Below are 72,089 nucleotides of genomic sequence, written 5' to 3' on the forward strand. Positions count from 1 at the left end.
TTCATTAAGATCAATCAGCGTCCAGTATTATTGCGTCTAATTTTAGACTAGACTAATGCATGCAGAAACTTTTCATTCAATCATGAGTTTGCTCACATTCTATTGCTATTCCCATATATAGGAAGAGTCTCTTGGGAAATCACCCCACTGGTAGGTGTCAGGATCAGGACAAGAATTCAGGGCCTACATGGCTGCATGGTCCTATGGCATAGCCCACTAGCCATCCCCAATGCAAAGTGAAGTACCCTTTTGTAGGTGTGTCATTGAGACCCAAGATGGTCACCAGGAAAAGGAACAAAATATAAAATATCCATCCATGGCTTCTCTCTCTCTCTCTCTCTCTCTCTCTCTCTCTCTCTCTCTCTCTCTCTCTCTCTCTCTCTCTCTCTCTCTCTCTATCTATCTATCTATCTATCTCTCTCTCTCTCTCTCTCTCTCCCTCTCTCTGTGTTGTTTTGTTTTGTTTTTTTCCGGCAAGACTTCAGGACCTAGGATCCCAGGGTCGGCTATGGACCCATGGCAGCCCACCACCCTGAGATGATTGAAGCTGATGTAGAGTTAACTCAGTTCGTGGTAAATCTATAGCACTGTGGGAGAAAAGGAAGCTCAACATCCTTGAAGACTGCAATATCAGTCTATGTTGCAGGGCCTGAATTGAAGCCCTAGCACGGGCAAAAATAATATACCCACCTATTTTACACATAGGATCTCTATTTACATCCATGTGTGGAATGTGTCTTATGTTCAGTGTAGTTATTCTTTTTATTGTGTGTCTTAGTCATGGATGCATTTTGCGTTTTATTGAGTATGATGATAGACATAACTGTGCTGACACGGATGACAACCTATTTCCATGGCTACAGAGTTGCCTATATAGCATGCTTTATCCTCCCTGAGACCTAGGACTTTCACAGGGCAGGGAAACAGGTGGATCGATGGGCTTCTCACATCAGGATTCATCTTTTGGCAATATTGGGATTTGAACACAGAGTCTGGCAAGTCCAGTTGGGGAAAGGGTCTAGGTGAGGATACAGGCCTGTGAGCAACTAAGGAGCTAGGGCATTCCCAGGACCTCACATCGAACCCCAGGACGGACTAGGATAGGAAGAGATTCATCCTTGAAACATAGGATCTGTGTTGACATACATGTGCAGATGACTCTTGCATTAGGTTCACTTCTCCTTAATTTGTGTCTAAGTCCTGGAGATATTGTGTGTTTTACTGAGTATGGTGACAGGTATAACTGTGCTGACATGGATGACAACCTATTCCCATGGTTATAGCGTTGCTTATGCATTCATTCTCCATCCTAGCTGAGACCCAGGACTTTAACAGGAGAGGAAAACAGGTACAACGACTGGATTCTGACATCAGGATGAATCTTTTGTCAGTACTGGGATTTGAACTCAGGTCTGGGTAACTGTTGCACTGTGGAGGGTGGGGAGGCTCACCATCCTTGAAGAGTAGAATATCAGGCCTGGTCCAGGGCCTGATTTGAAGCCCCAACTGTGGACAAAATAAGAAGCCCACCTCTTTTAAACGTAAGATCTCTATTTACATACAGGTGTAGTATGCATCTTGCATTCAGTGTAGTTATTCTTTTTATTTTGTGTCTTTTTCAAGGAGGTATTGTGTATTTTGTTGATTATAGGATGACATATGTAACTGTGCTGACATGGATGACACCCTATTCCCATGGGTGTGGATTTGCCAATGCTTTCTTGATTCTTTATTCTTGCTGAGACACAGCACTTACACAGTATAGGAAAACAGGTGCAAGGATTGGCTTCTCACATCAGGATGAACCTTTTTGTAGTTCTGGGATTTAAACTCAGGGCCTAGCAGGCCCAACAGCCCAATGGGTCCACATGAGCCTACCATCTTGTGAGCCACAAAGCAGCTAGGCCATACCCAGGAACTGTGATAGAGCCCCTGGGTGGGAGTGGGGCACAATATTCATCCATTCATAAGCTGAAGCTAGTATGCTAATAAATACCTATGTGGATAGAGTAGGAGATGTGGTGAGCTGTGTTGGATTCCTATGTACCATGTGAGTACCGATTCTTGGATCTTTCCCAATGCCTCCAATTCTTGAATGTGATTCTTATTGTCACACTTCATGATCTCTTAATTGAAAATAATCATTGTGCCATACGTCTTGCCTATCATTTCCTATGAGAATCATGCATGAAATAAACTCTTCCCTAGGCCTGAATTCAAGCACCTCATAGCATTTTTAAACATGTTAAATATATGATTTATACTTACTTCTATATATCCAGTCTATATAGTGCTTTTTGGAGTGATTAATTATATTTTATTATTGATTTTCTTATTTAGCATTTATTTTATGGACTGTGAGTGCAACAATAACATTTTTTACATTTCTTCCCATCTATTCCATAGCAGGTAGCTTTGCAGACCTATTATGAACTTGCACAAAAAAGGAAAACAGGTGTCACATTTGAAATCTTACACCAGGAAGAAATTTTTGGCAATGATGGGGCCTGATCTGAAGGCCTGAGGGGCCCAATTCATGAATGGGTGTGTGTTAGCACCGCTGCCGCTAGCCCATTCAGCTGCCAAGTGGATCTCAGGACATGAGATCAAGCCCCTGATTTGGCCAAAATAGCTGTAACTTTCTATGACAATGGTGGTATCTAAATAAATATAAATTTAGATATTTAAGTACTGCCAGAGGTATCTAATATTCAATGACGTATACTACGTTCCTACCAATTCTCATGTATTTAAGGAGGACTCTATTTAATCAACAGTTCTTTTAATGCATAATAATCTGAATTAAAATCAATCCGTGCCTTGTGATTATTGGGTCTAATTTTATGCAAGACACATTGACGGACTACTCATCCAACTATAACATTGATTACATTCCTCTGGTGTTCCTATGGACAGGCAATATTTTCTTAGGCTCTCCAGCCCTTTTTATGTGGCATGACCAGGATTCGAACTCAGGGCCTAGTATCAGGTTGACCTATGGCTTCACTGACAGCCCGCCAGCCTTCAGCAATGCCAGGTGACTTACAGGTTGCAGCTAAGTCATTCAGACCCAGGATGCTTACCATGCAAGGAAGGAAAACAGAAACTGCTGACTGTCCACGGTTTGTGGCATTTTTTGGTGCTCTTTTCATTTTGGAGAAGCTCCAGAGTAGATATGATGAATGGCATCAACATATGAAATTTATATTCAATTCAATGAGTTCATAACACAGAGACTGTTTTCATGACAGTGCATGACTCAGGGCTCCCCTCAGTGCTCCCAGTGTAGCCTAAGGGTTTCTCTGCATCCCAGGTGAGAAGTCTCTCTCATTGTCTGGACAGGCAGACAAAAAGCCTCACTCCTGTACAGCTGTGTAACAAGCAACTGCATCTGGGCCAATTAGTGAGGAGGAGTGTGGGTGGGCTCTGAAGGCCAGGAGAAAAAGGCCGTTTTGTACCCCAAGCTATCTCTCTTCTCAGTGCTCTGATTTGACAGGAAGCATTCATTTGTGCCACCTCCCATGGCAGGCCAAGTTCTGTGCAATTATACTGCTTTTGTGAGACTATATTCTGGTGTTAAGATACAGTGCTCAATACAATTCAGGAGTCCTTCTGGCAGACAACTAGGGCACTGAACTTAAAGAAATTTTTCATTGAGGCTGATGATGGGCCTATGATGCCTCTCCTAGGTTTCTAGAAACTTGGGAAATAGAAGCACATGTCAGATATCACAAACCTCCCTACCATCTAATTCTGGTGAAGCTCATCAGGTTTTGAAACCTTTGACCTCTCCCAGTTGGTCCCTGGGTGGCTAGAATTGGTGGTTGAACACAGGGCCTGGGTGCTGATCATGAGCTCAGAGATGTCTTGTGCTTTAGAATTTTGTGTCACAGCTTCACTATTGCTTTCTGTGTGTGTGAGTGAGTGAGTGTGTGTGTGTGTGTGTGTGTGTGAGAGAGAGAGAGAGAGAGAGACAGCTTCACTATTGCTTTCTGTGTGTGTGAGTGAGTGAGTGTGTGTGTGTGTGTGTGTGTGTGAGAGAGAGAGAGAGAGAGAGAGAGAGAGAGAGAGAGAGAGAGAGAGAGAGAGAGAGAGAGAGAGAGAGAGAGAGAGAGTAAGTGAGAGTGAGAGTGCATTCACTAGTCATGGAGCTTGTACTCAGTACATGATCACTGTACCTAGTATCACTTGTACAAGGATTGCCCTCTACTACTTGAATTACAGAGCCACTTCAGGTTTTTTCCTAGTGATGTGGTCCTGATAAATGAAGTCCAGGGTTTCAGAGATGCAAAGCACTCTACCCCTAAGGCACATTCTCTGCCCTGTACTTCAGGTTTGTTAGTTTGTTTCTGTCTTTTTGTCAGTTGTAGGAGTTGAAATCTTGGCCTGGTGGCTGTCCCTGAGCAATTGAGCTCAAATCTTGTGCTATACCACTTGAGCCACAGAGCCACTTCCCGTTTTCTGGTGGTTAATTGGAGCTAAGTGTCACAAGGACTTTCCTGTCCAGGCTAGCTTTGAACCATGATCCTCAGATCTCATCCTCATGAATAGCTAAGATGACAGGCATGAGCCACAAGCACCCAGCTTCCACTTCAGGTTTCTTAGTGATGAATTGGAGATAATAGGCTCATGGGATCTTTTGTGTCTGGGATAGTTTGGAACCCAGATACTCAGATCTCAGCTTCCTGAGAAGGCAGGATGATAGACCCCAACTATAGAACCATAGGCCATGGCACTCTGCTGCAAGGGGGTCTTGGCTCCACATGGTGGAGTGGTAGCCATGCACCCAAGAGGTAAGGGTCAGTGCCTAGGCCCTGAGTTCAAGGTTCATGACTGAGAAAAAAAACAAAAAAAAAACAATTGTTTGCCGTAGACAACCCACTAGTCTTCACTAATACATAATTTTTTCCCTGCCATGGAGATATATCGGAGCCTCAATATTCTTGTCTGGATAATCATCTCAGTTGTGGAGCTCTTACAAGGAAAATATGAAAGAATGCACCTTTTGAGGACAAAACACACAACACTCTTTTTTTTGTCGGTCATGGGGCTTGAATTCTGGGCCTGAGTTCTGTCCCTCAGGTCTTCAGCTACAGTGTCACTTCCGGTTTTATGGTGGTTTATTAAGATAAGTGTTTCATGGCCTTTCCTGCCCTGGCTTGCTTTGAACCACGATCCTCAGATCTCAGACACTGAGTAGCTAGGATTACTGGCTTGAGCCACCAACTCCCTGCTCCACATAACACTCTTTACAGGCCTCAGCACACAGCATCCTATGAAAGGCTCAGCACCCAGCAAGCATTGCAGCACTCAGCACACTGCACCCTGTGAAGGACTCAGTACACAGCATCCTGTGCAGGAATCAGCACACAGAACTCCAGGAGGGACCCAGCACCCAAGGAAGGACTCATCAACTAGCTGTATCCCACAAGCTGTCATTAGTATTAGGGTGCTTTCATCAGTATCACCATTCTTTCACATCATAAACTGCACAAAGTTCACATTTAATGATTCAGAGGTGTTGTTTTGGGGGAGGAGAGTCAGCCACGGGATTGCACTAAAATGTTGGGGGTACTGTCCTAAGATCTTTTGCTCAAGTTTAGAGCTTCACCACTTTGAGCCACAATTCAGAGTTTCACACCCATCCTGCCAGGGCTGGGTTTTAAACACACCAGTGTCAGATCTCAGCCCCTGAGTAGCTTTGATGACAGAGGTGAGCGAGCCAGCAGCATCTGGTTCTGTGGACCTGGGTTGCAGTGGTATACCTCTGGCTAAGTAAGGTTAGATGGCAGCTGTCTGCACCAGACTCCCGCCTTGCTTTGTGATGAGGTATTTGAAGTCCTATCCTTATAGAGTTGCAATCACAATATTCAATCTTTTTTGGTGTCCATCCTGGGTCTTGAGTAAGGGTCTAGACACAGTCCCTAAGCATTTATGCTTAAAGCTAGTGCTTGAGTGCTTCAGTGACAGCACAAATTCCGGATTTTTATGTGCATGTGGAAGTAAGGAATCAAATCCAGGGCTTTGTATGTACTAACCATCACTATACCAGTGAGCGCCAGGAGAGAAAAGTGTATAAACAGATAAATGTGTAGATTGGCATATATATACATATGTATGTATGAAACAAGAGAAAGATGTCTGTATATTATGAAATTACAAATATTATATTACTACCAATTACTGACAATTAAATTATTCCCTCCATTTTTAAGTTTCATTGTTGAATACATAATAAAGTATTAATTGAAAATTAGTCAATGTAGTATAATTGTTGTGTATAATTTTATAGTATATTCATACACTAAATACTAATTTAATTGTTACATTTATTACATTCTATTTGTATATATGTATATCGGAATGTATTTCTTTGAATCTCCTGCCAACCATTAGTGGCAGTCCCAGATTCAACCTCTAGGCTTAAGTTGAGGTTTCGGCTATGGTTTCCCTAATAGTCAGCCAAACATCAGCATGCAAGGTCATGTACATTTTCTGGGCCTCGTCATTTAGACCAAGGATGGTCACAATGCAAAGAGAAAAAAATGTAAAACCACCTTCTTGAACATCTCTGTTTTATCCTACTCCTTTTTATTTTTATTTTTTGTCAACCCTGAGATTTGAACTTGGGACCTAGTATCACAGGATCAGGTGTGGTACAGATGCCAAGACCTGACTTCAAGCCCCATACTTGGCCAAAATAAAGGCCCTGGCTTGGAATTTGCACCATTTTTCTGGCAGGCCTGTGATTTGAACTCAGGGTCTGGGTAACTCTGTGGCACTGTGGGTGATGCAGAGGCTCACTGTCCTTGAAGACAAGAAATTCAGACCAGTTCCCAGGGCCTGAATTAAATCCCCAGCACTGGAAAAAATAATATTCATATATAATATCTATTTACATACATGGGTTTAGTGAGTTTGATATTTATTACCCTTATTTATTTAGTATTATTACACATATAATATTTCATTTATTACATCCTGTCACACAGGATATATTAGATATGGATTATACATCATACTGAGACCCAGGAGTTTTTTTCAGGAAAAAAATGTGTCAAAAGTGGTCTCTTCCCACATTAATAATTTTTGACCCTGCTGAGATTTCAACCCACAGCCTAGAATGCCCAATCCGTAAATAGGGTCACAGTCTTAGCACACCAGCCTCTGGCAAATTGAGCTGCCAGGAAGTTCTGAGGACCTGTGATGAAGCCACAGTAGTGCCCAATATATCTCTATATACATAGATAGATAGAAAGATAGATAGATAGATAGATAGATAGATAGATAGATACATAGATAGATAGATAGATAGATAGATAGATAGATAGATAGATAGATAGATAGATAGATAGATGTGTAGATTGCTGTATATATATGCATATATATACATGTACATATGTATATATATATATATATATATATATATACTTAGAGAGGGAATGTGAGGATATCATTGAATTATATATATAGTTAACAATTATTAGTTATTAAGTTATGTCTCCATTTAATGAAGTATCATAGCTGAATACTTATAAAAATCAGTAATTAAAAATTAGTCAATATCCTTCCATTAGGGATACCATGGTGCTAGAATGGAAGATATAAATCCTATAACTTTTGTGTGGCATTCTAAAATACAATCATGAATTAACTGAAAATTTAATGATTACTTTTATAACATTCCATCAGTATTCACATAAATAGGAATGAGTTTGTCAGGATCTCCTTCAATTTGTGGGTGACAGTCTTGGCATTTGAACTCCAGGCCTGGATAGTTTACTTCGAATGCAAACTATTGGAATGACACTGTGAAGATTTCAGATTGTCACGATTTAAAAAAGAACAAGAAGAACAAAAGAAAGCCAGGTGTCAGTGGCTCCTGTCTGTAATCCTAGCTGCTCAGGGGCTGAGATGTAGAGAATGCCAATTTGAATTCAGCCAGGGCAGGAACTTCTGCGACAATATTATGTCTAAGAAATCACAGGAAAATATCCCCATGGGTTAGGGCTATGGCTCTAGGGCAGAGAGCTACCCTTGAGCGAAAGGAGATCAGGGATAGGGCTCATATTTCAACGTCGGACCTGCCAAAGAAAAAAAAGAAGGCAGTAACTCCATGTTTCTGTGTATGGATGGATGATGTATGGATGGTGAGCATTCATCATGTGGCCCATGCCCAGCCCCCAACCTGGGCAAGCTTGGACAAGCCCTACAGAATACTACGTCTGAGCTGGCAGCTTAAACAAAACATCCTTCTCTGCCACTTAGTAAATGAAGCCCTGAAACCTTCCCTGGTTTGGTCTATGCAATGAGTGCATTATGTTCTGGCTGAGATGTCCCATTGGGACATCTAGCAGTCACCACTGCCTCAAGAGAGACCACAGTTCCTAGGATGTAGGAGTTGTGAAAGGTTCTCGCTCCATATTCCCTATCCCTCTGTAGGATGTAAGCCTAGATCTCTGGGGCCTCGTGGCTATCATTCATTCATCATTTCTAATTGCCAAGTCTCAGGCTGGTCCCAAATCCTGGCAAAGATATGAAATGGCCAGCGATTTCTTTGTTGAAAAGGGTACTCAAATAAATCCCACCCTCATAGCTCCTGTGAGAAGTAAGCCTTAGCTGCGAATGTGGCTTAGTGGTAGAGTGCTTACCTAGCAAGCATGACACCCTGGGTTCGAAAAAGCCAAAAGTGGCACTGTTTCTTAAGTGATAGAATGTAGCCTTGAGCAAAAGCAGCTCAAGAACATGCCCACACTCTGAGTTCAAGCCCCAACACTGGCAAAAAAAGTGATCTTCGTGAGACATACTCTTCTGGGACTCAGGAGGGCTGAGGTTATAGGTAAGAGGTAGAGGGCAGGTACTGGTGGCTCATCCCTGTAATCTTAGCTACTCAGGAGGCTGAGACCTGAGGATCATAATTGCAAGCCAGTGCAGGCAGGAAAGTCTATATGAGACTCTTTTCTCCAATTAAGCACCCAAAAGGCCAGGGCTGTGGTTCAAGTAGTAGAATGCTAGCGTTGTGCATAAAAATTCAGGGATACCGTCCAGGCCTTGAATTCAAACCCCAGAACTCGCACACACACACACACACACACACACACACACACACACACACACACACACACACACACACACACGCACGCACGCACGCACGCACGCACGCACGCACGCACGCACACACACACACACACACACACACACCAATATAGAGCATTTGCCAGTCAGCCTGCACAATTCCATCTCTAGCAACTCAGTATAATTAATAGAGGGAGAAGGGAAGGAAAGACCTGCTCCAGGAGGTGATATAACCAGTGCCAACATTCCACAGGAGTACCAAGATGTGGATAAACGACAGAGAGCATCTGGCATAAGTTACGGCATGAGCAAAGGTCCTGAGGTGTGGCGTAGAGCAGGTTGTATGAGTGGAATGAAGGTTGGGAGGCTTCAGAAAAGTCTGGCAGATCCTTCAAGGCTGGGTCAAGGTTTGTACTTGAGTCACAGGTAGGCCAGAGCGTGGGATCCCAGTAAGGGGCTCAGGGGGGCAAGATTAGCTTGGCTTTTTACCATGGACCCCAGCCATTTCCTGTGGCTGGAAGCCTATTTTTCACAGCTCCTGAATTTCAGGCTTCATTTGCATTGAGGAGTCAGGGAAAACACAGGGAAAACTCTTGCTTATGAAAATCTTCTAACCCAATGCCACCAGTGGCTCAACCCCTGTAAAACCTAGCTACTCAGGAGACTGAGATCAGAGATCGTGGGTCAAAGCCAGCTCAGGGGAGGAAAGTTAATGAGACTCTTCTTGCCAATGAGCTACCAAAAGCCAGAAATAGAGCTGTGGCTTAAGTGGTAGAGTGCCAGCTTGAGGGAAAAAGTTAAGAGACCGAAGCCCAGACCCTGAGTTCAAGCCCCGCTACTGGCACAGAAAAAATAAAGAAAACATTTCAGGAGCTACCAGTCCACTGTGGAGAAAGGCCATTATTAGTTGGGCACAGTTGGCTCATTCCTGTCATCCTAGCTACTCAAGGCTGAGACCTGAGAATCAATCAAGATTCAAAGCTAGCCTGGGCAGACTTTTATCTCCAATGAATCATCAAAGAACTGGGAAGCAGAACTACTGTAGTTCAAGTGGTACAGCACCAACTTTGTGCAAACAAGCTAAAAGATAGCATCTATGTCTATGCTCTGAGTTCAAGTCCCAGTAAACACACACACACACACACACACACACACACACACACACACACACACACACACACACACTAACATCTTTAGCTAGTGCCAGTGGCTCATACCAGCAATCTTAGCTACTCAAGAGGCTGAAATCTTAGGAATGGCAGCTTGAAGCCAGCCCAGGCAAGAAAGACATGAAACTCTTATCTCCACTAAACTAGTAAAAAAGATGAAAGGTGAGCTGTGGTTCAAATGGTAAAAAGTTAGCTTTCAGAAAGGAAGCTCAGGGACAGTACCTAGGCCCTGAGTTCCAGATCTAAGATTTTTTTAAGACATCCTTTGCCACTCCCACAGGCCATAAATCCAGATTTTGCTCATCCTAAATCTCACTTCCCCTCTTGCCACTTCCACAGTACTCCCACAAGTGGCCGGTGTGTGGCCAACACTGGGTTAAGAAGTGAATGTACAAAAGGGGGGACATAGCCAGGTGAAGACTAATGCCCCAGAACATTGAGGTATTGGCAATTCCAGTCTCTTATCCCCCAGTTCCCTGGCCCTGGAATCTAAAATCTGTGCCTCTGTATTCTGGGCATCCAGAATTGTCTAGAAGGGCCTGAGAGGCCCAGCTGGGGCCGGAAGATAGACCTTCCTATGATAAAGTACGTTTACATTTCCTAGACATTGATCAATATTTTCAAGCCACATTGGCCTCAATTCCCATGTAGTCCTGGAGCCTCCTTGCTTCGGTGGTCTTCAGTCAGCTGTCAAGCTCGAGTTGCCCAGAGCCACCAGCAACCCCCAATTCCCCACTCCACTGCAAGCCTGCGGAGAGGGATGTGCAGTCAGAGGTGCAGCTGAGGTAAAGGACAGGATATCACATGACTGAGGCCTTCCCTCAGAGGCAGTGGAGATCTTCTGCCAGCTGGCACTGCTGTCTCAGAATTCACTGGAGTCAGCCAAATACTTGGACAGTCAGAATTGTGCCCCAGAGAAAATGTGGAACACAGGCCTCTGGCAATTTAGGACTCATTGTAGACCCTGATAGGGGACTAAAGGCAAGGTCGGTGTGGAGGAGGGGCACCATCTGAGGTCAGAAAGATACAGACGGGCAGCCAGGAAGGGGACAGAGAAAGACGAGGAAACGTTACACACACACACACACACACACACACACACACACACACACACACACACACACACACACGGACATTCAAAGTCCTCAGCAGTTCTTGAGAACCATGAACTCTCTCCATTAGGATCATATCTGATTCGTGAAAAGATGGCACTATCATACTCAGACCAACTGTAGACACAAAATTAAGCTTCTCACATATCTGGAATATCTCATAACCCAGCATGGAATTTCTTACCGTACACACTGCTATTTGGAAAACTAAGGCCACCTCTTTGTTTATTGTTGGTCATGGGATTTGAACTCTGGGCCAGAGCACTGTCCCTCAGCTCTTCAGCTGAAGATGAGCACCCTCCCACTTGAGCCACAGAGCTACTTCCTGTTTTCTGGTGGTTCATTGGATATCAAGTATCACAGACTTTTCTGCCCAAGCTGTCTTGGAACCATGGTCTTCACATCTCAACCTTCTGAGTAGCTAGGATGACAGTTGTGAGCCACTGGCAGCAGCCGGCTTCAGCCAACTTCAAATACCCAGAGGAAAACCAATTCGTTAGGCCACAAACTTCTTGCAACCCTTGACTTCAGACTTTGATACCCAGCATCCAAATCCATCCTTCAATGGAGAGAATGCAGACACAACAACCCCACCCCAGCACCCATTCCCTCACTCCCTGCCTGACACAGGCCTCATCCTCTTGAGTTCTTGGTAAGGTACCACCCATCCTACTGTGCCTTCACACGGGGGCAAACTTGGGGAGTTCTTAGGAATGTCTGTACAGTGAGGCCAGCACCTGGTCTCTCAAACACAGCACCCACACACAGCTCCACATCTCTGCAGGCAAAAATGTTTTACTTTTCAGTTGTGGGGCTTGAACTCTGTGCCTGGGTGCTGTCCCTGAGCTCTTCAGCTCAAGGTGAGCACTCTACTACTTGAGGCACAGCACCACTTCCAGTTTTCTGGTGGTTTTTTGGAGATAAGATTCTCAGGGTCTTTCCTGCCCAGGCTGGCTTTGAAGCATGATCCTCAGATCTCAGCTCCTGAGTACCTAGGATGACAACCATGAGCTACTGAAATCTTCCATAAAGGAGCCATGAAACTGTGAAGGAGAAAACAAAAGTTGTTACTGCGCTCGTACTTAGTATTGATGAAACAACAACAACAACAAATGTACACAGAGAGAGAGAAATAAAATGCTTTTGCTGTTTTTAGACATGGTGACTTAAATATATTTTCATTGCTCTCATCTTTGTGCTCTCTCAACACACACACACACACACACACACACACACACACACACACACACACACACACACACACACACACACACACACATCCAGAATGGTGACAGAAGACACTTCCATGCAGCACCTGCAATTTGCCAACTGATCACTCACCTGAGCACAGTCAGGCTGTACAAGGAGAAAGATTCTCTCTCTCTCTCTCTCTCTCTCTCTCTCTCTCATACACACACACACACACACACACACACACACACACACACACACACACACACACAGAATCAGAGTAGTGTCTCTCGTAAGTTTGTTTGTTCCTCATCTGGGACAATGTACCAGCTGTAGAACGCAGGTTCCAATTCCCCATTCCCTTGTCAGAACCAAGATCTCCCACCCAAGGGCAGCACCACTCTAATGACACAGCACCACCCCCACCTTCCCCTTCTCCAGGGCGAGACACTTTCCCTTTGGAACATCCAGCCTTAACTCCCCATTCACCAAAACCCTAAGACAGGACGCTGGGTGAAAAAATCCCCAGACAGGTGGCTCCTCAGAGCCAGGACTGAAAACAAGCAGGGGGTCATGCGGTACCCAGGGGGTGTCTGTCCCGGGGTGGGGGTGGTGTTGAGGAAATAGATGGGGTTCTAAAGTCTACATACATGGACAGACACCCTACTTTCAGCTTAGATGCTTCTGATTGGCTGGGTGTTATCTTGGGGAGGACAAAGAGACCAGATGGACCGGGAGCACCAGCAGATGCTGGCAGAGCTGGGAAATGTGATCACCCTGTGAGTACTGTTGACAGGTGGGGTGGGGGGGAACAGGCCACGTGTATGTGTGTCAGATGGAGTGTGTTACTCCCAGATATTCACCTTCCATCTGACCCCCAGTGCCCTCACCTCCCTAGTGGGCTTTTCTGGGACCCTCCTTAGGTGAGAAGGTGACTGAGAACAGAGGACAAGGACTCACACAGCAAGGGGGCCCTATCTTCTGCATCCAATACCGCCCACCCCCAGAAAAAAGGAAAAAACCCAAGAAGTCAGGTGTGGAGTTGCTCCCCACCTCAGAATAAAGCCACCAGGTTCCCATCTTGGAGAGGAAGGGTGAACATGTGGGGCTGTGTGGTTCCCACTGCTCCAGGCCAGGGGCTCGGTGATGCGCCCTTCTAAACCAACCCTGCATCTCCCCATCTCCTGGGACACTGACACTAGGGATGGGAGTAGGATCCCTGGGTCCACACCCACTCCCCAATCTCCCACTCCTGGGGCGCATTTGTGGCAGAGCCAGGCCTGGCACCTAGTGCTGGTGAGGCAAGGTAGGGATGCCAGAAGGGAGGCAGGAGTCTTGGGTCTGAGTTGGGGGCAAGGGGTGTTGGGAGAGGTCACGAGGTGTGGGCCCACAGGATGTCCACTCATGTGTGCATCTGGGAGAAGCTCTAGGCTGCTGTTCTAGGTGCAGAGGGCAACAATGGCAGCATCATGGCAGATGCTCGGGCCCAGAGTAAAGGACTGGGGGAGGGGGGCAGGACGTGGTCAGGGCCACAATCTGGGCTGGGGCACACCATCGCTGGATGACTCCGAGAAGCACTGCGGGTCCGAGCAAGCAGCGACATGTTTGAAATGTGATGTCGCAGAGAGAGCAGGAGAGGGGCCAGGACAGGGGCAAGCGGGTGGCATGGCTAAGCGTGCCCCAGCCCCAGCTGAACTCCTGGCACAGGGACCTTGGACTCAGCGCCTACTTGGCCTCTGAGCCTCCCTGGGCCTGTGGGAGGGATGTGCCTGCTGTGCTGGATTTGTGCTCTGTGCTCCTGAGCCAGACCTGTGCTCCTACAGCAGCAGAGGCCAGCCATTGACGCAGCCTCCCCTGGTGCATGTGGCTGCTCATCTCTCTGCTCTCTCTCTCTGCCACCACTTCTCTCGAGTGCTTCCCTGCCCCTACAGGGCAAACATGTCAGCCCCTGGCTGCAGCAGCTATGTTCCTCCTCTGCCATGTCATGTCCTCCTCTTGGTCATGCCCCTCCCTCATCTGCAATGTCCCCCAACTCTTAGCCTTGTGCTGCCCTGTCTGCCATAAGGTTACCAGGCCATGGCAGAAGCAGCCTCACCTCATCTCAGGGCTTACTCCAACCCTAACAGCTGCCCAGGGTGATCGAATCTCTCCTCAGTCCAACCTCTGGGGGAGAATCTTCTCCATCCACCCAACACACCAAACAGGTGCACGATGACCTCCGTGTTTGTGTGTGTGTGTGTGAGAGAGAGAGAGATTGTCAGGGATAACTACCTCTCAAGGACTCAGAACATAGCAACCTTTGGGATGACAGCACACAGCACACTTTAAAAAAATAGCAAAAAGAACCCTGTGTAATGGACTCAGCACAATGTGGCTTTTTAAAGACACACCACATAGCAACCTTTGGAATCCTCATGTTAATCTAATGACCAATAAGATTAGACATGCCATTTTGACGTCACTACACTTAAATATCATAGTGTTATGACATCATGTCATAATGGCATTATAGACATATTGTGAATGCCTATTCTGTGATTTCATTCTATTTCAAGGGAGCAATATTGGTGGATATCAGAAATCCATTGTGAACTCAAAGCCACTGTGACATGAAAATTCCCTTTGTGACATCACAGTGCCATTGTGATATCATTAACCTGTTGTGACATAACAAACCTGTTCTGTCCATTGTGACCTCACTATCAATGTGACATCACAAAGCCATTGTGATATCACATAGCGGTTGTTACATTACAATCACCTTGAGACCTCCCAAACCCATTATGACATCTTTAGCACTTTTGAAAAAAACACATGGCCTTTGTGACATCACAGTCCCTTTGTGTATCCATATCTTCGTTGTGAAATGTCAATTGAGATCAGATATGCCATTTTAATATCACAGAGCATTTATAATATAATCATCAGTGGAAAGCACATTGTCATTATGACAACATCAGCTCATTGTGACATCACAAATTTGTAATGACATCTTACCACTATTACATGATATTGTCATTGTGACATCATATATACATTATAAATGCCTATTATGTGATTTCATTATATTTCACATGTTGCATGTGGTTGCATATCAAAAACATATTTTGACTTCATTTCCATTGTGACATCACAATCCCTTTGTGACATATCATTGCCATTGTGATATCTCTAAACAACTGTGACAACTCAAACATGTCCTGTCCTCATAATTTTTATGACATGTTGCTACTGTGTAATGTTAGGTCCATTGAGAGCTCAACCTCTTTTCTAACATTATTTCAGGTATGATTTTTATGACATGTTGCCACTGTGTAATGTTAGGTCCATTGAGAGCTAAACCTCTTTTCTAACATTATTTCAGTTATGACATGAAATATTAGAAATATACTGTGACATCGTGAATATTGTGACATCACACTGCTAGACATCACACTGTCACATTGTCACATCACAAATCTGTTCTTGTTGTCACATCACAAATCTGTTCTGACTTCATCACATTTGTGCCAACAAATACCTTTGAAATCCTCACAATACCATTCTAAACTCATATACTCATTGTGAGTTAATGACAATTGAGGTCTAGAATGATATTGTCACATCACCAATCTACTGCGACATCACAAAATTATTTTGAGCTCATCACTATTATGGCATCAACAACTAATTGTGACATAACAACACGCTTATAACATTATAATTTAACATCATATTGCAATTGTGTTATTACTGTACCATCATGCTTTCACAAACCTATTATGACCTCCTCACATCTTAGAAAATTCATGGCCTTTGGGACATCAAACTCTTTCTGTGAACTTGTATCATTGTGAACTTGTAGCAATTGAAATTTGAAATAAGATGTGATATTACAAACTAGTTTTGACATCACTAACACATTTTTATATCATTAATGAAGTACCCGATTTTCGGATACCCCCTCTTAGACCACCAGAGACCACGATCAATGCAAACAGCAAAGAGTCGTTTATTGCAAGCTCGTGCTTGGTCTTCTGTGCACTCAGTAACTGGTGATGCTAAGAGGTCCCGAGCACAAAATTAGCACAGCTTTTATACTATCAAAAAAGTTTACAAGTTCAGAGGGTTTCCACACAAGCAAGTTTAGGGGTTTTCCACACAAGCAAGTTCACTAGTTCAGGGGGTTTAAGTCCACCTTGACTGTACTTCCCTTTTTCTGATGGAACACCTTGGCAACTCTTCTGTTCCTTAAGGGTGCGCAGGGTTGGGGGCAACCTGCGGTTTTCCTGAGAGCTATTTTTTTCTTTGGCAGCACAGCTCTATTTGGGGGTTACTCTGAGGGCAGCACAGCTCAGGATGTTACTATGAGGGCAGCACAGCTCAGGGGGCTTGATCTTAAAATGAGTTACTTTAGCTCTTCAATTAACACTTTACAACCAAAACCTGTTAGGAACTTTGGCACTTTTGATAAAAAATCATGGCCTTTGTGTCATCAGAGTTCATTTGTGTATGTCTTGACATCATTCTCTTATCTGCACTATAATCTAATGGCAATTAAGATCTGACATGACATTGTGACATCACAAACCCTTTGTGGCATCATCATCAGTGTGAAATCAGACTGTCACTATGATACCATCAGGTCATTGTGACATCACCAAATTACAGTGACATCATAGCATTATGACATCGCATTGCCATTTTGCTGTCATAGGGGCTGGGAAGGTAGCTCAGTGGTAGAGCACTTGCCTTGCATGCATGAGCCCCTGGGTTCGATTCCTCAGCACCACATAAGCAAAAAGTAAAAAGTCAGAAGTGGCACTGTGGCTCAAGTGGTAGAGTGCTAGCTTTGAGCTGAAGGGCTGAGGACAGTGCCCAGGCCAAGAGTTCAGGCCCCATGACCGGACCCCTCCCCCCAAAAAAAAGAAAGCTGTCACAGACACATTGTAATTGTATATCCTGTGATTCCATTCTATTTCAAATGTGGCATATCACTTGCTATCAGAAACACATTGTGTCCTCATAATCATTGTAACATTATAAACCCTGTGTGACGTCATAACCAGTGTGACATCACATTGTTGTCATGACATTTTTAGCTTATGGTGACATCACAAAATGACAATGACATTATAGCATTTGCCATTATGTCATTGTGATAACATAGACAAATTATGAATGCCTAATCTGTGATTTCATTGTATTTGAAACGTGGCATGTGGGTTGATATCAGAGACTCATTTTGATATCATTACCATTGTCACATCAAAATCACTTTGTGACATCAATTTGGCAATGTGACATCACAATGGCAATGTGATGCTAATAAGGCATCGTGATATCACAATGGTCACAAAGTCACAATGGGTTTCAGATATCAACTAACATTCCACATTAGTAGTAGAATCAAATAACATAATAGGCGAACACAAAGTGTCTATGACATCAGAATGACAATGTGATGTTACAATGCTATGATGGCATTGTAGTTTTACATGTCAAAATGAGCTGATGGTGTAATGGCAACATGATGTCACAAAGGATTTGTCAGAAAGGATTTGTTATGTTTCAACGGTATGTCTGATGTCAGTTGTAATTAGTTTCCCATGAGGATATGAATACAAAAAAGTTCTGTGATGTTACAGAGGTCATGTGTGTTTCAAAGGTGGTAAGAGGTCATAATAGGTTTGGGATGGCACAATGTGATCCATAATGTCAAAATGGAAATGAGATGTCCCATTGGGTTTTTAATGTCACAGTGGTGATGAGGTCACAATGGTTTTATGATGTCACAGTTTGTAATTTCAGAATGATATATCTAATTTCAATTACTCATAATTCAATATGAGGATACCAGGTGATAGAAGAAGCTTCAGAGTATGAGGGCATACAATGTGAAACCCAATGGAACAGTGATTTCACAATGACAATGTGATGTCTCAACATCATGTTATAGTAATGTTTTGATGTCACTATTGGTGATGCCATACTGATGAGGAGGTTGCAATAGATTTGAGATGTCCCAAGGGGTTGGTGATGTCACAATGGCATGTGGGATCTCAATTGTCATTAACTCATCATGAGTATATGAGTTTGGGCAGGGATTCTGATGTTACCAAAGTATATGTAGTCAAAAAGGTGAAGAACAAACAGGTCTAAGATGTCACAAAGTTAACACAATGGTTATGATGTCCAGCGGTGTGATATCATGATGTTACACTGGATTTTAGATATCTCATGTCATATCTGAAATATGAGGTCGAACGCAGATTTTAAACTCACAAAAGGCCAAATATATCACAATGGCATGTCATAAAAGTTATGAGGACAGGAGAGGTATTTGATGTCACAGTGGGTTAGTGATGTAACAAAGGCAATGTGCTGTGACAAAGATATTTTGATGTGACAAAGGTTATGAGTTCACAATGGTTTCCTGATATCAACCCACATGGCACATTTGAAATAGAAATCCAAGAATAGGAATTCACAACATTACCTTGCTCATGTAACTCTAATCCGTCTGTACACTATACTTACAATAAAAAAATGCACAGAAGAAAAAAAAAGAAAAACATTGTATGGTGTCATTGAGATTTGGTGATGTAACAATGAGATGATGGTGTCATGATGACATCTTCTTCAGAGAAGTTTGTCTTTAAGTCATTATCTCACTTATTTATTGGGCAATTGTTTCTTTGAGCATTTGTTGTTGGGGGATTTAATTTTTTGAGTTCCAAGAATATTTTAGATATGAGACGCTAGTCCATTGTATGGCTAGTGAAGATCTCCTCCCAAACCGTGGGCTTTCTATTGATCTTGCTAGCTATGTCCTTTGCCATGCAGAAGCACTGCAACTTCATGCAATGACATTTGTCCAAACTTTCTTTGATTTGTTTTATTTCCGGGTCTCTATTAAGAAAATTTCAGCCTGCACCAAGGAGACCTATGGTTTCTCCGATTCCATCCTGTACTGTTTTCCAAATGTCTGCTTTGACCCCGAGGCCTTTGATTCATTTGGAGTTGATTCTGGTGCAGGGTGATATATAAGGATCTAGCTTTAGTTTTCTACAAGTAGTTAATCAATTTTGCCAGCACCATTTACTGAAGAGGCTGTCTTTCTTCCATTCTATTTTTTTTTAGCTCCCTTATCAAAGATTAGATGGCTATAGGTCTGTAGGCTCATTTCTGGGTTTTCAATTCTGGGTTTTCAATTCTATTCCATTGGTCCTGAGTTCTGTTGTTGTGTCAGTACCAAACTGTTTTGATTACTATGGCTTTATAGTAGAGTATGAAATTTGGTATTGATATTCCTCCAGCAGTGTTCATTCCGTTGAGGAGCGTTTTTGCTATTCGGGGTCTTTTATTGTTCCATATGAATTTTTGGATTGCCTCTTCTATTTCCTTGAAGAATGAGGTTGGAATTTTGATATGTATCTCGTTGAATTTGTAGATATCCTTGGGAAGTATTGCCATTTTCATGATGTTGATCTTTCCATTCCAGGAGCATGGGATGTTTTCCCATTTTCTAAGTTCTGTTTTGATTTCCTTTTTCCAGTTTTTTAAAATTTTCATCATAGAGGTCCTTCGCTCCTTTGGTTAAGTTAATTCCTAGCTATTTTATTTTTTGTGGGGCTATTACAAATGGAGTTGCTTTTCTAATTTCAGCCACAGTTTTCTCATTGTTGGCATACAGAAAAGCCATTGATTTTGGGGGGTTAATTTTATACCCTGGTACTTTGCCAAAGTTTTGAATCAGCTTGAGTAATTTGGGAGTGGAGTCCATGGGATTCTTTAAATACATGATCATGTCATCTGCAAAGAAGGAGAGTTATATTTCTTCTTTCCTTATTTGTATCCCCTTTATGTCAGCATATTGCAGCATTATTTATCATAACTAGGATCTGGAACCAACCCATATGTCCCTCAGTAGATGAATGGATCAAGAAAATATGGTACATTTTACACAATGGAATTCTATTCCTTCATCAGAAAGAATGTCATGGCCCCATTTGTTAGGAAATGGAAAAACTTGGAAAAAAATATATTAAGTGAAGTAAGCCAAGCCCAAAAAAACATAGTCCCATGATTTCCCTTATTTGCAATATCAAGTATATGTATGAGACAAGCCAAAAAGGTCAGATAAGGTGATGTTAGGAAAATGAACCCTAAGATATGTATTTTAAATATTATTTTTCTTTCATGCATTTGTTTCTAATGCAATTATAAGACTATTCTTTGTTGCTTTGTATGTCCCTCCCCCACAGTATAACCCCTGCTTTCACTGTATTTGATGTCGGTATAATTTGTGGAGGGGAAGGGGAAAAACAAGTCGTTTAAATAAGGATACAGGTGGACCTGTTGCAACAATGAGAAATACAAGTTGTCATGTCGAAAACGAACTTTACAACTTGTGGTGCGAGTGTTGGGTGGGGGGAAGGGAGGATGAAGGAATGGGAAGGGTAAACAAAGGAGGAGGCTACAATGCATGATAAGAAATGTTCTCACTATCTTTCCCATGTAATTATAACCCCTCTGTACACTATTTTCACAATAAAAAAACCCACTCCCTAAGACCAAAGAGCAACACTCTCTATTGTTAATCTAAAGATAGCCTGGGTTCCCTTCACCTAAGGGAGGAAGGTTAATTATTGTTTGAAGAGGCTGAGAAAAGCCTGATCCTTTTGTAACTCTGACAAATGTTTCAGGTTACCCCTCATTGGTGGCTGTGTCTGGAATGAATGAAGTGGTTTTGCAGTTCACTTATTTGTTGAGTCTGTAAATTCTGCCTCCTAATACTGTAGGCCTAGGTCTCTTCACATAGTCTGGCTTTTGAAACTGTTTTTTGCCTTCAAATACTGTTACACTGGAGTTCTTCCTGCTAACTGGGCTAGGGCTTAGAAGCTGAGAACTTCATGTGAACCCAGGATTGGTCAATGATGTTTCTTGCCTGCTTTTATAACTCAAGAACTCTAAGAACATTTATAGTGCAAGTCACTTCCCATTACCAAGGGAAATACAGGAAGCTCTTGAATATCTGACCTGTTAGCAATAGAAGTCAGAGTGACATAGACATTTCAGCTCTGGCTGGCTTCATCCTGTGATCTTCAGACTTCAGCCTCCTGAGCTAAGGTGATGGGCATGAATACTGGTGCTCTGCTAGGTTCAGAACTGTAATAACATTGGCATTACAAGTCAACTGCTTATCACAAAGGGCTTGGGCATCATATTAGGCCTTTCAACATTGGACCTTTCAGACACAAGGTTATACTGCTAGAGTCTGAGATGCTATGCGTATGGATGGGCTACACTTGAACCTTGAGCTCTAACTGCAATTCTGGTGTACATGAACATTCATTTTTCCAGATAATGTTCTCCTAATTAACAAATAGGAAAAGTAATTTGCTTAACCCTCACTTTTTTTTTCCAGTTTTGTGTCTCAAACTGAAACCTTGTCTCTGTTGCTGAGCCCTTCAGCTCAAGGCAAACACTCTACCACTTGACCCACAGCACCACATGTTGTCCTTTTGTGGTTCATTGGCGATAAGTGTCTAACAGGTTTTCCTTGCCTAGGCTGTCTTTGAATTGTGATCCTCAGATCTCAGCCTCCTGAGAAGCTAAGGTTCCTGTTGTGAGCCACAGGCATCTGGCCTGCTATTTTTGCCAGACCTGGGGCTTGAACTAAGGGCCTGGGTACTGTCTCTGAGCTCCTTTTTCTCAAGCCTAATGCTGTACCACTTGAGCCACTCCACAGCTTGTGGCTTTTTCTGAGTATGTGGCACAAAGGATTCAAACCTTACCATTCATGCATAATGAGCCAGCTCTCTACCACTAAGCCACATTTCTAGCCCCACCCTTACAATTTTGTCCCTCAACTTGCCTATCCCCAAGAAAAGGCATCTGAGTAAAAATCATCTAAAGAAATTCCTATAGGAAGGTTCTAAAGATAAAGAACACAAAGTTCATACTTGGGAGAGACCCTAAACATGTGAAGACTGTGACAAATGCTTCCATTTAATTATGTATCATGTTTCAACATTTAATCAAATATTAATGAAAAACGAGTCAATGTCCTAAATTATTGTGTATAAATTTGTAATAGATGTACAACATGTACTAAATATTATGTGTATAATAATACTAAATACAATAAACAATAAGTAATGAAATGTAAAAAATAAAATAAATACAAAATCAATAATAAAAATTATAATATGTAATAAACATACATATGTAAATATATATCATATATTACACATATATAGAAATATTTATTCCATTGCAGGGCCTTCATTTAGAAACTGGCAACTCTAGACTGAATTTCTTTTCCTCAAGGAAAGTGAGCTTTGCCTTCACCAATGATGCAAAAGAATTACCTGGATGGTGAGATCAAATCCCAGCAATGATGGAAATACTGGCCCCAGTTCCAAGACAGTTACTTAATTTTTTTAATGGAAGTAGTTTTGTTTAATCAGTTACATATTGAACATTTAAAAAAAGCAGTGTAGAATTTTGTACATCTATCAGACACCTTTCTCTTAACCCCAAAATGCTTGTCTGAGCATAACTTTTTTTTTCATTTTTCATTGTAAAAATGTTGTACAGAGGGGTTACAGTTTTAAATGAGCATGGCAATGAGTACATTTCCTATTGAGCATTGCTGCCTCCTCCTTTGATTTCCCCCTACCATTCCTTCCCTCCCATCTCCACTACTACTCCCCCTGCCGAGTTCAGTGACTTGATTTTTATTTTTGGATTTGCATGGGGTTTGAACTCAAGTAGTGGCAAATCTGCACTTTCCCTCACATTGGTACATATTTACCAAGACCCTGAGTTCAAATCCCAGGCTAGGAAAGAAAACTGGTAGAAATTCAAAACAACGGAGCTTTATTTATTTTTTGATTTATTTAAATAATTAACCAACATTTTTACTTATTCTGTATTTTGCCAACATGGAGCTTCAACTCAGGTCATGACAACTCTGCCACAGCTTCAGTCACCCTAGGGTGGGGCACCCTCGGACCCATAGCCAATCTAGGGATCCTAGGCCCAGAGGGCTTTCAGGAAGAAAAAAAAGTAGCCCAGCACAAAAAGTGGCAAGCTGCAGAGGGCTGAGGGTTTTCTATTTTTTTCTTTGCACAGTGGCCATCCTGTGTCTGAATAACATGGCTGCAAAGTGGACCTGACCTGCCATATCTGAAGGCTGGCGTGCTATCAGGGAATCCATAGGCCAACCTGTGAACCGGGTTCAAATCCCAGTACTGACACCTACCAATGGCAGGAGATCACAAGAGGCTCCTTCCTATGCATAGGAATACCAATTGAAAGACTAGTTCATGTTTCGGTCTAGTCTAAAATTGGATGCAATAATCCTAGGGCGCTGATTGATCTTAATTAATAGGTTATTATGCATGAAAAGAATAATATTCCTTCAATGGCGGTATAATAAATGCCTAAGAGTTGGTAGGAATGTCTTAGGTGTCATTCAATCATAGATAGATGGCTTTGGCACTCCTTACTAATATATGTGTATTTGTATACCACTCTCTGCCTATCCATGTATCACTGTTTTGGCCAAATCTGGAGCTGGATCTCAGCATCTGGGAACCACCTGACAGCTTCATTGCCTAGAGGCTGCAATGCTCACACTCTTCCATTCATGAATTGGGCTTGCTAAACGCTGAGTTCACATCTCAGCACTGCCAAAAATTTAATGTTGGAGTAAGAAGCCAAGTGTGACACATGTTTTCCTTTTCTGTGAGAGTCCTGGGTGTCAGGCATGATAGAGAACAAATTTACAAATCTGGATGCTGTGATAGGATGTAAACAATGTAATAAATGGTAGAGGGGTCATCAGAGTCAATGAAATAAATGGTAAATAAATTAATAAAACAAGAAATAATATGAATAACCACACCCAACAAAATATGGTCTGAGTAGCTGTATGGAAGTATAAATCATATCTTTAAAATGGATATAAAGAGTATGTTTTCCAGCCCTGAGGCTTGAATTCAGGCCTAGGGAACAGGTCTGACTTTTGTCTTCAAGCATGTTCAGATTTCCTTCCGTCATGGTGCTGCATATTTACCCAGACAGCGAGTTCAAATCCCAGGCCTGGCAGAAAAAAAATGTCATGAATTGCAAACCAGGGAGCTAATTTTTTTTTTAATTGAGGGCTATTGGAGAAGCCATAGTCCCACACAGCAACATAGGCCTACAGTTCGAATACAGTCATGCCACTTCCAGATAGTGGGAGATCCTATGAAATTCGTTCCCATCCACAGGAATAATGATGGAATATTATCAATGTCACAGTTGAATGACATACTCATGAATGATACTTGTACACAATTAGACTTCATGATTTCAGTCAGCTGATTGATTTTATTCAATATCTTATGAAACATTAAAAGAATATTATTTCTCACAGGGACGCAATAATTTCAGGACACTGATTTACTTAATACTTTATTAAACATAAAAATAATAACATTCATTTATTTATTTTTGTGGATCCTGGGGCCTGAACTCTGAGCCTGGGTGCTCTTCAGCTCAAGGCTAGTGCCCTATCCCATGGTTTCCCTTATTTGCAATAACTAGTATATGTCTAAGTAAAGCAGAAAAGGTCAGATAAAGTGATATTAGGGAAATGAACCCTAAGATATGTACTCAAATGTTTTTTTTTTTCTTTCATGCAATTGTTTCTAACACATTTATAAGTTTGTTTCTTTGTATGTCCCTCCCCCACAGTATAACCGCTGCTTTCACTGTACTTGATATCAGTATAATTTGTGGAGGGGAAGGAGAAAAAAATCGTTTAAATAGGAATACAGGTGGACCCATTGCAACAAAGAGATATACAAGTCGTGATGTCAAAAACGAAATTTACAACTTTGGTGTAAGGGGTGGTATGAGGGAGCAGGGAGGATTGGGTGGGGGTGCAGAGGGGAGGATGGGAAGGGATGGGAAGTGGAAACAAAGGAGGAAGCTACAATGCTTGATAAAAAATGTACTCATTATCTTGCCCATGTAATTGTAACCCTCTGTACATTATTTTCACAATTAAAAAATATATTAATTACATGAAGGCATAATAAATACCCAAGAAATGATAGGAATGTAGTATATATAAGTGAACAATGGATATACATCTCTGACACTCTGTAAAGTTATATGTATTTATTAGTGTACTACAATCTGTGTGTCAATCTGTTCTTATTTTGTCAATCCCTGGTGCTCGATCTCAGATCCTGGGATTTGTTCCAGGATGGCATGCTGACACACACGCATTCATGAATTTGGCCCTGTAGGCCTTGAGTTCAGATGCCATCATGCCCAAACAATGAATCATGCAGTAAGAAACTGATGGTGACACGTTTTCCTTTTCTATGAAAGTCCTGGGTGTCAGGTATAATTGGAATACATATGGAGATCTATATCCTATTTAATCAATGTAACCAATGTTCTATGTGCCATATTAGTCAATAAAATAAACAGTCAATACATATTGGGTCTTTGTTTGCACCCGAAAGATGGATGGGGCCCAAGGAAATGTAAGTGCGCCACTCACCCATTCCCCAGTCTCCCTTAGCTCAGGAGACATTCAGACACAGTGGGGAGTCAAGTCAAGCAAGAACTCGTTTATTACCACAACGCAAGCACCTTTTAAAGGGAAAAATTGTGAGGTATGGAAGGGGAGGGAAAGGAACTAATCAATCACTGTAAAGGTCACACCCTATCATGCACCTAAGTTTTATCCAATCAGATTATAAGGTAAACAATTGGGTTGTGCCCACTCAACTTCCTCTCAGCACCATCATTGCTGCCCATGTGCCCCACAAATACATGAATAAAACAAAAATAAAATTAATAACTACACTGAATGCAATATGGAGTCAACCTATGTGTGTAAATATAAATCATATATTTAAAATGTACACAAATAGGATGTATTCTAGTACTGGGGATAGATTTCAGACGTAAGGAACAGACATGAATTTCTTGGCTTCAAGAAGGCTAGCTTCCCCTTCCCACACAGTGCAACAGTGTTACCCAGACCATGAGTTCCAATCCCAGTCCTAGCAGAAAAAATGGCACCTTTATACTATGTGACGCCCAATTCTTAGGTATTTCATTGTGCCTCCATTTAATGAACGTGATTGTTTAAATGCTTCATGAAATATTGAATAAATCGATTAGTGTCCTATAATGTAATTGTGTATAATTTTATCGTACAATTATTTAAGAGCTAGCCAATCAATCATAACATACATCATGTTCCATTGGTATTCATATAGATAGGAATGTGTTTCTAAGGATCTCTTTCCATTTGGAGTTGGCAGGACCAGGATTCGTACTGTGGGCTCCAGCTCCCACCATTTTAACTCAAGCATAGGGAACTCACTGGTCTGTCCAAGAATTCCAAGACCAATGATTAGGCAGGCACCAGTGGCTCTCAGCTGTCCTTATTGATGTTTACAAGGCTGTGATAGGAGGATCATAGTCAAATTCACACTAGGCAGGAAAGCCCTTCAGATCCCTGACCAACTTCAGTGCCAACAAAGCCAGAAGTAGAACTGTGTAACTCCAGTGGTAGAAGGATAGCACTGATTAAAAGCAGCTCACAACACACACACACACACACACACACACGCACACACACACACACACACACACACACACACACACACACACATACACACATTCACACACACTACAGTCTAATCATCAATCTGTTTATATATTGGCCATTCCTAGGGCTTGATCTCAGGTCCTCAAATTTGCCCGCCAACTTCTCTTGCATCAGACTGGTGTTCTAACATTTACCCACTCATGAAGTGGGCCTGCTAGGCACTGAGTTCAATTCACACAACTGCCAAAAACTTAATCCTGGTGGAAAGCCAGTTGTACCACTGGGTTTCTTTATTGGTGAAATTCCTGGGACTCCGGAATGATGTAGAATGCATAGGCAAATCTATGTCTTATGTAATAGGATACAAAAAATATTATATGTGTAATCATATTCACTAAAATATATAAGAAACAAAACACAAAATAAAATGAATACACTAACTGCAATATGCAGTAAAAATATGTAGGTCAATAAAATTCATATAATTAAAATATATACGAATATTATTTTTTCAAGTGCTAGGACTTGAATTCAGGCCCTAGAAACAGGCCTGAATTTCTTGTCTTCCATAATGGTGATCTTCCCCATCCCCCACAGTGCTGCAGATTTACCCAGACCCTGAGTTCAAATTCCAGGCCTTGCAGAAAAAATTGCATGAATTCCAAGCCAAGGAGACTAATAATTTTTAAAATATTTTTAATGTATGTATGTATGTATGTATGTATGTATGTATGTATGTATGTATGTATGTAGGTAGGTAGGTAGGTAGGTAGGTAGGTAGGTAAGTAGGTAGGTAGGTAGGTAGGTAGATAGGTATTTTTCTTTCATCATGCACAGGGCTTGAACTCAGCTCATGGCAATTCTGCTTCAGCTTTGATCACTCTAGGCTGGGGTGCAGCCACTGGACCCACAGCCAAACCTGGGTTCCTGGGACCCAAAGACTGACAAGAAAAAAAATAATTAATGCAACACAGGAAAATAAAACTGGCAACTTGCCAATGGCTACCGGTTTTACATTTGTTTTCTTTACTAGGTGACCATCCTATGTCTGAATGACCCGGTTGAAGAATGTTGGTAACTTGGCATTGCTGAAGGCTGGCAGGCTCTCAGGGAAGCCATAGGCCAACATGGCAATATAGGCCCTGTGTTTGAAGCCGGGTCCTGACCCCTACCAATGGAAGGAGATCATAAGTGTCTCGTTCCTACTCATACGAATACCAATGGAAGATTATGAATGGCAAGGTTGAATTAGTTGTTTCTGAATACTACTATATAAATAGAGTGATTTTAGAAGGCCAATGGATTTTAATGAATATTTTTGACACATTCAAAGAATATTATTAATTACATGGACAAAATTGTTTCAGGACAGTGGTTGATTTAATCAATAATTAAGGATGAAAACAATACTATTAATTACATGGAGGTATACTAAATACCCAGGAATTGATAGGAATGTAGCCTATATAACTGAATAATGTATAGACATCTCTGGCACTCTATAAAAATCAATAATTATTTTTGTACTACCATCTGCATGTCAATCTGTTCTAATTTTGTCAACTCCTAGAGCTGGATCTCAAGTTCTGGAAATGCTTGTCAGCTCAATATGTCTCAGGCTGCCATGCTGACACTAATCCATTCATGAATTGGGCCTTGTAGGCTGTGACTTCAGATGCCAGCACTCACAAAAATTGAATCGTGCAGTAAGAAGCCCAAGGCGACACATGTTTTCCTTTTCTGTGAAAGTCCTGGGAATCAGGTGGGAAGTTTCATACATAGGCAAATCTATATCCTATGTAATAACTGTACTAAATATTTCATGTGTAATAACAGTCAATAAATGGTAAATAAATGAATAAAACAAAAAATAAAATGAATAAGTACACTAAGCACAATATGGGGTCAACATACGGGGTTCGATTTCAGGGCCTGGGAAGTGCTTGGCAACTGAATTGGCTAGAGGCTGCTGTGCTGACAGTCAGTCATTCATGAATCGAGCTTTCTAGGCCCTGTGTTAGATTCCACCACTGCCAAAAAATGTAATCTTGGAGTGAGAAGCCGAGCGTGACACCTGTTTTCTTTTTCTTTGAAAGTGCTCGGTGACAGGTAGGATGTATAATTCAGATGCAAATCTATATGTTATGTAATAGGATGTCATAAATGTAAAAAATGTCATAGGTGAAAGAGTTGTCTCTACAATAAATGAAAAACAGATTGAATTAGTAGTGAATCATTCTAGGATAAAATTAGAAATAAAAACTATAAGATGTGGATTAAGTTTAATATTTTATTAAGTATTACCAGAATAAAAATGTCATGGAAACATAAATACCAAATAATTGGTAGTAACACATGATGCATAATTTAATAATGTATAGACATCTGTCTCATTCTCTAAAATATGAAATTATGCGTATGGATGTATATAAATATGTGATAAACAATAATAGGCTATTGAGTAATTTAGTTAATGCTTTATTAATTGTTAACTGGGACACATCATTTAATGGAGACATAATTTAATAAGTAATAATTTGTAGTTATATCTATAAAATAATAATATACAGACATCTTTCTGTGTATATAATGCTTATATATATCAATCTCTATCTATTTATACCTCGTTCACTCCTGGGGCTCGGTGGTTAAGTGCTCACCTAGTGAGCATGAACCCAGGGTTCGATTCTTCAGTGCCACATAAACAGAAAACCAAGAAGTTCTGCTGACTTTCAATCGATTTCTACCCTTGGGCACAAATGTTTAGGGACAGTGTCAAAGCCCTTACTCAAGCCCCAGGACTGCTGCCAAAAAAGAGGTACTACGTTCTAACTGCAACTATATAAGGACAGTACTTCAAATACCACATGACAGAACAAGCTAGGAGTCTGGTGCTGACAGCTGCCACCTAACCTGACTTAGCCAGATATAAACTGCTGCAACCCAGCTCCATGGGTACCGCCATCATCCTGGCTTACCCTGGCATACTCCCGATATCCTGGCCACTCTGGGGCTTTAAAACCTGGCGTGAAGTCTGATAGACTCTTTGAAATATGGCTCAAAGTGGTAGAGTTCTAGCCTTGTGCAAATGTTATCAGAACAATAATATCCCCAAACATTAAGCTCAAGCTCCATGACTAACCCCCCCCCACAAAATAAAACATCCCACTAAACACTTAGGTGTGAACTTTTATGGTTTGTGAAATATTCCTCAAAGAATGGTGATATTGATTAGAGCACCCTAAGTCTAATGACAGCTTGTGGAACAGAGCTATGTGCTGAGTCCTCCATAAAGTACTCTGTGCTGAGTCCTGCACATGGTGCTATGTGCCTAGTCCTTCACAAGGTGCAGTGTACTGAGTCCTGCATTGGTGCTGGGTTCTGAGTCTTTCACAGGATACTGTGTGCTGAGTCATGCAAAGAGTGCCATGTGCTGTGTCCTTCACCAGGTGCATTATTTCATTGGATCCTTGTAAGATCTCCCCACTGAGATGATTATGCAGACAAGATTATTGAGGCTCATATATGTCTCCATGGGAAGGAGAAAATTATGTATTACTGAAGACTAGTGAGTTGTCCACTACAGACAATTGTTTGTTTTTTTTTTTTTTGTCGGTCATGAATCTTGAAATAGGGGCCTAAGCTCTGACCCTTACCTCTTGGGCTCATGACTAGCATTCCACCACGTGGAGCCATGGACCCTCTTGTAGCAAAGGCCACAGCTTAGGGGTCTATAGCTGAGGTCTCTCATCCTGCCTTCTCAGGAAGCTGAGATCTGAGGATCTGGGTACCAAATTATCCCAGACACAAAAGGTCCCATTAGCCTATTATCTCCAATTCACTACTAAGAAACCTGAAGTGGAAGCTAGGTGCTTGTCACTCATGCGTGTCATCCTAGCTACTAAGGAGGATGAGATCTGAGGATAATAGTTCAAAGCCAGCCTGGACAGGAAAGTCCTTGAGACACTTAGCTCCAATGGACCACCAGAAAAGCTGAAGTGGCTTTTGGCTCAAGTGGTAGAGCACAAGACCTGAGCTGAAGAGCTCAAGAACAGCACCCAGGCCCAGACATCAACTCCTACAATAATAAAAAAGAAAGAAACAAACTAACAAACTTGAAGTATAGGGCTGAACAAACCTGAAGTATGGGTCAATAATGTTTCTTTCTTGCTTCTATAGCTCAAGAACCCTAAGAGCATTTAGAGTGCAAGTACTTCTCATCACCAAGGGAAACACAGAAGGATCTTGAACATCTGACCTTTCAGAAGTGGAAGTCAGAGTGTCATAGACTTTTCTGCCCTGGCTGGCTTCACCCTGTGATCCTCAGACCTCAGCCTCCTGAGCTAGGATGACGGGCCTGAACTACTGGTGTTCTGCTAGGTTTAGAACTGTGATGACCTTGACAATACAAGCCAACTGATTATCACAAAGGGCTTGGGGAGCATATTAAGCCTTTCAACATTGGACCTTTAAGAACCCTGTAGGGCACAAGATTACAATGATAGAGACTGAGAGGCAGGGCATGTGGATGTGTTACACTTGAACCTTAGCTCTGACTCCAATTTTGGTATATATCAGTGTTCATTTTCCAAAGGATGTTCTCATAATTAGCAAATAGGAAAAGTACCTTGATTCACCCTCACTTTTTTTTCCCAATTGTGTGTCTTGAACTCAAGTTTGGGCACTGTCCTTTAGACCCGCAGGTCAAGGCGAACACTCAGCCACTTGAGCCACAGTGCCACATGGGGTCTTTTCATGGTCCACTGGAGATAAGGGTCTAACAGGCTTTCCTTGATTTGCTGTCTTTGAACTGTGGTCTTCAGGTCTCAGCCTCCTGAGAAGCTAGAGTTCCATGTGTGAGCCACTGACATTTTTTCTATTGTTTTTGGCAGTCCTTGGGATTGATCTTAAGGCCTGGGTACTGTCTCTGAGCTCCTTTTCCTCAAGGTTAGCCACTTAGGCTACTCCACAGCTTCTGGCTTTTTCTGAGTATGTGGCACTGAGGATTAAAACCTGGCATTCATGCATGCTAAGCGAGCTCTTTACCACTAAGCCACATTTCTAGCCCCACTCTTACAATTGTATCCCTCACTTGCTTATCCTCAGGAAAAGGTTTCTGACTATAAATCGTTTAAAGAAATCCCAATAGGAAGATGTCCAAAGATTGTACAAAGCTCATACTTGGGATAAACTCTAAACATGTGGAGACTGTGACAAATGCTTCCATTTAATTATATATTATGTTTCAACACTTAATAAAATATTAATAAAAATGAGTCAATATCCTAAAGTATTGTGTAGAATTTTATTATAGATGTGCAAATTGTAATAAATATTATGTGTATAGTAATACTAAATACAATAATCAATCAATAAATGAATAAAAGAAAAACAAAATACAAAATCAATAATAAAAATCATAATGTGAAATTAACTTACATATTTAAGTGTATATCATATATTAAACATGTATAGAAACATTTTTTCCATTGCAGAGCCTTCATTCAGGCCCTGGGAACTCTAGCCTGAATTTCTTTTCCTCAAGGACGGTGAGCTTCGCCTTCACCCACGGTATAAAAGACTTACCTGGACAGTGATCCCAAATCCTAACAATGGCAGAAATACTGGCCCCAGTTCCAAGAGAGTGACTTCTTTTTTTTAATGGATGCAGATATGTTTACTCAGTTCCATACTGAACATTTAAAAAAAAGCAGTGTGGAATTTGTACAACTATTCAAACATCCTTCCTTACCTCTAAAGTGCTTCTCTGAGAAAGACATTGTTTCTCTTTCTTTGTACTTTTTTATTGCAAAAATGTTTTACAGAGGGGTTACAGTTACAGGAGCAAGGTAATGAGTACATTTCCTATTGAGCATTGTTGACTCCTTCTTTGTTTTCCCCCTACCATCCCTTCCCTCCCATCTCCACTACTACTCCCCCTGCCGAGTTCAGTGACTTGATTTTTATTTTTGGATTTGCATGGGGTTTGAACTCAAGTAGTGGCAAATCTGCACTTTCCCTCACATTGGTACATATTTACCAAGACCCTGAGTTCAAATCCCAGGCTAGGAAAGAAAACTGGTAGAAATTCAAAACAACGGAGCTTTATTTATTTTTTGATTTATTTAAATAATTAACCAACATTTTTACTTATTCTGTATTTTGCCAACATGGAGCTTCAACTCAGGTCATGACAACTCTGCCACAGCTTCAGTCACCCTAGGGTGGGGCACCCTCGGACCCATAGCCAATCTAGGGATCCTAGGCCCAGAGGGCTTTCAGGAAGAAAAAAAAGTAGCCCAGCACAAAAAGTGGCAAGCTGCAGAGGGCTGAGGGTTTTCTATTTTTTTCTTTGCACAGTGGCCATCCTGTGTCTGAATAACATGGCTGCAAAGTGGACCTGACCTGCCATATCTGAAGGCTGGCGTGCTATCAGGGAATCCATAGGCCAACCTGTGAACCGGGTTCAAATCCCAGTACTGACACCTACCAATGGCAGGAGATCACAAGAGGCTCCTTCCTATGCATAGGAATACCAATTGAAAGACTAGTTCATGTTTCGGTCTAGTCTAAAATTGGATGCAATAATCCTAGGGCGCTGATTGATCTTAATTAATAGGTTATTATGCATGAAAAGAATAATATTCCTTCAATGGCGGTATAATAAATGCCTAAGAGTTGGTAGGAATGTCTTAGGTGTCATTCAATCATAGATAGATGGCTTTGGCACTCCTTACTAATATATGTGTATTTGTATACCACTCTCTGCCTATCCATGTATCACTGTTTTGGCCAAATCTGGAGCTGGATCTCAGCATCTGGGAACCACCTGACAGCTTCATTGCCTAGAGGCTGCAATGCTCACACTCTTCCATTCATGAATTGGGCTTGCTAAACGCTGAGTTCACATCTCAGCACTGCCAAAAATTTAATGTTGGAGTAAGAAGCCAAGTGTGACACATGTTTTCCTTTTCTGTGAGAGTCCTGGGTGTCAGGCATGATAGAGAACAAATTTACAAATCTGGATGCTGTGATAGGATGTAAACAATGTAATAAATGGTAGAGGGGTCATCAGAGTCAATGAAATAAATGGTAAATAAATTAATAAAACAAGAAATAATATGAATAACCACACCCAACAAAATATGGTCTGAGTAGCTGTATGGAAGTATAAATCATATCTTTAAAATGGATATAAAGAGTATGTTTTCCAGCCCTGAGGCTTGAATTCAGGCCTAGGGAACAGGTCTGACTTTTGTCTTCAAGCATGTTCAGATTTCCTTCCGTCATGGTGCTGCATATTTACCCAGACAGCGAGTTCAAATCCCAGGCCTGGCAGAAAAAAAATGTCATGAATTGCAAACCAGGGAGCTAATTTTTTTTTTAATTGAGGGCTATTGGAGAAGCCATAGTCCCACACAGCAACATAGGCCTACAGTTCGAATACAGTCATGCCACTTCCAGATAGTGGGAGATCCTATGAAATTCGTTCCCATCCACAGGAATAATGATGGAATATTATCAATGTCACAGTTGAATGACATACTCATGAATGATACTTGTACACAATTAGACTTCATGATTTCAGTCAGCTGATTGATTTTATTCAATATCTTATGAAACATTAAAAGAATATTATTTCTCACAGGGACGCAATAATTTCAGGACACTGATTTACTTAATACTTTATTAAACATAAAAATAATAACATTCATTTATTTATTTTTGTGGATCCTGGGGCCTGAACTCTGAGCCTGGGTGCTCTTCAGCTCAAGGCTAGTGCCCTATCCCATGGTTTCCCTTATTTGCAATAACTAGTATATGTCTAAGTAAAGCAGAAAAGGTCAGATAAAGTGATATTAGGGAAATGAACCCTAAGATATGTACTCAAATGTTTTTTTTTTCTTTCATGCAATTGTTTCTAACACATTTATAAGTTTGTTTCTTTGTATGTCCCTCCCCCACAGTATAACCGCTGCTTTCACTGTACTTGATATCAGTATAATTTGTGGAGGGGAAGGAGAAAAAAATCGTTTAAATAGGAATACAGGTGGACCCATTGCAACAAAGAGATATACAAGTCGTGATGTCAAAAACGAAATTTACAACTTTGGTGTAAGGGGTGGTATGAGGGAGCAGGGAGGATTGGGTGGGGGTGCAGAGGGGAGGATGGGAAGGGATGGGAAGTGGAAACAAAGGAGGAAGCTACAATGCTTGATAAAAAATGTACTCATTATCTTGCCCATGTAATTGTAACCCTCTGTACATTATTTTCACAATTAAAAAATATATTAATTACATGAAGGCATAATAAATACCCAAGAAATGATAGGAATGTAGTATATATAAGTGAACAATGGATATACATCTCTGACACTCTGTAAAGTTATATGTATTTATTAGTGTACTACAATCTGTGTGTCAATCTGTTCTTATTTTGTCAATCCCTGGTGCTCGATCTCAGATCCTGGGATTTGTTCCAGGATGGCATGCTGACACACACGCATTCATGAATTTGGCCCTGTAGGCCTTGAGTTCAGATGCCATCATGCCCAAACAATGAATCATGCAGTAAGAAACTGATGGTGACACGTTTTCCTTTTCTATGAAAGTCCTGGGTGTCAGGTATAATTGGAATACATATGGAGATCTATATCCTATTTAATCAATGTAACCAATGTTCTATGTGCCATATTAGTCAATAAAATAAACAGTCAATACATATTGGGTCTTTGTTTGCACCCGAAAGATGGATGGGGCCCAAGGAAATGTAAGTGCGCCACTCACCCATTCCCCAGTCTCCCTTAGCTCAGGAGACATTCAGACACAGTGGGGAGTCAAGTCAAGCAAGAACTCGTTTATTACCACAACGCAAGCACCTTTTAAAGGGAAAAATTGTGAGGTATGGAAGGGGAGGGAAAGGAACTAATCAATCACTGTAAAGGTCACACCCTATCATGCACCTAAGTTTTATCCAATCAGATTATAAGGTAAACAATTGGGTTGTGCCCACTCAACTTCCTCTCAGCACCATCATTGCTGCCCATGTGCCCCACAAATACATGAATAAAACAAAAATAAAATTAATAACTACACTGAATGCAATATGGAGTCAACCTATGTGTGTAAATATAAATCATATATTTAAAATGTACACAAATAGGATGTATTCTAGTACTGGGGATAGATTTCAGACGTAAGGAACAGACATGAATTTCTTGGCTTCAAGAAGGCTAGCTTCCCCTTCCCACACAGTGCAACAGTGTTACCCAGACCATGAGTTCCAATCCCAGTCCTAGCAGAAAAAATGGCACCTTTATACTATGTGACGCCCAATTCTTAGGTATTTCATTGTGCCTCCATTTAATGAACGTGATTGTTTAAATGCTTCATGAAATATTGAATAAATCGATTAGTGTCCTATAATGTAATTGTGTATAATTTTATCGTACAATTATTTAAGAGCTAGCCAATCAATCATAACATACATCATGTTCCATTGGTATTCATATAGATAGGAATGTGTTTCTAAGGATCTCTTTCCATTTGGAGTTGGCAGGACCAGGATTCGTACTGTGGGCTCCAGCTCCCACCATTTTAACTCAAGCATAGGGAACTCACTGGTCTGTCCAAGAATTCCAAGACCAATGATTAGGCAGGCACCAGTGGCTCTCAGCTGTCCTTATTGATGTTTACAAGGCTGTGATAGGAGGATCATAGTCAAATTCACACTAGGCAGGAAAGCCCTTCAGATCCCTGACCAACTTCAGTGCCAACAAAGCCAGAAGTAGAACTGTGTAACTCCAGTGGTAGAAGGATAGCACTGATTAAAAGCAGCTCACAACACACACACACACACACACACACACGCACACACACACACACACACACACACACACACACACACACACACATACACACATTCACACACACTACAGTCTAATCATCAATCTGTTTATATATTGGCCATTCCTAGGGCTTGATCTCAGGTCCTCAAATTTGCCCGCCAACTTCTCTTGCATCAGACTGGTGTTCTAACATTTACCCACTCATGAAGTGGGCCTGCTAGGCACTGAGTTCAATTCACACAACTGCCAAAAACTTAATCCTGGTGGAAAGCCAGTTGTACCACTGGGTTTCTTTATTGGTGAAATTCCTGGGACTCCGGAATGATGTAGAATGCATAGGCAAATCTATGTCTTATGTAATAGGATACAAAAAATATTATATGTGTAATCATATTCACTAAAATATATAAGAAACAAAACACAAAATAAAATGAATACACTAACTGCAATATGCAGTAAAAATATGTAGGTCAATAAAATTCATATAATTAAAATATATACGAATATTATTTTTTCAAGTGCTAGGACTTGAATTCAGGCCCTAGAAACAGGCCTGAATTTCTTGTCTTCCATAATGGTGATCTTCCCCATCCCCCACAGTGCTGCAGATTTACCCAGACCCTGAGTTCAAATTCCAGGCCTGGCAGAAAAAATTGCATGAATTCCAAGCCAAGGAGCCTAATAATTTTTAAAATATTTTTAATGTATGTATGTATGTATGTATGTATGTATGTATGTATGTATGTATGTATGTAGGTAGGTAGGTAGGTAGGTAGGTAGGTAGGTAGGTAAGTAGGTAGGTAGGTAGGTAGGTAGATAGGTATTTTTCTTTCATCATGCACAGGGCTTGAACTCAGCTCATGGCAATTCTGCTTCAGCTTTGATCACTCTAGGCTGGGGTGCAGCCACTGGACCCACAGCCAAACCTGGGTTCCTGGGACCCAAAGACTGACAAGAAAAAAAATAATTAATGCAACACAGGAAAATAAAACTGGCAACTTGCCAATGGCTACCGGTTTTACATTTGTTTTCTTTACTAGGTGACCATCCTATGTCTGAATGACCCGGTTGAAGAATGTTGGTAACTTGGCATTGCTGAAGGCTGGCAGGCTCTCAGGGAAGCCATAGGCCAACATGGCAATATAGGCCCTGTGTTTGAAGCCGGGTCCTGACCCCTACCAATGGAAGGAGATCATAAGTGTCTCGTTCCTACTCATACGAATACCAATGGAAGATTATGAATGGCAAGGTTGAATTAGTTGTTTCTGAATACTACTATATAAATAGAGTGATTTTAGAAGGCCAATGGATTTTAATGAATATTTTTGACACATTCAAAGAATATTATTAATTACATGGACAAAATTGTTTCAGGACAGTGGTTGATTTAATCAATAATTAAGGATGAAAACAATACTATTAATTACATGGAGGTATACTAAATACCCAGGAATTGATAGGAATGTAGCCTATATAACTGAATAATGTATAGACATCTCTGGCACTCTATAAAAATCAATAATTATTTTTGTACTACCATCTGCATGTCAATCTGTTCTAATTTTGTCAACTCCTAGAGCTGGATCTCAAGTTCTGGAAATGCTTGTCAGCTCAATATGTCTCAGGCTGCCATGCTGACACTAATCCATTCATGAATTGGGCCTTGTAGGCTGTGACTTCAGATGCCAGCACTCACAAAAATTGAATCGTGCAGTAAGAAGCCCAAGGCGACACATGTTTTCCTTTTCTGTGAAAGTCCTGGGAATCAGGTGGGAAGTTTCATACATAGGCAAATCTATATCCTATGTAATAACTGTACTAAATATTTCATGTGTAATAACAGTCAATAAATGGTAAATAAATGAATAAAACAAAAAATAAAATGAATAAGTACACTAAGCACAATATGGGGTCAACATACGGGGTTCGATTTCAGGGCCTGGGAAGTGCTTGGCAACTGAATTGGCTAGAGGCTGCTGTGCTGACAGTCAGTCATTCATGAATCGAGCTTTCTAGGCCCTGTGTTAGATTCCACCACTGCCAAAAAATGTAATCTTGGAGTGAGAAGCCGAGCGTGACACCTGTTTTCTTTTTCTTTGAAAGTGCTCGGTGACAGGTAGGATGTATAATTCAGATGCAAATCTATATGTTATGTAATAGGATGTCATAAATGTAAAAAATGTCATAGGTGAAAGAGTTGTCTCTACAATAAATGAAAAACAGATTGAATTAGTAGTGAATCATTCTAGGATAAAATTAGAAATAAAAACTATAAGATGTGGATTAAGTTTAATATTTTATTAAGTATTACCAGAATAAAAATGTCATGGAAACATAAATACCAAATAATTGGTAGTAACACATGATGCATAATTTAATAATGTATAGACATCTGTCTCATTCTCTAAAATATGAAATTATGCGTATGGATGTATATAAATATGTGATAAACAATAATAGGCTATTGAGTAATTTAGTTAATGCTTTATTAATTGTTAACTGGGACACATCATTTAATGGAGACATAATTTAATAAGTAATAATTTGTAGTTATATCTATAAAATAATAATATACAGACATCTTTCTGTGTATATAATGCTTATATATATCAATCTCTATCTATTTATACCTCGTTCACTCCTGGGGCTCGGTGGTTAAGTGCTCACCTAGTGAGCATGAACCCAGGGTTCGATTCTTCAGTGCCACATAAACAGAAAACCAAGAAGTTCTGCTGACTTTCAATCGATTTCTACCCTTGGGCACAAATGTTTAGGGACAGTGTCAAAGCCCTTACTCAAGCCCCAGGACTGCTGCCAAAAAAGAGGTACTACGTTCTAACTGCAACTATATAAGGACAGTACTTCAAATACCACATGACAGAACAAGCTAGGAGTCTGGTGCTGACAGCTGCCACCTAACCTGACTTAGCCAGATATAAACTGCTGCAACCCAGCTCCATGGGTACCGCCATCATCCTGGCTTACCCTGGCATACTCCCGATATCCTGGCCACTCTGGGGCTTTAAAACCTGGCGTGAAGTCTGATAGACTCTTTGAAATATGGCTCAAAGTGGTAGAGTTCTAGCCTTGTGCAAATGTTATCAGAACAATAATATCCCCAAACATTAAGCTCAAGCTCCATGACTAACCCCCCCCCACAAAATAAAACATCCCACTAAACACTTAGGTGTGAACTTTTATGGTTTGTGAAATATTCCTCAAAGAATGGTGATATTGATTAGAGCACCCTAAGTCTAATGACAGCTTGTGGAACAGAGCTATGTGCTGAGTCCTCCATAAAGTACTCTGTGCTGAGTCCTGCACATGGTGCTATGTGCCTAGTCCTTCACAAGGTGCAGTGTACTGAGTCCTGCATTGGTGCTGGGTTCTGAGTCTTTCACAGGATACTGTGTGCTGAGTCATGCAAAGAGTGCCATGTGCTGTGTCCTTCACCAGGTGCATTATTTCATTGGATCCTTGTAAGATCTCCCCACTGAGATGATTATGCAGACAAGATTATTGAGGCTCATATATGTCTCCATGGGAAGGAGAAAATTATGTATTACTGAAGACTAGTGAGTTGTCCACTACAGACAATTGTTTGTTTTTTTTTTTTTTGTCGGTCATGAATCTTGAAATAGGGGCCTAAGCTCTGACCCTTACCTCTTGGGCTCATGACTAGCATTCCACCACGTGGAGCCATGGACCCTCTTGTAGCAAAGGCCACAGCTTAGGGGTCTATAGCTGAGGTCTCTCATCCTGCCTTCTCAGGAAGCTGAGATCTGAGGATCTGGGTACCAAATTATCCCAGACACAAAAGGTCCCATTAGCCTATTATCTCCAATTCACTACTAAGAAACCTGAAGTGGAAGCTAGGTGCTTGTCACTCATGCGTGTCATCCTAGCTACTAAGGAGGATGAGATCTGAGGATAATAGTTCAAAGCCAGCCTGGACAGGAAAGTCCTTGAGACACTTAGCTCCAATGGACCACCAGAAAAGCTGAAGTGGCTTTTGGCTCAAGTGGTAGAGCACAAGACCTGAGCTGAAGAGCTCAAGAACAGCACCCAGGCCCAGACATCAACTCCTACAATAATAAAAAAGAAAGAAACAAACTAACAAACTTGAAGTATAGGGCTGAACAAACCTGAAGTATGGGTCAATAATGTTTCTTTCTTGCTTCTATAGCTCAAGAACCCTAAGAGCATTTAGAGTGCAAGTACTTCTCATCACCAAGGGAAACACAGAAGGATCTTGAACATCTGACCTTTCAGAAGTGGAAGTCAGAGTGTCATAGACTTTTCTGCCCTGGCTGGCTTCACCCTGTGATCCTCAGACCTCAGCCTCCTGAGCTAGGATGACGGGCCTGAACTACTGGTGTTCTGCTAGGTTTAGAACTGTGATGACCTTGACAATACAAGCCAACTGATTATCACAAAGGGCTTGGGGAGCATATTAAGCCTTTCAACATTGGACCTTTAAGAACCCTGTAGGGCACAAGATTACAATGATAGAGACTGAGAGGCAGGGCATGTGGATGTGTTACACTTGAACCTTAGCTCTGACTCCAATTTTGGTATATATCAGTGTTCATTTTCCAAAGGATGTTCTCATAATTAGCAAATAGGAAAAGTACCTTGATTCACCCTCACTTTTTTTTCCCAATTGTGTGTCTTGAACTCAAGTTTGGGCACTGTCCTTTAGACCCGCAGGTCAAGGCGAACACTCAGCCACTTGAGCCACAGTGCCACATGGGGTCTTTTCATGGTCCACTGGAGATAAGGGTCTAACAGGCTTTCCTTGATTTGCTGTCTTTGAACTGTGGTCTTCAGGTCTCAGCCTCCTGAGAAGCTAGAGTTCCATGTGTGAGCCACTGACATTTTTTCTATTGTTTTTGGCAGTCCTTGGGATTGATCTTAAGGCCTGGGTACTGTCTCTGAGCTCCTTTTCCTCAAGGTTAGCCACTTAGGCTACTCCACAGCTTCTGGCTTTTTCTGAGTATGTGGCACTGAGGATTAAAACCTGGCATTCATGCATGCTAAGCGAGCTCTTTACCACTAAGCCACATTTCTAGCCCCACTCTTACAATTGTATCCCTCACTTGCTTATCCTCAGGAAAAGGTTTCTGACTATAAATCGTTTAAAGAAATCCCAATAGGAAGATGTCCAAAGATTGTACAAAGCTCATACTTGGGATAAACTCTAAACATGTGGAGACTGTGACAAATGCTTCCATTTAATTATATATTATGTTTCAACACTTAATAAAATATTAATAAAAATGAGTCAATATCCTAAAGTATTGTGTAGAATTTTATTATAGATGTGCAAATTGTAATAAATATTATGTGTATAGTAATACTAAATACAATAATCAATCAATAAATGAATAAAAGAAAAACAAAATACAAAATCAATAATAAAAATCATAATGTGAAATTAACTTACATATTTAAGTGTATATCATATATTAAACATGTATAGAAACATTTTTTCCATTGCAGAGCCTTCATTCAGGCCCTGGGAACTCTAGCCTGAATTTCTTTTCCTCAAGGACGGTGAGCTTCGCCTTCACCCACGGTATAAAAGACTTACCTGGACAGTGATCCCAAATCCTAACAATGGCAGAAATACTGGCCCCAGTTCCAAGAGAGTGACTTCTTTTTTTTAATGGATGCAGATATGTTTACTCAGTTCCATACTGAACATTTAAAAAAAAGCAGTGTGGAATTTGTACAACTATTCAAACATCCTTCCTTACCTCTAAAGTGCTTCTCTGAGAAAGACATTGTTTCTCTTTCTTTGTACTTTTTTATTGCAAAAATGTTTTACAGAGGGGTTACAGTTACAGGAGCAAGGTAATGAGTACATTTCCTATTGAGCATTGTTGACTCCTTCTTTGTTTTCCCCCTACCATCCCTTCCCTCCCATCTCCACAACTACTTCACCCTGCCGAGGTCAGTGACTTAGTTTTTCTTTTGTGGTTGGCATGGGGTTTGAACTCAAGTAGTGGCAACTTTCCCTCACATTGCTACAAATTTACCAACACCCTGAGTTCAAATCCCAAGCTAGAAAAGAAAACTGGCAGAAATTCCAAACCAGGGAGTTTTATTTTTTATTTAGTTAAATAATTAATATTTTTATTTTTATTTTTTTTAGCCATCCATGACACTTGAACTCAGGTCGTGTAAACACTTCCTCAGCTTGGATCTCCCTAGGCTGGGGTGCAGTCTCCAGATGCATAGCCGATCCTGAGATCCTAGGCCAGAGGGCTTGCAGGAAGAAAAAAAAAGCTGGAAAGCACTAAAAGTGGTGAGCTGCCGAGGGCTGGCATTTTATGATTTTTTGGGGGCATGGTGACCATCCTGGGTCTGAATGATATGGCTGCAAAGTAGACCTGACCTACCACTTCTGATTCTGATGAGCTATCAGGGAAGCCAGCCAGAAGGCTTGCAGGAAGAAAAAGAAAGCTGGAAAGCACTAAAAGTGGTGAGCTGCCGAGGGCTGGCATTTTATGATTTTTTTGGGGCATGGTGACCATCCTGGGTCTGAATGATATGGCTGCAAAGTAGACCTGACCTACCACTTCTGATTCTGATGAGCTATCAGTGAAGCCATAGGCCAATCTGTCAACATAAGTCCTGGGTTCAAATCCCAGTCCTGACACCAATGGCAGGAGATCACAAGAGACTCATTCCTATGCATGGGAATACCAATTGAATGAGTAGTTCATGCTTTCATCTAGTCTAAAATTGGATGAAATAGTCCTAGAATGCTGATTGATCTTACCGTATAGTTTATTAAGCATGAAAAGAATAATATTCCTTCAATGGTGGTATAATAAATACCTCAGAGTTGGAAGGAATGTAGTAGGTGTCATTCAATCATAGATAGACGGCTCTGGCACTCTTTAACAATATATAGTTATTTGTATACCACCGTCTGCCTATCCATGTATCGCTGTTTTGGCCAAACATGGGGGTCAATCTCAGTACCTGGGAACCACTTGACAGCTTCATTGGCTAGAGCTCCCATGCTCAAACTCACCCATTCATGAATTGGGCCTGCTAGGCACTGAGTTCAGATTCTCACATTGCCAGGCATGATGGAGAACACATCTAAAATCTAGATTCTATGTGATAGGATGTAAACAATGTAATAAATTGTAGAGGTGTCATCAGTCAATTAAATAAATGGTAAATAAATGAATAAAATGAGAAATAAAATTTATAAACGCACCAAACACAATATGGACTGAACATCTGAACGGAAGTATAAATCCTATCATTAATATATATATATATATATATATAGTACATATATATATAAGAAGCATTATATATATATATATATATATATATATATATATATATATATATATATATATATATATGAAGTATCTTTTCCAGGAATAAGTTTTGAATTCAGTCCCCCTAGGAGGAAGGAATGGCGGGAGATCCTGAGATACTCGTTTCTGGACCTAGGAAGAGCCACGGCATGCGACTGATCTCATCCTTGAATGAGTAGCTCGTGCATGATGTGAGTAGGAAATGATACATAAGACTCATGGGGTATAGATTATTTGTAAAGAAGAGGTGATGAAGCATGACAATAATCATCATATACATGAAATAGATGCTTAAGAAAAGATCCAAATATAGGTACTCACAGATTGGATTCTATCACAGGTCACCACAATCCTACTCTATACAAATATGTGCTTATTTGCATACTACCTTCAGCAAATGTATAGATGACTATTGTGCTCTCTACTCTCCCCCAAGGGGGGCTCAAACTCAGGTACTGGGAATGCCTAGCTCCTTTGTCACTCACAGGCTGGGGTGCTCATGTGGACCCATTCACCAATTGTGCCTGCTAGGCCCTGAGTTCAGATCCCAGACCTGCCAATAGATTCATCTTGATGTCAGAAGCCAATTGTTGCATCTATTTTCCTTTCCTGTGCAAGTATTGGGTGTCAGCTAGGATGCAGAATGATGGGCCACCCTGTGGTCCTGAGAATAAGTTGTTATCCATGTCAGCCCAGTTATATATGTCATCATATACATAGGAAAATACACAATACATCTATGAATAGCTTACAAAATAAACACAATAAGTACACTCAATGCACGATGCAGTCCACACATGGATGTGAGTATACATCCCATGTTTCAATGATGCATTGAGAACTATTTTTGCCTCCTTGTGTCTTTATCTCAGTTGCTGGGATGAGCCCATCTCCTTAGTGGATCACAGTCTGGTGTGATCACATGGACCGATTGGGCAGTTGGGCCTCCTAGGCCCCAAGTTCAAATCCCAACACTGCTAAAAATTCACCCTGATGTGAGAAGCCAGTCATTGCAACTGTTTTCTATTGCTGTGCAAATTCTGGGTCTCAGCCAGAATGACTACAGCAAACGCAAGATGCAGCCCACCCATGTTTGGAAATATAGATCCTTTGTTTAATTATGAATTTATGACTATATTGGCCTCCCAACAGGGCTCAATCTCAGGTCTCAGGAATGGCCTGGCTCCTTAGAGGCTCACAGGCTGCTGTGCTTAACATGACCCATTCACCAATTGGGCCTGATAGGCCTTGAGTTCAAATTCCAGCACTGCCAAAAGATTCATTCTGATGTGAGAAAACAAAGGTTGCATATGTTTTCCTGTTCTGTGAATATCCTGGGTCTCATCAATGATGGAGAATGCTATATAAGCAAATCTATAGCCATGAGAATAGGTTGTCATCCATGTCAGCACAGTTATATCTGTCACCATATTCAATAAAATGCACAAACATCCATGAATAAGACACAAAATAAAAATAATTACACTGAATGCAAGATGCATACCACTCCTGTAGGTAAAGAGAGATCCAATGTTTACAAAAGGTGGACTTGTGATTTTGTGCTGGGGCTTCAAATCAGACCCTAGACCAGGCCTGAAATTCTAGTCTTCAAGGATGGTGAGCTTCCCCTTCCCCCCAGTGCAACAGAGATACCCAGACCTGAGTTCAAATCCCAGCACTGACAAAAAATTCATCCTGATGTTAGAAGCCAGTTGTTGCACATGTTTTCCTCTCCTGTGAAAGTCCTGAGTCTCAACCAAGAAGGGGAATTCATAGGCAACCCTATAACCATAGGAACAGGTTGTCATCCATGTCAGCAAAGTTATACCTATCACCATATTAAGTGAAATAAACAATACCTCCATGTAATAGAGACAAAATAAAGAGAAGTCCACTAAACACAAGATGCCATTGACACATGAATATCAATATAGATTGTATGTTTAAATTATGAATTTATGACAATAGTGGACCACCTTGGGGATCAATGTCAGATCATGGGAATGGCCTAGATCCTTAGTTCACAGGTTAGTGTGTTCACCTTGACTTATTGGACAATTGGTCCTACAAGGCCCTGAGTTCAGATCCCAGTACTACAAACATGTGGGTTGTAGAGTAAGAAGCCAAATGTGAAACTTGTTTTCCTTTTCTCTGAATATCCTGGGTGATCCTAGGAATCTTGGCATGGCGGAGAACATTTCTACAAATCTAGATGCTTTGTGATAGGATGTCATCAATGTAATAAACAGAATGGGTTTCATCATCATAGTACAATCAATGGTAAATAAATGAATAAAAGACAAATTTCAAGGAACAACCACACCAAACATGTATGTACTGAACACCTATAGGTAAGTATAAATCCTATCTTTACAATATATATAAATAGTATGTTTCCTGGGCTGGAGCTTGAATTCAGGACTAGTGAACAGGCCTGACTTTCTTACCTTCAAGTGCAGTGATCTTCCCCTTCATCCACATTGCTGCAGATTTACCCAGATCCTGAGTTCAAATCCAAAGCCTGTAAGAATAAACTGTGTGAACTGCAAGTCAGGGAGCTAAATTTTTTTTTTACTTTTCTCAGTACAGGGCTTGAAGTCAGGTTGTGGCAACTCTGCCTCAGCTTCGATCACCCTAGGCCGGAGTGCAGCCACTAGATCTACAGCTGTTTCTGGGATCCTAGACCCCAGGTCTTGCAGGGAAAGAAATTCACAGAAACAATGTGGCCTTTTTATGTTTTCTTCCTTTGCTCGGTGACCCTCATGGGTCTGAATGACACTGTTGCAAAGGGTACTTCACCTTGCAATGCTGAAGGCTAGCAATCTATCTGGGAAGCCATAGGCCCACATGGCAACATAGGCCCTGATTTTGAATCCCCCTCCTAACACTTGAAAATGGTTCTCATCCATAGGAAGAACAATGGAATATTATCAATGTCAAGGTTCAATGAGTTGATCATGAATGATGCTCCTATAAAATTAGACAGTAACATTTCAGGAAGCTAACTGATTTTATTTAATATTAATGAAGCATAAAAAGAATATTATTACTTACAGGAACACAATAATTTCAGGACACTGATTTCATTAATAGTATAAGGATGAAAATAATAACATTAATTACATGAATGCATGATTAATACCCAGGAATTGGTAGGAATGTAGTTTATATAACTGAATAATGTATAGACATCTCTGATACTCTGTAAAAACACATATTTATTAGCATACTTCCATATACATGTCAATCTGTTCTTATTTTGTTAACCCCTGGGGCTTGAGCTCAGGTCAAAGAAACAGCCTGTCAGCTCAATTTGCCCCATGATGTCGTGCTGACACTCACCAATTCATGAATTGGGCCTTGTAGGCTTGTAGGCTGTGAGTTCAGATGCCAGCACTCCCCAAAAATGAATGGTGGAGTAAGAAGTTGATGGTGACACATTTTTTTCTGTGAAAGTCCTGGGTGTCAGGTATGAAGTGGAATATATATGCAGACCTCTATCTTATGTAATCAATGTAATCAACGTTTTATGTACCATAATAGTCAAAATAAATGGTCAATATATGAATAAAACAAAAAATAAAATAACTACACTGAATGCAATATGGAGTTAACATATGTATATAAATTTAAACCATATATGTTAATTGTACATGAATAGGATGTTTTCTAGTGGTGGGGATCTATTTTAGGCCTAAGGAATAGACATGAATTTCTTGACTTCTAGGAGGCCAGTTTCCCCTTCCCACACAGTGCAACAGAGTTACCAAGACCACGGGTACCAATCCCAGTCTTGGCAGAAAAATGGCACCTTTATAGTATGTAATAGTATAGTAATTCTAAGATATTTCATTATACCTCCATTTTAATGTGATTGTTTAAATGCCTCATAAAATATTAACTAACATCCATCAGTGTCCTATAACATAATTGTGTATAATTTTATCCTAGAATCATTCAAGAACTGCTCTTTCAATCATGACATACATCATATTCCATTGGTAATCATATGGACAGGAATAAGTTTCTTAGGATCTCCTTCCATTTGGAGGTGGCAGGACCAAGATTCCAACTGTGGGCTACAATTCCCACCACTTAAACCCGAGGATAGGGAACTCACCAGTCTGTCCAAGAACATCAACAAGACCAATGATTAGGCAGGTAACAGTGGCTCTTAGCAGCCCTCCTTGATATTTACAAGGCTGTGATGGGAGGATCATGGTCGAAGTCACCCTAGGCAAGAAAGTCCAACTTAAGTGCCAACAAAGCCAGAATCCCTGTGGCTCTAGTGTGGAAGGCCATCCTTGATCAAAAGCAGCTTACAGACTGTGCTCAGATCCTGAGTACAAGGTCTGGGACTGGGAACAAACAGACATACTCAACAATCTGTGAAGCCATCCAGCTAAATGAGGTCACCCTCTTGTCTCCAACTGAATTGGACATTGTTCCCTGGGAAAAGGGCTGGGGGAGCTGCTATCTTCTTGACTTCACCCATGCTGCTTGCATCACAGTATTCTGGCCACACCCCATTCTTTCATAGTTCTTTCTGACCAAAGAGATATAAGAATGGTGGCCACGCCCACATTCCATGCTGCCTGGTAGCACCAGGATTCCCTGTGTTAGTTTACACCACTACCAGCAATTGAGGAAGGTAGAGATGGCTGAGTGGTGAGGAAGAGACTCAAGGCATCTTTGGAATATAGAAGGAAATTGAGATGCCTGCCTGCACCATGGCTTCCTTCCCTCCCCAAGGTGCAGAATTTCAAACATCAGGCAATGGCATCCTGCCAGGCTGCATAAAGCCCCAACCTGCTCCCTGGCCCTGGTTCTTTGCTCTGAGGCCATGTGTCTATAATGCCACTGCCATCACTGCTCGCCCCACCTGGAGCAGCCTAAAGCAAGTTCTCCCGGCAGCACAGGTGAGTGGCTGTCCCCAAACCACCCCTACCCCCGGGTCAGACACTCCTCTGGTGGCACCATGACTCCCTACTTGTGTCCTCTCCCTGTCTCTGAGGAGCCACCTTTCTGTCCTGGGCATTTCTGAAACAGAGACTCAAGATATGCTCTGGCTGGGCTGGATTGAGGTCCTCCTATCTATGACAGGTATGCTTCACCAGACCTAGTCTTCTGGAGTTGGGATGGTAGACATGTAACAACATGCGCAATCATCGATTTAGATGGATTATCCCAAACATGGGCAAGATAATGGGTACATAAATTATCAAGTATTGTAGCCTCCTCCTTTGATTCTGCTTCCCATCCCATTCTCTCCCCATCCCCCTATCCGACCCTCCACCTCCCCCTAACAAAGCTGTAAAGTTCATTTTCCACATAGGACTTATATGTCTCATTGTTGCAATGGGTCCACCTGTAATCCCTATCTAAAGGATTTTCTTTCCCTTCCCCTCGATAAATTATAACAACATACAATACAGTGAAAGCAGGGAATATACCGTGGGGGAGGGACATAAAAAGCAACAAAAAATAAACTTATAAATGTACTAGAAAAAATGGAATGAAAGTAAAAATTTTTGAATACATATCTTAGGGTTCATTTCCCTAACACCAACTTATCTGACTTTTTCTGCTTGAGTCAGACATATACTAGTTATTGCAAATAAGGTAAACCATGGGACCTATGTTTCTTTGGGCCTGGTTTACTTCACTCTATATAATTTTTCCAAGTCTGTCCATTTCCTAAGAAACGGAGCAATGTCATTCTTTCTGATGGAGGAATAGAATTCCATTGTGTATATATACCATATTTTGTTGATCCATTCATCTACTGAGGGGCATCTGGGTTGGTTCCCTATCTTAGCTATGGTAAATAAGGCTACAATAAACATAAGTGTGCTGGTAGCTTTAGTGTGGTGTTGATTGTGAGCATTTGGGTAAATGTCCAAGAGTGGGATTGCTAGGTCATAGGGGAGTTCTATGTGGAGTTTTTGAGAAACCTCCATACTACTTTCCAAAGTGTTTGAACAAGTTTACACTCACACCAACAATACAGTAAGGTTCCCTTCTGTCCACATCCCCTCCAGAATCTGCTGTTATTAGAGTTCTTGATTATAGCCATTCTAACTGGGGTGAGGTGGTATCTCAATGTTGTTTTGATTTGCATTTCGTTTATGGCTAGAGAGTTTGAGCATTTCTTCATGTGTCTCTTGGCCATCCTTCCTTCCTCTTTAGAGAAGTTTCTCTTTAAGCTTTTAGCCCAATTATTTATTGGGCAGTAGTTTCTTTGAAGATTTGTTGTTGGGGGATTTAATTTTTTTAAGTTCCAGGTATATTGTAGATGTGAGACCCTTGTCTGTTGTATGGCTAATGAAGATTTTCTCCCAATCCGTGTGCTTTCTATTGATCTTGCTAGCTATGTCCTTTGCCATACAGAAGCTCTGCAATTTCATGCAATGACATTTGTCCAAACTTTCTTTGATTTGTTGTGTTTCTGGGTCTCTATTAAGAAAATTTCAGCCTGTGCCAAAGAGACCTAGGATTTCTCCTATTCCATCCTGTAATGTTTTCAGAGTGTCTGCTTTGTCATCGAGGTCTTTGATCCACTTGGAGTTGATTCATGTTCATTGTGATATATAAGGATTTAGCTTTAGTTTTCTACAAGTAGTTAACCAATTTTGCCAGCAGCATTTACTGAAGAAGCTGTGTTTCTTCCATTGTATTTTGTTAGCTCCCTTATCGAATATTAGAAGGCTATAGGTCTGTAGGTTCATTTCTGGATTTCAATTCTGTTCCATTGGTCCTGAGGTCTGTTCTTGTGCCAGTACCAAGCCATTTCGATTACTATGGCTTTGTAGTAGAGTTTGAAATTTGGTATTGATATTCCTCCAGCACTGTTCCTTATGTTGAGGATTGTTTTTGTTATTTGGGGTATTTTATTGTTCCCTATGAATTATTGGACTGCTTCTTCTATTTCCTTGAAGAATGAGGTTGGAATATTGATAGATATCACATTGTATTTGTAGATAGCCTTGGGAAGTATTGCCATTTTCACGATGTTGATTTGTCCATTCCAGGAACATGGGAGTTTTTGCCATTTTCTAAGATCTGTTTTGATTTCATTTTTAAGGTTTTTAAAGTTTTCATCATTGAGGTCCTTCACTTCATTGGTTAAGTTAATTCCTAGGTATTTTATTTTTTGTCTGGCTATTACGAATGGAGTTGCTTTCCTAATTTCAGCCACTCTTTTCTCATTGTTGGTATACAGAAAAGCCATTGATTTTGGGGGGTTAATTTTGTTCCCTGCTACTTTGCCAAAGTTTTGAATCAGCTTGAGTAATTTGGGAGTGAAATCTATGGGATTTTCTGACTACAAGTATGATATCTGCAAAGAGGGAGACTTTTACTTCTTCTTTCCCTATTTGGATCCCCTTTAGGTTTGCATCTTCTATTGTTCCTGTAGCTAGGCATTCTAACACTAGATTGAAGAGAAGTAAAGAGCTTGGACATTCATGTCTCGTTCCTGAGTTAAGTGGAAATGGCTTTAGTTTCTCACCAGTAAGTATAATGCTGGCTGTAGGTTTGTCATATACAACCATTATTGCATTGAGAAAGTTACATGGATTCCTAATTTTTCCAGAACCTTCATCATAAAGGGGCATTGGATCTTGCCATATGCCTTTTCTGCATGTATTGAGATAACCATGTAGTTCTCATCCTTGCTCCTGTTGATGTGATGAATTATATTAATTGATTTGCGTATATTGAACCAGTTTTGCATCCCTGAAATGAATCCTGTTAGATGATGAATTGTTTGAATGAATTGTTGAAGTCGATTGGCCAAAATTTTGTTGAGAAATATTGTATCAATGTTCATCAAAGAAATGGGTCTATAGTTCTCTTTCTGTGAAAAGTCCCTGTCTGGTTTGGGGATGAGGGTTGTTATGGCTTCATAGAATGAATTCGGTAGTGAACTTTCTCTTTTAATTTCATTGAAGAGTTGAAGTAGTATTGGTGTGAGCTGTGTTTTGAAGGCCTTATAGAATTCTGCTGTAAAGCCATCTGGTCCTGGGCTTTTCTTAGATGTGAGGTGTTATTGCTGTTTCTATTTCAATGCTTGATATGAGCCTGTTAAGATGTTTTAACTCATCTTGGTTTAGTTTTGGCATGTCAATTAATGCTAGGAAAAGGCCCATTTCTGCCAAGTTATCAAACTTATTAGCATAAAGTTTTGAGAAATATTCCCTTATAATGTTCTGAATCTTTATTTTTTTCTGTGGTGATATTTCCATTCTCATCTCTCAGTTTATTTATTTGGGTGTGTTCTCTTCTTTTTCTGATAAGATTTTCTGAGTCTCAATTTTATAATTTTTTCGAAATAGCCATTCACATTGATAATGTGTTTGTTTTTATGAGCAAGATGTGACTCTTGAAGGCAACAGATAGAAGGATCTTGCTTTTTAATCCAACAAGACACTCTATGTCGCTTAATTGGAGAGTTAAGTCCATTAATGTTGAGAGATAGGACTGAGAGGTATTTGCGAGTACATGCCATTTTATCTACCTTCTTGGGGGCTGAGGCAACTGGGTTCTTCCTGAGGTTATTGGATTCTCAGTTTGGGTGCAATTTCATGGCCTTTATTGTGGTCTTGTTGGTATTCTATATGTAGGACATCTTTAATAATGTTTTGTTGGGCTGGTTTTGTGGAGATATATTGTTTCAATTTTTCTTTGCTATGGAAGTTTTTTATTTGACCTTCAGTAATGGAGAGTTTATCTGGGTACAGAATTCTTGGTTGATAGTTGTTTGTCTTTAGGGCATGGCATACATAATTCTAGGCTCCTTTTTCTATGATTGTCTCCCCTGTGAAATCTGAGGTGATTCTAATTGGTTTCCCTTTATAGGTGATTGATCTTTTCTCCTTGACAGCTTTAAGGATCTTTTCCTTGGTTTGAATTGATCTTGTGTGGATTATAATGTGACAGTGGGATGTCCTAATATGGTCCGGTCTATTTGGAGTACAAATAGCTTCTTGTATCTGAGTAGGCCTATCTTTTTGCATGTTTGGGAAGTTCTCTGCTAGGATCCTGTTAAACAAATTTCATAGACCATTAACTTCTGTCTCTAGGTTCTCCTCTATAGCCATTATCCTCATATTACGCCTTCTGATGGTGTCTTCCAAGTGCTGAATAGCTCTATCATATTTCTTGTATTTGTCTTGGATGGTGTATTTTCTTTTTCTATAATATCTATGCTGTTTTCAATCCCCGAGATTTGATCTTCTGCATGGTGTAACCTACTATCAAGACTTCACACTTTGTTTTTTATTTCTTTTTCTTCTATTTGGTCGGCTTTGATGGCTTCAAATTCTTTGTTGGAGCATTGTTTTATATCTTGTATGAACTTCTTTAATTCCTTAATTTGGTTTTCAGTGTTTATTCTCAAATCACTTAGTTGTTTGGTTATTCCCATTCCTTCTGTTGGGTTCCATTCAGCATTCCCTTTGTGGTCCCACTGACTTCTTTCAGTTCTCTGTTTGTGGATTCCATGAATGCCTTTAGTGATCTTTGTGCATTCTCATCCCACGCTCTTAATTCCTGTATTACACTTTGATTAGCTTCTTCACGTTCATGCAGTTCCTGTAGTTCTCATGGATTGATCTCAGTCTGCTCATGGCATTCCTTTATTTCTCTTTGAGTGTTCTCAAGCTGCTCATGCAATTCCTGTATCAATCCTTGAGTAACTTCCTCACGATCATGATATTCTTGTATTAAACTTTGTTTTGCCTCCTCTCTCTCCCTATCAAGCTCATTCAGAGTCCTTTGCTGGTTTTCAATATTTTCATTTTCCATGTTTACCAGTAGTGTTTGTAGAGCTTTTTGGGAACTCTCCTCTGGGTTATTCATTATCTTTTCTGTCCCCTGATTATCATAAGTGGAAGTTGAGATACCCGGGCTTGCCGTTATTCTTGTGTTTTTCAGGGTTGCTCTGCCTATTTGAGATGAAAGTAACGCCAGTTTTGTGCTAGCACACTATTTTAAAGCAAGCATCAACCAAAGTCTGTAATTGCAAAGTCAAAAATTTGCAAAAATTTAGTTGAACAGATATACCTATTCAACATCAAACAACTATGATTAATGGGCATTGAACAGCAAAGAAGAATTTGGCAAACAGAAATTATTAAGTTTAGGGAGAGATATGGGTAAAAATAGGCATATAGGGATGTGGAAAGGCTGTGGGACAGTTAACTCAATCCTAATCTCAAAGCGGGAAATAGGTTATATAGAATGATAGTAGAGAGACAGAAAATAAGAAGAAAGGGAAAGAAAAAAAACAAAAAAAATAGAAAAACAGATATTAAAAATTGAGAAGTACAACACTTAAAAATTATGCAAATTTGAAAACGTAATATTCAGAGAAGAACATGGATGGAATAAGAGAAGGGGGGATAAAAAGGAGATGTAAAAAACTTAAAAATAGAAATGCTTAAAATATTATATAGGTATAAAGAGGTAGTACTGTTATTAAGGAATTTAAGCCTAATAGGTTTTAAATTGAGTAATAAATTTCTGGATTAAGCATGTACACAATGGGTCTAAGGTCAAATAATCAACTATTGGCATATCTGAGGCTGAGCAGAACAGCAATTATATCACGAAAAGAAGAATGACAAGAAGAAAAAGTGAAAAGAATGAGAAGGAAAGAAAAAAGGATCAAGTGGTCACTAGAACTAAACAAAAAATATTTAAAAGAAAAAAAATACACACACATATACCCCCAAAATAAAAATTATAAAAGGAAGAAAAAAAGTTAATAGAAAAAAAAAATTAAAAGGTAAAAATTAAAAAAAAAACTTGTAGAAAAAAATTTTTATAAAGGATACAAAAAAAGAGTTCTTAGATTTTTTTTGGGGGGGATGGGAAGATCCTGTATCTCCCTGTGTCCTTAACTTGTCTCTTGTTGGTGTCTCTGATCTGCTGGTGGTTTTTGATTTTCCTGTGGCTTGAATGGTTTCTTAAGTCAGTTTGAGCAGGCAGAAAAATCACAGCAGACGATTCATTACCACAGGTGAAGCTCTAGGTAAGGTCGCAACCATCAAACTTCATTCTCCTCACAGGACAGTTGTGAGGAAAAAAGGGATTTATTCAGAGAGTTCTCTGGAGCATGGCTAGGCACAGAGGGAGAGGCCTTCAGAGAAGATTCTCAGCAATTCTGTGAGCAAATGACAGGAAAATACCCGGAAAGGGCTCAGGTGGGCCCCGTTATTAATCGTGCAACAGATGTGGGATTATCAAACAAAACATGGCTCTCTGTCATCATTACCCTATCCCCATGAAGAAGAGGATCCTTCACTGTGTTGAGTTTTGCAGTGGGCGAAACCAAGGCATAGAGAAGCCAGGTGACCTACTTATGACTCCAACTTCACAGGAAGCTCTGGCTGACTTTGCTACCATGCTCCCTAGGACAATGGGTGCTATTATGTCCACTTCTTGTGTTAGGAAGTTCACTTCTTGTCAGTCGTGGGGCTGAAACTCTCGGCCTGGGTACTGTTCCCGAGAGCCTCAGCAAAAGGCTAGTGCTCTACCACTTGAGCCCACAGCACTACTTCTGATTTTCTGGTGGTTCTTTGGCGATAAGAGTCTCACATACGTTCCTGCCTGGGCTGGTTATGAACCATGATCCTCATATCTCAGCCTCCTGTGTAGTTAGGATTAGAATTCTGAGTTACCGGCACCATACTTAATTGTAATTCTGTCATTTTCTCTCTCTTTCCCAAGACCTGTTTGAATGGGTGCTGGAAGAGGGGGCCCAGCATCCTCAAATGGATGGAACCTAGATGGCCCTCTCATTCGGGAGGTGGGCTGTGGGTCAGTAGCTGGCTCAATAGCTTGTTGAAACAGATTCATGAGATAAACCCTTCTGTTCCCTGGCTAGACCATGACAGTTATTCATTGCCCATCCAGCCTTACTAGACTTATTGTATTTTATTGCTTTCTACATCATTTTCTAGCACCTGGCCAAAATTATGATATATAATTACGGAATGAAAATGTAATGCCATCTTAAGAAAGTTATTTAGGGCTCTGGGAACTTGGCTTCATGGTACGGTGATTGCCTAGCAGCCATGAAACCCTGGGTTCATTCCTTAGTAACACATTAAAAAAACCTGGAATTTGTGCTGTGCCTCAAGTGGTAGAGTGCTAGCCTTGAGCTAGAAAAAAAACTCATGAAAATTCCCTACCCCTGAGTTTAAGCCCTTCCACTGGGGAAAAAACAACAACAACAAAAAAATATTTAGTTAGTAAATTCAAAATAAAGAACCCATACTTGGAATATATAATTGCTTCTTCCATACTGACACCTGACAACAGTCCCTAATGTATGTACTTTACTTATGTTAGGATACTGTGTTGGCAAAAGTTTTGTTCATTAAGTCACAGCAATTAATGCCAGGAATGTGCTTAGATGTCAGGAAAAGTTTAATTCTGGAAATTCAATGATTCTAGGATTTGTGTCCTCACTGCTTATCACAACGAGAAAGGTAGGCTAAGTGTGATTTTGAAATCTTTTTGGTGAGTTATGGCACCAAAAAGGCAGAGGCTAATTAATAGTTGTGAAAGAAAATAAGGAATAACTCCAGATAGAAGGAATAAATGATAATAATTAAGGTATATAAGAAACTGTTCTAGAGAACAATTTTTGATTATTGTAGAACTTGTTGTCAACTAGGCTTTTCTTCATTGCTTTTAGCATTCTAAATATCTTAGGCAAGCGCTTAGTCTCTGTGTGATAAATGTATCTCCTTCTATGCTATTCTTTCATATCTTATCTCCTTTGTTTTCTAAAAATATCATTCTTTCTATATTTCTCTATGAACATTTCCTGATACTAAATACACCTATACAGATGGCAGAGGATGCTAATGAAAAGGTCCCAAGATCATCAGTCATTAATGTAACAAAATGGAAAAGGAGGACATATTTATTACTACTTCAATTTTGCTGAAATGCTGCAATGTCATCATTTGTTTAAAATTTCCATTCTTTGTCTACACAGTGTCATTCAGTGCACATAAATGCAAATATGAGCCAGGTGCTGGTGGTCTACACCTGTAATCCTAGCTACTAGGGAGGTTGTGACCAGAGGATGTGGTTCAAAGCCAGCCTTGTCAGGAAAGACCATGAGACCCTAACCTTCAATTAACCACCAGAAACCAGGAGGTGGTGCTGTAGCTAATCACGCAGGATCAGAGTTCAAGCCCCACAAGAACAAAAGTGGTGAAATATGATTTTAGTTTCCCCAAAAGGAACGACAAGATCAATAATCTTCCCAATCAAAAAAAAAAATTCCAAAAGGATTCAGTGCACCTGCTTTTGGTGAGTTATGTTATGGATTCTTTGCTGGACATATTCTCTAAAAACAAATCATTTAACTAGGGATACAGGTAGACCCATTGCAACAATGACATGTACAAGTCGTTATGTCGAAAAACGAACTTTACAACTTTGGTGGGGGGAGGATTGGATGGAGGAGTGGGGTATATGGGAAGTTAGGGGAAGGGGAAACAAAGAGGAGGCAACAATGTTTGATAAGAAATGTATTCGTTATCTTGCCCATGTAATTGTAACTCCTCTGTACTGTATGTTCACCAAAAAGACAGAAAAAATGGTCAAATATTACCTTTACAATAAATTTCATCTAATATTTCTCATTTGAAAAGATAAGACTGTATAGTTGATGTCACTTGGCTTTCTTACTATCTTAGTTCAACGCCACCCCAGGCAGGAGAATCTGTCAAACTCCTATCTGTAATTACACAGCAAAAAATCAAGAAGTGGAGTTTTGGTTCAAGCAGTAGAGTACTAGCTTTGGGGGCTGGTGGGCAGGAACAAAAACTGTTCAGGGACAGGGTCCAGCCTCTGGGTTCAAGCCTCAGAAACAACATAAACTAAACAAAAAAGCAAACAAAAAAAGAGATATTTCATTGGGACCCTCCTTAAAGGAGTATTGGTCTGAGAAGTGGCTCCTTTTGCTGATCATACGCACTGGATAATCTTTTGGAATCCATATTGCTCTGGAGAACTCAGGACCAAACTAAAGGAATTGTTAACTGACTCCTGCAATAAGAGAATCATGTCAGTAGTGAAATATCCATCCATAAAACACTTTAAAACCTCCATGTCTTTGTTTCTTTGCAGTATAATTCTTTTTTTTTGGGGGGGGGTCCAGTCGTGGGCCTGAACTCTGGGCCTCGGCGCTTTACCTCAGGTCTTCAACTCAAGGCTAGTTCTCTACCACTTGAGCCTCAGCACCACTTCTAGCTTATTTTGGCTTATGTGGTGCTGAGGAATTGAACCTAGGTCCTCAGATATGTAAGGTAAGTTCTCTACCACTGAGCCACCTTCCCAGCCCCTGCAGTAGAACATATTTAAAACAACGTTATTTTCCTTTTGTTCTATGCTGACCATCTAATGGCACATTATTTCTTTTTGTAATTCTCTCAACTAGAATTTTACAGAAAAATTATATATGAATAAAAACACACTAGAAAAATCTAAGGACAGAGTTTTCTTCAAGCCTTCGGATTCTCTTCTTTTACAGTAAAAAGGAAAGCACAAGTTAACTTGAACTTTGTCAATCCTCAATATTCTATTCCTCTCCTGGGATCAGTTTCCACATCCAGTAACAGTTACTTCCAGGAATAATCTATGGTGCTGCTTGAGGTATAGTGAATGATTTCTGGCTTGACCGAAATAACACAGGGACACCTTTGGACCTGAAGTAACACGAGTTTCAGAGACAACTTAATAAAGAGAAAATATGAAATTTATATTGCTTATAAATACATTATCCATGAGTATATTGAGTTAAACTTTATAAATTCTCTGTAAATTAAGGCAAATTTTAAAGGGGAAGAAGTTTGTCAGAGCATTTTTTTTGTATGAGTGTATGTGCTGCACATTATTTCCCAAGTGTACATGAATTTGTTAACTCATGTTAACTATAGCAATAATAAGAGAAAGAGAAATTCTGTGTTTCAGTATAAGGGTTCAATACACTACAGAAGACTCTATGAATAAGACCACGTTGAAACAATAAAGCCAAGTCCAGTATGTAGATTTATGAGAGTGATATAGTGAAAGCATTACTCCTACGTGGAACAGGAAGTATGAGACCACCGCCTTTCTAAATCACGCTTGCTAATGACACAACTTTGTAGAAAGTATAATGGAAGAATAATTCTGTTTTCAATGAAAGTCAGATACAAGAGCATGGACTTAATTGGAAAAAAAAGTCCATCTTGAGAGAGCAGGGATTATACTAGCTATGAACTGGTGGATAAGATCACATTTTTTCTTTCCTTTACTTATATATTGCTAGTTGGTGGTGGTGTTGGAACTTGAACTCGGGGCCTGGGCACAGTCCCTCTGCTATTCAGCTCAAGGCTAGCACTCTACCACTTGAGCCACAGTGCCGCTTGCCTCCTCCTTTGTTCCACCTTCCCATTCCTTCCCATCTCCATCCCCCCCAAGCCAAAGTTGTAAAGTTCACTTTTCGACATAATGTCTTGTACATCTCATTGTTGCAATGGGGCCACCTGTATCCCTAAAATTGTGCAGCAAATTATGTCTAAGAAATATATTTTTCAATAAGATGTTTCAATCCTTAGGTAAAGCTCATTTAACTTTAATATAAAGTTGTCTTCTAAAATAAATTCTGCAACTAACCTAATGTATGTTTTCTTGCGAAAAATGCTGTGACTTCTAGTCTTGTTATGTGATTTTAATTATATTTTTATTTGTGACATAATCCCTACTTACATTTATTACAAATTTCTGTAATTGTACAAATCATGCCTGTACACACTAATTTGCATACTCTAATATTAAAACAAAATTATTTTTTTCCTGTCTCCCACAGGGAAGGATGAAGTGCTGAAGTACATGGAATGGAAATTTGCAACGTGAGGATGGGATCATGAGCAATTTCTACTTGGCTGAACAGGAATTCTTGTTTCTACAATACATTCTTACCATGTAATCACACAGGGAAAGCCACAAAATTTGAAGTTCATATGAATGAATTACATTCCTAAAAGATGTGGCAACCCGGCTCAAAAGTTCAATCTTATCACCAGTTATTTGTGCTTGCTGGCTGAGCTATTTCTCTATCATATGTTTCATATTGTTAAGTATATTACTAATTCAGCTGTCAGTACATGGCAGGAGACTCCTAAAATCACAGCAATTGCTGTGTAATATTCCAAAGATAGGAAAAAGATTATATTGATCTCCAATTCCTCCCTTTGGCCTTTAATATACTAATTAATTGTCAAAACAAGCGAGTAAGATGTTAGTTTATTTTTCCTTTTTAATTAGAGATTAAGCAAATGTTTATCACAGTGAAAAGTGTTAGTGCTATCAGAGCTCTGATATGAACACCTTCTCCCTAAAAAGCAATGCTCTAAAGACTGTAAATATGGAAGCCACAATAAAATTCTCTCTCTCTCTCTCTCTCTCTCTCTCTCTCTCTCTCTCTCTCTCTCTCTCTCTCTCTTCTCTTTCCCTCTCCCTCTCTCTTTATCTCTCTCTCTACACACACACACACACACACACACACACACACACACAGCTGCCACCCAGGCAAATGAGACATCAGTTCCATTCTTTTATAATTATAGTTGATTGCTGTTTCCTCCATAGGTTTTTCTTGACTGAAGGATCTTGCCTGGACCTGTATCTTTCCCTGAAATCAAGTACATTCAAGTCAAACTCCATGAATTCATACTACTACTCCAAAATTATAACGTGTATTGGATCTAGAGACCAATAAAACACCCACCTTGTTATTTTAGTAGAAATTGACATCATGAAAGTAGAGGAATCTTAATCAGGAACTGAGGTAAGAGAACAAGAGTATGTGGGAAAATGTAGAATACTGGATATATGTTAGAGATACAGAATCAACTTCTGTAGACTCATGTATGGAAAACTTGTCATCCTATATTGAAAGCTCAATTTACATATACAGTTTTCCAGTTACTTTGCTTACCTATCACCTCTGATCACAAATCCTCTTATGAATGTTCATAGTATCTTTGAATATATCACAAGATTTGCATGTACTTATAATCTTAAGCAGGCAGTCTGCCACTACATCTTTCATTCTATGTGATGAACCCTTATTTTTTGTTTCTCTATTTGCTGAATAAATGTATTCTTGGATACAGGATATTGACAGCAAATCTGAGTGTAATTTACATTTTGTAAATTTCAAAAATAATATAAATTTTGTATTGACTAATCATTTTCTAAAAATGAGTGATGTTCATGAACAAAATATTTTGGTGCCTTTAAGTAAATTGAGAATTGATGTGGTAGTTCTTGTGTCTAATTTACTTAACCACTAGATTGTTCATGTATGAACATGTACACTGGACTTTTTTTTACATATATAGTAGTACTCAAGGGTTTGCTTTAAACTGATAATGGAGTGGTATCTTCCTATTCCAAACTTAATATATACTTCAGTGAAAGTACTAGAAACACATGATGCTTACAGGAGCAATATAAAAGACAACATATTTCTAAAGAGACTTGATTTATTGATTTAAACACTGAAAAGAATAAAATAGGTTCCTCGCTTGATACTGAATAAATTTCATATGAATGTAGCTCAAGATGAGACTCAGATAAATTCATATTAATATTACTGAGATTTACATCACAATATAAGCTATATAAGTATTTTTAAGGAATTGGTCATTCAAAGCCCTAGATACCTCATGGATGAAGAATGGAATTAAAAATAGCAGAGGAAACCAATTCAACATGCAGCTATTATGATTTTATAATGCTAATATGGAAGAAATGGAGCTTTCGCTTTTCTGAAGAAGAAAGTTTAGACTACAATTTCAATGTAAAGCATCAGTTATAATAAGTCTAACGTCTTTTCCTCCAAGATATCCAAGACCACTATACTCATGCTCTGAAATGTAAATAAGTAACAATTTTATTTAGCCTTTGTTAATATTTATTTAATTGTGTAGCAAAAAGTTAAACCGTTTGCTCTCATTCCTTCAATATAGTAGCATACGTTTATACTTTATTGTCTCTTCATACAAGCCTGAAATCACTACTTCAAAGTAACACAAACAGAAAAACAAAAATAACCTGATACAACAATAACAAATCTTAAATTATGTGAAAAAGACCACAATAAAAATAAATAAATCTGAGCTGGGAAGGTGGTTAAGTGGTAGAGCGCTTGCCTTGCATGCCTGAGGCCCTGGGTTCACTTCCTCAGCACCACATAAGCAAAAAGATAAAAAGGAAGTGGCACTGTGGCTCAAGTGGTAGAATACTAGCCTTGAGCTGCGAGGGACAGCACTCTGGCCCAGAGTTCAGGCCCCACGTCTGGACCCCCCCCCCAAAAAAAAAACTAAGATAAATACATAAATAAATCTAAGGAATAGGAGAAATAATGACAGAAGAACAACAGAAGATTACCCTAGCTCTCTCTAATGAAACAGAGATTTAGAGTCCTAGCAGGTACTCCAGGTCTAGAGGGTCACACCAAGTCAGCTATAATTATATATAGATATCCAATTCGAAAGAAGAGTTCATACTGTCTTCAGAAGAAAACAGAAATCTATTAAAAGTTACCCAGACAGGTAGGTGACTGCCATGACTGTGTTGGCCAACATATTCAAAAACACATCTGCATTGTGGAAATAGGGAAACATGGAAAAAAGCAGGAACAGAAATGTACATCAGAGAAAGCCAAATCCATCTACAGAGACAATTCACCATACCACTGGACAGTGTGAATTGTGGCTGGAATCACAAGTATTAACATCGCAACATCTCACCTCAACTAGTTTCTACTCCTACATTTAATGGTCTAGACAAAAACCTAATTCCATAAAAGCAAATCACAACAGAAAACCAACACCTGGCAAATCAACCAAGAATACAGAGAGTCATGTATGAAGATCATAGATTCCCCCAACATAAAACCTCCAAATGGACAAAACAAATCAGAAAAATACAATAAAAATGATGTCAAGGTAGTATAATTCACATAGTAAATAACCAGGCATTGGAACAGACAAGGACCTTTAAGTTAGTTATCAAAATACATTACAAATACTGCTGAAAATGTGATTAATGGAAAGATAGAATACCTCTACAAAGAAATTTGTGAACAAGATGAGACCAACCAAAGATTAGCAAAATAATTCATGGAGACTACAAATAGAAAGATAAAAATATTCTTAGAAGGCAAGGGTGTCCAAGAAAAAATAGATGCATAGTTAAAGGATATGGGAGAAGACACAGAAAACAACCCTTGATACTCCCCCACCCAAAGAAAATAAATACAGAAAGTCCATACAGGACCTAAACAAAGCTTTAATAAAGAGATAGACCCCCTAAAAATGACCAATTAGAAGATGGGGAAATCAAAAACAAAGTAGTATGTCTCCATAGCACATAGATGACATAGAAGGTAATCTCAGGGTCAAAGACAGAATAGGTCTAATAGGAAAGAGGAGATAATCATTTAGAACAAATCCAAGAAATATGAAATGATCTTGCAGAACTTCAAGACTCAGAAGATCAAATTTCGGGGAGATAGGTATCAAGAACGAGAAGAGCAGGAAGCTAAATTGATGAGAAACAAATTACAGAATTCTAGCAGAGAACATCCCAAACATCCAAAGAGATAGGCTCATTCAGAGAAGAGAAGCCTTTAGAACACCAAACAGAGAATTCTAGAACTGAAAAATCCACCACCACATCATAATCCATTAGAGGATCATTAAAGATCAAGGAAAGGATTCTTACAGCTGCCAGAGTGAAAAGACTGATTATAAAGAATATATAGTCACAATAAATACAGATTTCTTAGTTGATATGATAAAAAGGAGAGCCTGACATGATATATGACAAACATTAAGGGTAAACATCTACCAATTCATACCAAGCCAAACACTCCTTTACATTTAAATGTTATATAAACATATTTCATGACAAAGAAAACTTGAAACAACGTATATCCAGAAAATCAGCTGGATAGAAGTTAATCAAATATATCCTACATAGAGAAGATCAAGAAGAACAGGAACTGGTTATATAAAATGCTCCCTACCAGAGATCAAGGTAAATAAATTAACAGTAGATGAGGAACAGCTCCTAACAGCAGGATTATAACATAGCAGGACTTATAAGATATTTCTCAGTCTTAACTCTCAGTATGAATGGATTTAAATTTCCAAATAGAAGACATAGATAAGATAGTAAGATCAAAAAAAAAAACAAACAAGAGACACATTTTATTGACAAAAACAACCACGTACTCAAAATAAAAGGCTGGAAGGAAAATTTTCAAGCAAATGGACACTATAAACAGGCCACAGTAGGATTACTAACATAAGATAGAATGCAATTAAAATTAAAATTAGTAGGAAGAGACATTACATATTGATAAAGGCAACTCTCAATTAGGAGATATAGCCATTCTAAATATCAATGACCTGAATCCTGGAGCATTCCACTTCATCAACCAAATTTTACTTAACTCCAAAAGACATCTAAACACATCATTCTCATATATGGATTTGTTATCCAGGAAAAACTCAACCAAGAAATTGCAGACCTAAATAACTTCATTGACAACCTAGCCCTAACAGACATCTACAGAATATACATTCAGCGTCAGAATATACTTTCTTCACATCAGCTCATGGAAGATTCTCCGAAACAGAACATATCCTATGTCACACAGAAATTCTGTCCAAATTGAAAGAAAATTAATTGAATTCCCATATCTTGTCAGTCCATAACAGAATAAACTTATAATTAAACAGCTAAAGCAAAATATTGTCAAACCCATGAAGAGTGAACAAAATGTTGCCGAATGACCAGTGCAACACTGAAGGGATTAGAATGGAAATCTGAACTCCTCTAGAATTTAACAAAAAATGAACACACAAAATACCAGCTTCTCGGGTATTTGTAGTAATTACCGGAGGATTTATAGCTCAGAGTGCCTACATCAATAATTGAAGAAATCTCAAATTAATATTTTAATTATGTATCTCAAGCTCCTTGAAAACAGGAAGAAGCCCAAAACCCAAAGCCGTAGACAGAAACAAAAAAATTAAATCAGAAATAACTAAATATAGTCAAAATAAAACATAGAAAGAATCAACAAATCAGAGTTGGTTTTTTAAATAAATGAACAGACTTGACAGATTCATACCAAATCTGACTAAGAAGAGAATTTATATAGATAGATAGATAAAAAGCACGAAGATTGGGAGAAGAACTTTAGTTGCTCTGCAACGCACAATTGCCTCATATCTCAAATATATTTAGAGCTCCAAAAGTTAACCCACCAAAAAAAAGTTCTCAAAGAAACAACATCCCTCTTAGTAAGTGGGTTAAAGAGAGACCTCTCTGAAGATGAAATATGCATGGCCAAGAGACACATGATGCAATATGCAAAATTTCTGATCATAAAATAAATGCAAATCAAAGCAACGTTGACATTCCACCTCACCCCAATTAGAGTAACCATTATGAAGAAAATTTATAATAACAGATGCTGGGCTGGTGGAGATGTGGCCAAAAAGAAACATTACTACACTATTGGTGGAAATGTAAACTTGTTCAAATACTCTGTAATGAAGTATAGAGGTTCCTCAATAGAAATCCCCTATCAAACAGCAATGATGGATCAAGAAAATGTCATATATATTCACAATCAAACTCTATGCTTCTGTCAGAATGAATGACATTGACCCATTAGTAAGGAAATAGAATCACTTGGAAAACATAATAAGTCAAACAAGCCAGACCCAAAGAATCATAGGCTAGAGGTTTGCAGTCATTTGGAAAAAACTAGAATATGTCTAGTATATTCACAATAGCTCAATAGCAACGTGAATATCACCATATAAAATGAACCTTATTGAAATGAGCTCCAAGAAATGGATACAAGATGATTGAATAGTGAACTGTGTTTAGTTACTTCTATTTAGTTTTTACCCTTTGGCTTTTTCCTTGTAGTCATTTGTTTTTTATTTCTGTACCTTTTTGTCTTATACATAAATTAATGTGATTTGGGGAAGGGAAGGGAAATCACAGAAATGGTTGGACAAAGATTAACCAAAGCAACAGTAATATACAGTAGACACTATATTAGAATAGAACTTCATAATTTTTGGGTGTAGGATGTCAGGGTTGAGGGAAGGAGGAAAATATGAGGTAGGGGTAACATTGTTAAAAAATGTACTCATTACCTATGTAACTGTAAACCACCCCTCAGTATATCACAGTCATGATGTAAAATCCAAAAGAATATAAGAGAACTCAGCCAAACAGAGAAAATTAGAGACAAAAATGAGACAACACAACAGATACAAGCAAAATTAAGAATGCTATAAAAGAGTATTTTGAAAACCTTATGCCAATCACCTCGAGAATCCTGGAGAAATTGGCGCTTTCCTATACTCGATCTGAACCAAGAGGTAACACATAAGAAGCAATGAAAATGACATGTCAATAAACAACTTCCCATTTCAGAAAAATCTAGGACTCAATGAATTTATCATGAAACTAAGGCCTGTAAAGAACTTACAATACTCAGATCTAACTCTTCAAAGGAATAGAAAGGGAAATGGAATTTTCAAAACACATTCTTTGAGGCTAGAATTAGACTCTTCCCAAAATCACATAGAAACTCCAAAGAAAGAGAACTATGAACCCAAATCTTTGATAAGCATTGATGCATAACTTATTATTAAAATTCTCGCCAACCAATTTCAGGAACTAACAAAAAAACATATGGTATGATCAAATAGGATTCATCATTCATAAAAATGGATTCAATATTCTTGTCAATAAATATAATACAAACCATCAGCAGAAGCAGGGACAAGAAAAACATGATCCTCTATAGGAGTGTAGAAATAGCTTTTAACAAGCTCGAATACCACTTTATGATTAAAAGGTCTGAGAAGCTAGGAATGCATGGAACATTCCTCAATATAATAGAATGTATATGACAGAGATAATTAGCCTTTACCTAACAGTGGAAGCATGAAAACATTAATGAGACAAGGATTTGCACTCTCTCTACTACTCTTCAATATGGTAGTGAACTTTCTAGCACGAGCAATACAAGAGAAAAACAGAAAGCAGATACAAACAGGGAAGAAGTAAAACTATCCTTTTTACAGATGAAATGACCTTGTATTTAAAGGACACTATAGCTTCGTCCCTCAAGTTAGTAAAGGTGATGCTACCCTTCAGCAATATAACAGGGTATAAAACCCACATGAATCAGTAGTTTTCTGACCAAGAATGGGAAAATCCAGGCTGAAATCAAAAAACAACCTCATATGTATTAGCCTCAAAATCAAATCAAATCTAAACAAAACCAAACAACAACAACCAAACTAGGAATTAATTAATTTAACTAAAAATGTGAAGGACCTCTACTCTGAAAACTTTAAAAATCTAAAAATGGAAATTGAAGGAGATTCAAGGAAATGGAAAGTTTTTCAATGCTTCTGGTTGGAAGAATTAACATTGTGAAAACTGCAATACTGCCCCTAAACAATTGGCAATGCAATACTCATCAAAATTCCAACAATATTCTTCAATGAATTTGAGAAAGCAATTGAAATTTAATATGGAATTACAAAATTACAGATGAAACAGAAGGCTTAGAAATGAACTCATGGGCCTATAGTCATCTTACACACACACACACACACACACACACACACACACACACTCACATACACACACACACACACACACACACACACACACACACACACACACACACACACACACACACATACACACACATAATGGAATTCTCTTCACTCATCAGAAGGATGACTTTTAACCAGTCTTAAGGAAAATGAAAGGCTTGGGAAAATTATAATAAGAGAAAAGAGAAAGGAATGCAGACGCAGAGCAATATAGGTTTCATAGATTCATTCATTTATGGTAGCTAGAAGGTGCCCACAAATCTACAAGTAAACAAGACATATTCAACCTCATCCCAGTTATAATGGCTATTATCAAGAAAAGTAACAATAGCAATTGCTGGCATGAATGTAGTTAATTGGGAACTCTATTATACAGTTGGTGGGAAATTAAAATTGTTCAACCACTGTGGAATGCAGTACACAGTTTCCTAAAAAGATTAAATATAGATCTCCCTTAAGACCCAGTAATTCTCCTCATGGGTAGTAATCCAATAAATAACAATCTCACATGAAAGCTACCAGTATTACCATGTTCAGTGCTCCGGCCCAGAGTTCAAGGACTGGAAAAAAGTTACCACTGCTAGTATTTGTTCCTGCAAATATGAACTGTTTGACATAACATAGCAAATCATTCTATTTGCAGTAGCTAGGATAGGACTTAAAGGTAGTGGGTGATAAAATAGCTTCTTTGTTGAATAATAAGAAAAGATGTAGGCAGTCCAAGAGAAGAGAGATTTTTTTTGTTGTTGTTGTTGGTCAAGGACTGTTACATCAAAACAAATGAGACACTCTTTTGGAATAATTGTTTTCTCTTTTCATTACAAATCATTGCTTGATTACTTCTTAATGTGTTATTGGACCTCCTAACAGAGTGATGACATTTTCGTTCTCTTCAGCTTTCTCCAACATGTGGTCAAATATTTAAGAATTCAAAGATGTCCATTGATACTTTATTAAGCTGACCTCTAAGGAAATGTGCATTTCTGGAATTTGGTAAGCTGTCTTGTTCTTACATGCACAGGCTTTCTTTGATTTATTTGTTCTACAAGGAATTATACTTTCTAATCTTTGTGTGATCAATTTTATTCTCTCTGATCAGTCTTTCTGGCTCTCTTTCTGGAGTCTCATTTCAGTCGGCCTCATAAAAAATATATTATTAATCAACAAAATGACTCTCAGCTTCTGTGTTTTGCCTGACTTCGTGTGGGCTATGATAGCAACCCTGATAGCAACCAGTGCTTACTGGAGTTTTTGTTTGTTTGTTTTATGTGGGTTTTTTTTTTTGTATTAGAGGTCTAGGACTACTATTCAAGGTAGTAGCTTCTCTGGGTCGCAGTGTTCCCCTGACCTAGATTCAACGGGTTTTTCTCCCAAAGATACAAATAACAGCTGACTAAATTCCTGTTTCAATTTTCTCAAAATGAGGCAATCTGGCATCCTTGCAAAGCCATCAATAATCCTCTGTACCCACTTACAGAAATATCCTATCAAGATGGCTTTTCAAGGTTGACTGTCAAAATTTTTCATTTCCAAGTCACTACCATAAAGCAGATCACATTCCTCAGAGCAGACTTTTGGAAGGAAGGTTACCCTTCCTTCCTTCTCTTATGATATATCAAACCATAATATTCTGCAGTCGTGGACAGCCTGGAGCACATTTTCCCAAGAATATTTTGTAGTGTAAAAGAGGACCAACTATCAAAATAAACGTGAAAATACTTGTCTACTACAGACTGATTTATCATGCTTATATTTGTTGTTATTTTCATTACTTCAAACACAGGGATAAATTATATTGGGATTAGACAAGTGTCAAAGGATTAATGGAATAAACATTCAGTTTACTTTCATATATCCAATATAATACACTTAACCCCTTAAGAAAATTAAATCCAATTGTAGAAACAATGTCAGAAATATAAAATAAGCCTCAATATAAATAATCTGGCACACAAACACCACCATCTACTCAGAAATTCAGTCTCTCTGTAAATATTTATTTGGTACAAGACAATAAAAATTTAATTAATGAATATGACTTCTAAGTATCACCTGAAATACTCCTCATATATATAATTGTATATAATTTTTAGATGTCACCTAGACAGGAATTTAACATCCATATAGAAATCAAATTTCCACAACTTAAGTGAGATTAGAGGAGTCATACCCTCCTGTATTGTGTGGTGTGAATTTTACCCCAGTGCTGAACCTTTCCATGTAATACCAAGAGTCATGCGCAATAATTTATTATTTGATGTTAAGATGAGTGCTGAGTGTAGTATACACTTTGTATTAATACATTAATTCACACAAATGAAACGATGATATTTGTTTAAATTCTAATGCTTCTCAATTTTACAATTCATGAAATATAGTATAAGAATTAGTTTTACTTTTTCATTTATATAAATGCAGAAATTAAAATAATCTATTAAACATTCAATATTAAGATATCAATAATAAATATACTATTATCAAAATGATATACTATTAAAATGTGATTTGAATTATAGTTCTAACAAATTGTAATGTAAACAACATTTAATAGAATTATGGGTAATACTTGTTAAACTTACCAGCTTGTTATTGTGTACTAATTATGTCATTTGTTATTCTTGGTCCAAGTCATCTATTCACCTTATTTGTTTAGTTTTCTATTTTATCTCTATTGGTTTGTTGATTATGCATTTTGTTTTTTCTTTTTAGTGACTGACATGAGGATGAAAATCTGTATCCTAGTTTATTACTTCTGATGTTAAAGTCAAATTGCTGCTGTGCACAGCTTTTCTACACCTCTTTGCATAGTACAGAATTTCCCCTAGTCCCATCGACTGTATTGCTGCTCTCATATATTTTATTTTATTTTTATTTAAATTTTATTGTCAAGGTAATGTACAGAGGGATTATAGTTACATAAATAAGGCAATAAATTCATTTCTTTTCTAACTTGTTACCCCTTCACCCATTTTTCTCCCTCTTCCCTCCCAATGCAACTCCCAGAGTTCCGGGAAGAGGGCGGAGGAGAAGCTGGAGTCTAAGTAAGCTCTCGCATAGAAAGCAGTTTTAAAGTTCCAGTGAATAGTCCTAAGCCAGAGAATTACACCAAGTGTGCCATCACAGGACAGAGAGTTAGGTCAGAGAGGGGAAACCCAGACAAGGAGACACATCTGAGCCCTTGCCAGCAGCCATCACGGCGGCGGAGGCAACTGTGGCGGCAGCGGCAGACGTGGCGACGGCAGGCGAGTGCAGGAGTCATACCTGAGCCACATAGAGTCCGGGACGAAGGAGCCAGATGCAGTGGGCAAGCGGATTCTACTCAACACCAGCAAGAACCAACAAGGAGCGGACATCATCATCCTGCAGTTCGCAGACCAGAGACGACCCAGGAACCAAGACTCGGCATGAGTAGAAGCCTGACATCCTCACTCCTTCTCAGGGAGCAGAGGAGGGAAGGCCACCCATCCCTCCCCCTAGCACTGGAGATCTACATCTTGGATACCTACAAAGCTCAGCAGAGCTGCTAGTTCCAACTCAGGCCTTGGAATAAAATGAGTCATTTAGCAGGTCACAAGAACTTAATGGCGTGACCTGCCAGACTCAGCTCCACCCAGATAAAAGTCACCCAGCTCGGACGCCAGCCCTAGGAGTGGCTTTCTTCACTGGGTAATCAGAGCCAGAGGCTGCCCCTCCCTCTAGCAGCCTCGACAATCAATTGAAAATCAGTAAACAGAAACCCTGAGAATAGCTCCAGGCTGGGCTTTGTGAGGTTTTCACAAACTAGCCCCTGGGAAAAGCTACTGTCTGTTGAAAGGCCTCACTCTACCCAGAACCTAGCCTCATCACTGCATCCCCATCTTTTGTGATACTCAAAGCAGATCTGCCTCCCAATGAACTAGCCTGGGAGGAGGATGGCCAAATCCTGGGTAAAGCAGAGCATTTTTCTTCCTGTTTGAACAAACTGACTTAAGAAACCAACCAAGCCACAGGACC

The 72,089-nt window shown here is 39.6% G+C and overlaps 1 long non-coding RNA gene across 1 annotated transcript; it reads right to left on the reverse strand.

Moving 5' to 3' along the window:
• Positions 1 to 34,427: 34,427 nt before the first annotated feature.
• On the reverse strand, positions 34,428 to 48,830 carry LOC138816379 (uncharacterized). The gene is made up of 4 exons (XR_011368652.1): positions 48,731 to 48,830; positions 48,473 to 48,585; positions 46,800 to 46,873; positions 34,428 to 34,490 (listed from the first exon to the last, which is right to left on the reverse strand). It is a non-coding gene; the product is annotated as an uncharacterized lncRNA (long non-coding RNA).
• Between the last annotated feature and the right edge of the window lie 23,259 nt (positions 48,831 to 72,089).

Source organism: Dipodomys merriami, unplaced genomic scaffold, assembly GCF_024711535.1.
Source record: "Dipodomys merriami isolate MVZ:Mamm:240054 unplaced genomic scaffold, mDipMer1.0.p SCAF_693, whole genome shotgun sequence".
Lineage (NCBI taxonomy): Eukaryota > Metazoa > Chordata > Mammalia > Rodentia > Heteromyidae > Dipodomys > Dipodomys merriami.